Source organism: Procambarus clarkii, chromosome 67 (genome assembly GCF_040958095.1).
Source record: "Procambarus clarkii isolate CNS0578487 chromosome 67, FALCON_Pclarkii_2.0, whole genome shotgun sequence".
Classification (NCBI taxonomy): Eukaryota; Metazoa; Arthropoda; class Malacostraca; order Decapoda; family Cambaridae; genus Procambarus; species Procambarus clarkii.
The window spans coordinates 21,932,064-22,004,152 of record NC_091216.1 but is presented as its reverse complement, the minus strand read 5'-3'; the positions used below and the strand labels follow the sequence as shown (position 1 = coordinate 22,004,152).

At 38.7% G+C, this 72,089-nt stretch overlaps 4 protein-coding genes across 14 annotated transcripts in view; 2 read left to right on the top strand and 2 right to left on the bottom strand.

Moving 5' to 3' along the window:
• Pdp (pyruvate dehydrogenase [acetyl-transferring]-phosphatase 1-like protein, mitochondrial) overlaps positions 1-9,205 on the top strand; it is a 51,660-nt gene extending 42,455 nt beyond the window's left edge. For both annotated transcript variants that reach the window (XM_069310425.1, XM_045757632.2), the window contains exons 2-3: positions 748-934; positions 7,052-9,205. In XM_069310425.1, coding sequence (XP_069166526.1) covers positions 829-934; positions 7,052-8,220 — 1,275 coding nt within the window. In that variant the 5' untranslated portion in view covers positions 748-828 and the 3' untranslated portion in view covers positions 8,221-9,205. The remainder of the gene's footprint in view (positions 1-747; positions 935-7,051) is intronic.
• A 15,684-nt stretch (positions 9,206-24,889) lies between these two features.
• On the bottom strand, positions 24,890-34,542 carry Faa (fumarylacetoacetate hydrolase). Its single transcript, XM_045757631.2, has 8 exons — positions 34,383-34,542; positions 32,867-32,977; positions 32,394-32,515; positions 32,019-32,159; positions 31,041-31,291; positions 29,775-29,981; positions 28,486-28,634; positions 24,890-26,814 (listed from the first exon to the last, which is right to left on the bottom strand). Exons 1-8 carry the CDS (start codon positions 34,464-34,466, stop codon positions 26,617-26,619), a joined length of 1,263 nt encoding a protein of 420 aa, XP_045613587.2. The 5' UTR covers positions 34,467-34,542; the 3' UTR covers positions 24,890-26,616.
• Positions 34,543-35,798: 1,256 nt separating this feature from the next.
• Positions 35,799-60,251, top strand: LOC123767706 (cyclin-D-binding Myb-like transcription factor 1). Of its 10 annotated transcripts, none has more exons than XM_045757621.2 (16): positions 35,799-35,894; positions 39,897-40,032; positions 40,282-40,353; positions 42,085-42,595; positions 44,624-44,801; positions 45,749-45,835; positions 45,978-46,252; positions 48,660-48,909; positions 50,976-51,127; positions 52,456-52,610; positions 53,955-54,176; positions 54,644-54,870; positions 56,114-56,183; positions 57,620-57,742; positions 59,356-59,478; positions 60,104-60,251. In XM_045757621.2, exons 1-16 carry the CDS (start codon positions 35,814-35,816, stop codon positions 60,205-60,207), a joined length of 2,766 nt encoding a protein of 921 aa, XP_045613577.2. In that variant the 5' UTR covers positions 35,799-35,813; the 3' UTR covers positions 60,208-60,251. The 10 variants fall into 10 exon arrangements, with proteins under 10 accessions (XP_045613577.2, XP_045613576.2, XP_045613579.2 ...); XM_045757620.2 differs by having other exon boundaries at positions 40,282-40,362; XM_045757625.2 differs by lacking the exon at positions 35,799-35,894 and adding an exon at positions 35,901-36,063 and having other exon boundaries at positions 40,282-40,362.
• Positions 60,252-64,147: 3,896 nt separating this feature from the next.
• The window catches only part of LOC123767707 (testis-expressed protein 10), a 16,260-nt gene continuing 8,318 nt past the window's right edge, over positions 64,148-72,089 (bottom strand). The window contains exons 5-9 of the mRNA XM_069310422.1: positions 71,302-71,408; positions 69,908-70,047; positions 67,296-67,515; positions 64,524-64,678; positions 64,148-64,287 (exon numbers count right to left, since the gene is read on the bottom strand). Coding sequence (XP_069166523.1) covers positions 64,202-64,287; positions 64,524-64,678; positions 67,296-67,515; positions 69,908-70,047; positions 71,302-71,408 — 708 coding nt within the window. The 3' untranslated portion in view covers positions 64,148-64,201. The remainder of the gene's footprint in view (positions 64,288-64,523; positions 64,679-67,295; positions 67,516-69,907; positions 70,048-71,301; positions 71,409-72,089) is intronic.

Below are 72,089 nucleotides of genomic sequence, written 5' to 3'. Positions count from 1 at the left end.
TATATGACAAAGAGTGCTGGGTAGACGGGACACCACGAGCGTAGCTCTCATCCTGTAACTACACTTAGGTAATTACACTTAGGTAATTACACATACACCTCAGGTTTGTATCGAGGCCCCCTAGGTTGAATTTACTGACCTTCTCTAGAATGCAATTATGCAACAATTGCCTAACTCCCAGGTACCTATTCACTGCTTGATGAACAGAGGCAATAGGTGAAAGGAAATGTGCCCAATCATTTCTGCTGTGCCTGGAAATTGAATCTGGGGTCACTAATTGTGAGTGAGTTGAGAATCACATCAATAAAAGTTTTACCCTTCTCACCATGTACAGTAACAATTTTATATTAAATATTTTAATTTTATTAATAACTGTACACTATTAAAATTTTCTGTATCAAATCTGCCTGGCTTTCATTCTACCCAGTCGCCGGGTAGGGAGCCGGTTGGCCAAGTGGACAGCACACTGGACTTGTGATCCTGTGGTCCCGGGTTCGATCCCGGGCACTGGCGAGAAACAATGGGCAGAGTTTCTTTCACCCTATGCACCTGTTACCTAGCAGTAAAATAGGTACCTGGGTGTTAGTCAGCTGTCACGGGCTTCTTCCTGGGGGTGGAGGCCTGGTCGAGGACCAGGCCGCGGGAATACTCAAAAGCCCCGAAATCATCTCAAGATACCCCAGAAAGTATTTCTCTCAAATTCAGTAAGAAATTTCACTTGACAGCACCTTTTCCTTTGATCACCAGGTGACCCAGATTCTTCGTCAAAATGAAGGAGTAGTGCAAGTGAGCGGTGGTGGAGATCAAGAATGGACATCACAAGTTATCATGCCCGCAGCAACATATTCAATAGATTCTGTAGATTCTAATCAGCTGGAATCTAATTCTCCAATAGAAGACAAGCTGGCTGTTGCTCGATGTCTTCACACTACTGGTCAGTTGGCAGGTGTAACATTGTTGTTTTCAGCCTAAACTGTCTTCCCGGTAACCTAAGTGTTATTAATATTATGGGTGATCAGGTCATTAACATTTGACCCCAAAATGGTTCATCATGTCTAGGAAAGAAGGGATTTTACAGTAGTCTGGGCTGAACTTGGCAGCCGTAAGGCTGTCTCCCACCAAGTCACCTGACACTAGTCTCGACTAGACCTAGTAGCTGTCAGACTTGCCTGAATTTACCTGAAGGTCCACTATCACTTTAGTGGCCTTGATGAGGATAGAAAACTGGCAGCTTGTTTAATGATCCCCAATTTGTTCAGATGTATTTATCAAGCTGTTTTTTTAAAATTCAGTACAGTTCTGTTTTGCAGGCGATAAGTCACAATAACGTGGCTAAAGTATGTTGACCAGACCATACACTAGAAGGTGAAGGGACGACGACGTTTTGGTCCGTCCTAGACCATTCTCAATCCATCACAATCATCAATCATCCATCTGGACCATCACAATTGACTTGAGAATGGTCTAGGACAGACTGAAACATCGTCGTCCCTTCACCTTCTAGTGTGTGGTCTGGTCAACAGTTCTATTTTGCCATTTACGGCTTCGGCGGGTAGGTAGTTCCATGGGTTTATTACCCTATTGGTGAAATAGCATCTGTTTTCTTTTCTACATTGTGATCTGTTGAGCTTGAAACTATTTTTCTTTGTTCTTGTTACATCTGACCTTTTAAAGAAGTGGTTTGGATCAGTATCCCCCAAATTGTTCAGTACAGAGTATTTTAAAATTTTGGATGAGTCAGCCCTGTTATGTCTGGTTTGCAGTCTTGTTAGCCTAGTGGCCCTCAACCTTTCCTGGTATTGAGTTGACTTACGTCTGGAATGATTTTTTTTGCCCAGTGTTCAAATTTATCCAAAGCAGATGTGTCTTTCAGAAGATGAGGCTCCATGCTTGGATACAATAATCCAAGTAAGTAAGCAATTATCAAATGAAGGCACCAAACCGGGAAGGCAATGTAGCACCATCGAATGTGCGGAATAATCAGATGCCGCTAAATATCACTAAGGATGCCAATATGAGAACTGAAACGCATAAGGCGAATGATATCAAAAGTATCTGATTCACCAAGAATTCTATCGAGGGACAAGCGACAGCGAGGAATGGTAGGAAAGCAAGACACACGCTCGTCCTGGAAGTCAGGACATTCAACAAGGATATGCACAACTGTAAGATGGATAATACAATTTGGACAATAAGGAGCAGGGCGGCACTCCATTAAGTGACCGTGAGTTAAGCGTGTATGGCCAATATGCAACCTCACCAGAGCCGGTTTCCCATCGTTGGTTACGGTGGTAGGAAGAAGGCCATGAGGACACACTACCCTTAAGAGTACGCAATTTGTTACCAGAAACAGAAGACCAACAATCCTGCCAACAGGTAAGTATGGAGGAATGAATAACTGGGTAAAAGTCGGAATAAAGAATACCTTTACGAAAGATGGGACAAGAGTGGACAGCTTCCCTAGTGGCAGCGTCCGCACGCTCATTTAAAGAAACACCAGTATGGCTGAGAACCCAGCAAAACTCAACTGACTTGAACTTACTGGAAATAAGAAACAGCCAATGTTGAATCTCGACGACCACTGGATGGACCAGATTGAAAGACCCGAGAGCCATGAAGGTACTACGAGAGTCAACGACAATCACAAAGGAAGATTGACAACGAGAAAACAGGAGACGAAGAGAATAGCATGAAGTTCTGCTGTGAAGATGCTAGTCTCCGGAAGTAGGCGACACATATAAGTGCGGTCATGAAAACCAGCAGAGTAGCCTACATCGTCCGCAGACTTAGACCCATCGGTGAAGATGGAAACGGAGCGGGAGTGTGAGGAAAAGGCGTTTCAGAACTGTAGGAGGGGTAAAAGCTTTAGTGATGCGGGTCAAGGATGAACAAAATTTTGGAAGGGGGACTCGCCACGGTGGCAATAAAGGAACAATACGAGGAGAAATATTAGAAATATGAACCAAAAGAGAATCCTTTAGGCGAGATAACCGGACAAAAAGAGGGAGGTGGTGAAGAGGAACAGGAACTACAGGAGGGGTAAAAGTCAAAGCACGACAGAGGCGAGAGGAAGGATGTTGCAAGGGCCGCACAAGATAGCGAAGACAGTAGCGATCACGGCAATAATCCAAGTGGGAGTGCACCAGAGATTTATTCAGTTGAAAAACTACCTTCTTTTCCTTGAAGTCAAAGGTTTGTTTGATTATTCCTATGGTTTGGTTGTCTTCTTTTACTGCACCTCACACTTGTTGGGTAATCTTCAATGATTGGTATTTTCTGACTAAAGTCCTTTTCTTTATCAATCTGCTGCAAGGTAATTTGTTGATTTGGTAGTTGTAAAGTACAATGTTATGCCCCTCATGCAAGGTCTTGCATTTTTCCACTTGTGGAGTTCATGTAGTAAAGTGGAGTTCATAAAGCCTCAATATAATTTTCACTTCCAACTTTACCATAAATCTTAATATCATCTGCAAATTTGATGATGAGGTTTGTGATATTCTCATCTATGTCATTGATGTACTCACCTAGTTGTGTTTGCGGGGGTTGAGCTCTGGCTCTTTGGTCCCGCCTCTCAACCGTCAGGTTGTATATGACGGAAAGGGTTGGCCCCAAAATGGATCCTATTCACCACATTTCTCCAGTCAGAATCATTTCCATTTAGGACAACCCTTTGCTTTCTTTGTTTTCACCATTGTTTTATCCAACCCTTCCAGTATTCTATCATTTATTTCATGTGTTAGTCCAACCCTTCCAGAACTTTCCTTCCTTTGGGTTAGGTCCTTCCGGAACCTTCCTTCCTTTGGGTTAGGTCCTTCCGGAACCTTCCTTCCTTTGGGTTAGGTCCTTCCAGAACCTTCCTTCCTTTGGGTTAGGTCCTTCCGGAACCTTCCTTCCTTTGGGTTAGGTCCTTCCAGAACCTAACCCAATAATAATCTGGGTTGGACCTAGCAGGTATCAGACGTCCCTGTTTGGGGAGGTATTGTAGCAATTTTTTAGAATTTTGTTTGGTAGGTACCTAATAACTAAACATTGTTGAAGTTTTGAGTGTTTTGTGACTTTCACTTAAGGATAGTTTAGTTAGGTAGTGGTGGGTCAATCTCTGATCCCCATGTGCTCTCTACCCCTTTGAGGGGGGGGGGGTATATTGGTGGGAAATGTTACCTGCTCTGGTGGGGAAAGACAGTCACCTGTCAAATCAGGTGACCAGCCTGGCATATCAGATATGTCCCTTAGGTGCCAGTGTCATAATATTGGGGAACTACTGTAGTTCTATCCCAAAAAGGCATTTCATTATACTCAATGGTTTATTTATGAACTTGTTGAGAGAATCAGAAAAAGTGAATTGAGAGAGGTCCTGTGAAGAGTATTGAGCATTTAAAGAGTTATTGGAATGTTATTCAATGATGTAAAGAGATTTTATGCAGAAAATAGTATTTGATTGCAAGTTGATTGTGTTGTGCAACTAATTTTATGTTCTTATAAGAGTATGCCAGAGTTGTGTTGTGTGTGTCTGTGGTGGTTTAGAAGGGGTCATGATGGAGGTCTAGAAAACGGCGTGAAATTATTGTATAATACGAAAAAATGAATTGCATGAAAAGTTGATGTATGCAGATGCAACTGTTCTGGCAGATAATGTTAAAAGATGTGTGTAGATAAGTTGAAGTTTAATTGACATCAATTATATGATAGAAGATTGATAAAAGTGCCTGTTATTTTGCAGGCATATACTTTGTTGAATGTGTTTGTAGTTGTAATATTTTGTTAATATTGCAGCTGATGTTTCCTTTCATCATTACTGATGAGAAGAAATACCAGTGCTTGATAGCAAACACTAATCCAGGACTATCTAAGTAACCACTGAGCCACCATGCAAATGTTGTGGCTCACTTGCCATGTAGGTACAGAACTGGATGGCCAGTGTTTCTTTACATTGCTTTTGAGGAAGTCACTGATCCTGATGAAATGTTGAGCAAAAGTGTTATCAACTACAGTCTTTTTCTATATTGTTCTCAGTCATCTCTGCCATATCAACATTAAACATATACTTAATGATTATACAACATTGTTTACTCTCATCAGTAACACCACCACCACCTCTCAAAACACCACTTTTCTGGGGCAAGCCCCATCAGCTCCCCAGAGCTATCCAGGCTGAATGGATATGTATAACTTTCTGGCATCAGTCAATGTGCATGGAGTTCTTGCCTACTGGAGACCACAAGCCAGAACCTGGCCCTCGCAGAGAGGCATGAGGAGCAATGGCCTATAGAAACCCCATGTGGTTGGGAGCATTCTGTCTGCCATCAACTGGGTCTGGCACCCAGAAAGGTAGGCACCCCAAAATAAACCCCTATTCGGGTGAAACTGTTGCTACCGAAAGTCAAACAAGTGGACAGAACTCCCCAAATGAAAATTAGCAAACGAGCATGACGTCATCATATTGCTGCGCCACTCTGCGAACCCCCCTCCCCAGGAGGGGGAAGGGGAGCCCCAGACCATCACGCTGGCAATCCAAGCACCAGTTCTTGGCTGATGCGATACTGGAGTAGTCTTGTGCCTCTGGCTCCTGCTTTTGTCTCCGTTCTGTGTCTTGTGATGTGGGCTGTCTCCACAGGTGGTGTGTGAGCCAGGAGTAATATTCCAAGGTACTCGGGCTGCATGCGCCTAGGGTTCCCTTCCCTAGGTGCCCAGTAAGTACTGCCCCCAGGCCCCGTTGGACCCTGCCTGAGTTTTTCAACCATCAGAGCAGAGCTTAGTGTTACAAGGAGAGGGGGTTCTCTTTCGCTCCCTCCTCGTACGACTTGAATGTGGCATCTACCCCTCCCTGGGTTTGGTTCCGGGATCCTGTGGAAACCTCCTTCCGGAAGTTTTCAGCTTCCCGCGTCTTGTTTCATGAGGTGCGGGAAGCCCTTGCGGCTTACCTCCTGCATGACCCGGATTATGCTTTCGTGATGGATCCGCATTCCTTTATGTGTGGATCTTCGTGTCCGTACTGGGTTCGTTATGAAGTTCCAGAGTCGTCCTGGTTGGCAGATTGCCTGCTCTTTTTATTGGAGGCTTGGCACATTCTGTCGGTCCCGCGCGCTTGAGTGGAGTGAAGCTCAGACTGCTTTTGCTTTGTTTTCCTGGGGGGTGACTTAGAGCATCTTAATGCTTGCTTGTTCGCCTTTGTCCTTCTGCGGGATGTTGGTGTGATGCAGCCTCATGTGCAGGTGCCTTCCCTTTCGGCTGCCTTGGTTGCGGAGGATTTTAGTACACGTTGCCTGCTGGCTTCAGCCCTGTGTTTCTTCTCCCTCCTCGAGCTGTCCTCGGATTGACTTGAGTTGGATGTGGACGGGCTTAGGGCCGCCTCATGGTCTGGTGCCCTGCCCTCTGTGGTGCAGGCATTGTCTGCATTGTTGAAGCTGTTCACGCCGCTCCTGCGGGATGCGGTTTTGCTGTTTTTTGCTTCTCGACTCGTGTGTCGGCAGGCGGTGGTTGCCTCTTCTTTAGAATCCGCTTGGACCCTGGCTCTTCGGTTGTCTTCGCTGTTTTGTCCATTGCTGTTTGCAGAGTCTGTGGTGGTGCAGTATCTGTAGGTGACTTCAGTTAGTTGCCGTCCTATGTCCAACTTGTTGGTCAGATCTATGTCATTTGGCACTTTTAAATTACTGATGGTGTAGGCATCCACTGCCTTCTCACTTAGCTTGTTCCAACTGTCTACCACTCTTGAGTCTTGGGCTAGATGCTGCTCACACACCCTGAGTCTAGGGCTGGATGCTTCTTCCCCATCCTCCTATTGGACGGAAGTAAGGTTTGGAAAGCCAAAAAATATAATCAGCATATTTTATCATGAGGAAAACCCATGTTATGTCGAAGTCACTGAAGCAATATTTCACACTTATGTAAATGATATATGTTCAACATATATATGGTACCTGTACCTAAGTACTGGAAGGTTGGGTTCCAATATTTTTATTTTAATAATGTACTTTTTTTTAGGCTGCTTTAAGGCAGCATTTATGTACATGCTTCTTTATTTAATATTTTTCTTTTTTACTTACTTTTACAGGTTATCTGTTTGGTGTTTTTGATGGTCATGGAGGTCCAGAGTGTAGCCAGGTGGTTGCCAAGCGGCTCTTTGACTATGTGGCTGCTTCACTGCTGCCCCGCGCAGAGCTGCGTAGACTTGTGTCTGAGTGGAAGGCTGGGTGTCGTGTTCCACTCACCATGGTGTATAACGATTCATCGCATTTTGTCTCAGAACTTCAAGAAATTTATGAAGCTTCTCTTTTGAGCTACTGTGACACTCTGCTGACCTCTGTTACTCAGGACTTCAGTATGGAAGATGCACTCATTGGTTCATTTATTCAACTGGACAATGACTTGGGTCATGAGGTAGTGAAGAATCAAAATTCACCCGTGCTGGAACCACTTCTCCGAGTAGCACTGTCAGGGTCTGTAGCATGCGTAGCTCATGTGGATGGTCCTCATCTCCATGTAGCTAATACAGGGGATTGTGGAGCTGTGCTAGGAATGCAAAGGCAAGACACAGGAGGTGGCTGGCTTGCACATCGTCTCACAAATGATCACTCGTGGGAAAATCAATCAGAAATAGATCGGGTATTGTCAGAGCATCCACCAATAGAAGCAGAGTATGTGGTAAGAAATCAGAGATTATTAGGGATGCTCATGCCATTCAGGGCCTTTGGAGATTTTCGTTTCAAATGGGACAGGGACACACAAATCAAAATAATTCAACGTTATGCAGGTCGCGATAATATTATTCCTCATTGTCTGACACCACCATACCTCACTGCTATGCCAGAAGTCTCTTATCATCGCTTGCGACCACATGATAGATTTTTACTTATGGCTTCAGATGGTCTATGGGAATGTATGAGTGCATTAAATTCTGTAACTTTGGTTGGAGAGTACATGAGTGGCCGTCAGACCCTCCAGCCAGTGCGATTCCCAAGACAAGCTATCACATTGAGGGAGATTGCTCAGTTGTTAGAGCAACGACAGAAAGGTTTGTGCCTGAAGCCAGTTGACACAAATGCATCTACACATTTGATACGTCATGCTCTAGGGGGATCAGATGCAGGTTTAGACCATGCACGTCTCTCACATTCACTGACGCTTCCACCGGAGGTGAGACGTTACTTCAGGGATGATATATCCATTCATGTAATATTCTTCGATTCTAATTTCTTAAGAGTATGCCCTGTGGAGATTTAAGTTGTACATATGTATCTTTTATTTTAATTTTGTAGTTATAAAAGATTTTCTCTATAGAAATAGATGCAGGAGTCTCAATGACTGCTGAAGTATCCTGTACTGTATACTGTACAATAATTTAGAATTTTATGATAGTTAAGAAGTTTGGACACTATGCCACACAACCCATAATATGGGTGACTCTGGTGCTATTTGTTAATACTGTCTTGTATTCTTAAGTTTCTGTCAGGGTGGCACTTTACCATACATGTGTACAGTATCAACAATAAATAGAATATAATAAAATTATGAGCTTAAGATTAAATAAGATGTATGGTGTATTTTGTGTAATCATCACAAGTTATACAGGGTAGCCACAAATTATTCACCTCATTATAAGTTAATAAATTTGCTGTTATAGGGGCTAATTTAAATTGGTTTGCTGTAACTAATAATACAACTTGAAATTTTTTTCCGTTGTTTCATAGAACTTCCACTATGGGCACAATGATAGTAGTGAAGGAGAAAGTAATATAAAGTGGCTGTGGGAAAACATATCTCCAATTACTATACAAAGATGTTTATGTTCGAAAACAAAAGAAAACTCCACTAATAAAGCAGTCATTCAGGAGATGGCTGAAACGATTTCAAGAAACTGGCAATGTGATACAGTACATCAGAAAGGAACTGGTAGACCTAGTGTATCTAACAATAGGATAACAGAATTTCAGGATTCATTTATCTAAAGTCTTAAACACTTTTATTTGCCGAGCAAATTGACAATTGTAAATACTGTACTGCAGTCAGTAGAACATAAAATTATTAATAAACAAACGGTTGAAACTTCTTGCAAGACATGCTTCTTAATATCTGGAACTAAATCATGTATCACCTTGATGTTGTGCGTGGTACTAATGGGTCTCGTGTGGTAGTTAACTAAATTCTGTTTAACTAATGTATGAACTGAACTGTGGTAGTCTTCTTAATTAAAACAACTATGTCTGGAGTTATGTTATTAATTACTGCAATCCTATTTTAAGATAGCTCCTATAATAATGAATTTATTAAAATATTGTAACGGGTCGAATAATTTATGGGCACTCTGTATATCATGTGCATTTCCTGGGTTTGTCATGAAAAAAATAGAGGATTTACTATCATTATAAATAATAAACTATATCGGTAAACTTTAGGTCTGGAAGAATAAATTATCTGGGTGTAGGTATAAGGTTTTGCAATTTAAAGAACATGTTTCATAATTTTTCATTAAGGTTCATAATTTCTTTGATAATACTGCAGTGTGCATGTTATCTCAATATTGCTATTGATTAAGTAAATGAAGTATTGAAAAGCTATAGCTGCCACTTGCCTTTTAAGATATGGTACTCTATACTGTTGTACAGTAGCTTGAAATACAGTACTCTATACTGTTGTACAGTAGCTTGAGATACAGTACTCTACACTGTTGTACAGTAGCTTGAGATACAGTACTCTACACTGTTGTACAGTAGCTTGAGATACAGTACTCTACACTGTTGTACAGTAGCTTGAGATACAGTACTCTACACTGTTGTACAGTAGCTTGAGATACAGTACTCTACACTGTTGTACAGTAGCTTGAGATACAGTACTCTACACTGTTGTACAGTAGCTTGAGATACAGTACTCTACACTGTTGTACAGTAGCTTGAGATACAGTACTCTACACTGTTGTACAGTAGCTTAAGATACAGTACTCTACACTGTTGTACAGTAGCTTGAGATACGGTACTTTACACTGTTGTACAGTTGCTTAAGATACAGTACTCTACACTTATCATACAGTAGCTTGAGATACAGTACTCTACACTGTTGTACAGTAGCTTAAGATACAGTACTCTACACTTATCATACAGTAGCTTAAGATACAGTACTCTACACTGTTGTACAGTAGCTTGAGATACAGTACTCTACACTGTTGTACAGTAGCTTAAGATACAGTACTCTACACTTATCATACAGTAGCTTAAGATACAGTACTCTACACTTATCATACAGTAACATGAGACACAGTACTCTACACTTATCATACAGTAACTTGAGATACAATACTCTACACTATTGTACAGTAGCTTGAGATACAGTACTCTACACTATGATACAGTAGCCTGAGATGCAGTACTTTACACTTATCATACAGTAACTTGAGATACAGTACTCTACGCTATTGTACAGTAGCTTGAGGTGCAGTACTCTACACTATGATACAATAGCCTGAGTTGCAGTACTTTACATTTATCATACAGCAACTTTATATCAGGTATTCAGATAAATCCAAGTGTCATGGGTGACACTCAAGATGTAATCTTGTATAGTTTTAGTTGCCTTACACACAGCTCATGTTGCCATCTGTGTACTCCGTGGGGTACAGCATTCCACTATAAGATAGTTATAATTCTTACACTATTTCTTACATGAGTGTGCTGTCGAATCATATTTTGATTATGAGCAATTGTACTTTCACTAAATATTTGTTAAGAACAAATGAAATTATGCAGGTGTGGTGAAGAGAGAATTTTGAGAAAGAGATCTAGAGCACCCCAGGAATGAATTTGATTATTAGTTACATTTATATTATTTATCATGGATTTTGTGTCAATTTTGGTTTGTACGTTAAATAGGTACACTATTGCAATGGTCACTTGCAGAGTCGGAAGTTCCTCGTGTGGGATGATACAAATTCTGTGAGTGAGGATACATTTTTTTTGTACTCTTACAAAGTTACACAAGTTATGCAAAAATAAATATTTAGTAGGTAACTTGTAATGTAATACAGGACTGGTATCATTGCTCAGTTATAATTCATATTAAAATATTCTCTCAAGATCTTTCATAACTTTTTTTTTACGTTTAGTGCATCATAGCACTTTTGCAACATCACAAAATAACCACAGTTACCAAATGAAAGTTGAAAATTTCTGTCAATATTGAGAGGTTTCCTTGGTTCATCCAGTAGGCAGTTGGTCACCAGGCTGATGTCGTATGTTCCCTGGGAGCTTCATTACCCGTGCAGCGCCTCCTGTGTTATGCTGAGTTATTACAGCAGCTGTTGTGTTATGCTGAGTTGTTACAGCAGTTCCTGTGTTATGCTGAGTTATTACAGCAGCTGTTGTGTTATGCTGAGTTGTCACAGCAGTTCCTGTGTTATGCTGAGTTATTACAGCAGCTGTTGTGTTATGCTGAGTTATTACAGCAGCTGTTGTGTTATGCTGAGTTGTTACAGCAGCTCCTGTGTTATGCTGAGTTATTACAGCAGCTCCTGTGTTGTGCTGAGTTGTCACAGCATCTGCTGTGTTGTGCTGAGTTGTCACAGCATCTGCTGTGTTGTGCTGAGTTGTCACAGCATCTGCTGTGTTGTACTGAGTTGTCACAGCATCTGCTGTTTTGTGCTGAGTTGTCACAGCATCTGCTGTGTTGTGCTGAGTTGTCACAGCATCTGCTGTGTTGTGCTGAGTTGTCACAGCATCTGCTGTGTTGTGCTGAGTTGTCACAGCATCTGCTGTGTTGTGCTGAGTTGTCACAGCATCTGCTGTGTTGTGCTGAGTTGTCACAGAAGCTCCTGTGTTGTGCCTAGTTGTCACAGCAGCTCCTGTGTTGTGCCTAGTTGTCACAGCAGCTCCTGTGTTGTGCCTAGTTGTCACAGCAGCTCCTGTGTTGTGCCTAGTTGTCACAGCAGCTCCTGTGTTGTGTTAGGTTCTGTCACAGCAGATCCTGTCTTGTGCTGAGTTGTCACAGCAGCTCCTGTGTTGTGCCTAGTTGTCACAGCAGCTCCTGTGTTGTGCCTAGTTGTCACAGCAGCTCCTGTGTTGTGTTAGGTTCTGTCACAGCAGATCCTGTCTTGTGCTGAGTTGTCACAGCAGCTCTTGTTATGCTAAATTGTCACAGCAGCTCTTGTTATGCTAGGTTGTCACAGCAGCTCTTGTTATGCTAAATTGTCACAGCAGCTCTTGTTATGCTAAATTGTCACAGCAGCTCTTGTTATGCTAGGTTGTCACAGCAGCTCTTGTTATGCTAGGTTGTCACAGCAGCTCTTGTTATGCTGGGTTTTGTCACAGCAGCTCCTATGTTGTGCCGAGTTGTCACAGCAGCTTCTGTGTTATGCCGAGTTCTGTCGCAGCAGCAGCATTAAGCAATTTTGAATATTTCCTAAAAATGGTGTGCACTTTATGGTATGTATGTAACAAAGTGTGTGTACTGAGGCGAAACATTAACATGATTTAATGAATACTTTTAGTAATCAGTCATTATTTTTATAACCAAAATTATTAGCAGGATAGTGGTTAAAATTAATATGACAACATTAACCAGGGGTTGATCCACAAAGTATAGTGTGCAATTCCTCAGGATGTTTATAACTTAAGGTTGCTGCAACTGGCAACATAGATGTGCTCGAGAAAGATGACATTCTTTCTAAGTTATGGCAAGATAATCTCATATTCAGTTTATAAGTTCAAATTACTTGAAGTAACAATTTAAGAGTTTTAGTACATGTACACAAATGTGTTTCAGTTTGAGGGTGAAGATCCCATGATGATGCACCAACACCATACTAAGATGCACCAACCATACTAAGGTTGGTGCATCTGTGTGGAAACTGGTCGTATTGATCATTCATTTACATCTCGACACCCTCATTAAGTGAATGGACAGCAAATATATAACATATTTTATGCTTCCTTTGGGGATATGACCATAGATATAAATTCTCCATATTGTATACTGTATTGTTATTTTTTTGGAAGATGTGATAAGTGTTATACAGTACAGTAGTATTTTCTGAGCAAGGCCCGCCTCAGTATCTTCTCTGATCCATATTATTAGGTTCAACCAGATCACTGCAAGCATGATATGCCCTGAGTGACTTTAAGCCCCACCATGATGAGTGTCCTTGCAGATAGTTATGTGCCATAGTGTAGGGGTGAGGAGTTTAGTCATGGTGCTTTGGTGTGTTGGAGTCAGGATGTGTTTTCTTCCATCTATGGCCTGTCTGGACAGTCTAAATCATCATGTACTGTACACTTTTTTCACTGTATTAATTGTAATGGTAAACACCCTGCTTATTCTCAGTCTTGTGCCCATTATCATCTTGAACAATCCCCCCTTACACTAAACCTTAAAAGACTAATATCTCATTTCCCAAAACAAAAACATAAATTATAACAATTCAGCCTCTTCCTGTTCCTAACTTAAATGCATACAACTTATACAGTTGCCTATACAATCTTCACTTCAGCTTCTTATCCATCTATCACTGTGCCCTTTACAAATAGTGTTGTGGTCCTTCTGCCTCAGCCCTCTTCAACTTGTCAACATTCATAGCCCTTCTGCCTTCAGGTACTGGGACATGTCCCCAGGACTTTCATGCTCCAACCCTGGTGTGTGTCTAGCGTTGTTACCCATTTATTACATGTGAAGTGACAGGAGATTTTCTACCCCCTCCTCCCCCACCCCACCCCATCCAAGTCATTCCTAGCATCCCTCTTGGTCTGAAACTATTTATACAATAGTTTGTTATAGTCATGAAACATGCCATTCCTAACCTTACAGCTACAATAGAAGAGAAAAACTGATAGCACTTCTTACCCTCTGAAAAGTAAGAAACATAATATTTCAGAAAGTTTTCTCTGCACCAACCATTAGTGAAAAGCTGTACAATACAGCATCCCTTTTTCTAAACATTTGAAATTTCTTGAGTACTGTCAACCACTCCTTTCTCCCCAATGAGATTGGGGGGGAAGGCCTCCTGTAATACATTTGACCTTTTTTATTAAGCTCTGGCATTTTTCACATTGCCCCGGTAGAGATTTTATGTTAAAAGCAGTCATCCATCATTACAACTGCAACAATCTGTATTGTCTTTGTTTTTTCACAAGTACCCTCTAATGTCCTTGCACCCGCTTGTACACTGTATCATGTGTTATCTAATGTACCTGTACTGAACCCTGCACATTGTGGTTTGCATTGCTTACTGTGTGATTATCACATTCACAGGTGTCATTCTGTATATCCACATCATCTCAATGCTTCTTGTGTTGACCATTATACTGTGAGTAATCCTGAATGTTACATTTTGTAAAGCCCAGAATCATAAAGTGAAGGCTTCCACCCCCATCTAAATCTTTTTTTAATTAGTTTTGATTAACATTTTCATTCTACTGATATTTTTACAGACTGCTCAAAATCTGTGAATGGATTAGGTTTGTTCTTCACAGATTCCACTTTTGTGTGTTGCCATATCCCAGAGATCAGTATTTTTACAGCAGGGCTCTTTTCAATTTTACTGTATATGCTCAATGACGGTTAATTTTAATAGTCAACATTTATTTGTTATTGTTGTCAACTCAGAAGTCTTTATTGTAAGAATATTTTAATCCTTTTAATCTTGTGGTAATAGAAATCCAGCATTAGTTCTAATCTTTAGCAGGTATAAAAAAGTAGAGGTTTGTTGGGTGGCCACTGTTCCTGTGTATGCCTCAAATGTTTTAATGATGGTTCCCCATTGTTTTATTTATATATTATATATATATATATATATATATATATATATATATATATATATATATATATATATATAATATAATATAATATAATATAATATAATATACAAGAGTTCTTACATTCTTGTAAGCAGGTGTTGAGGATAGCAGGCCTGTCAGGCTTATCAATTTTTTCCTGGGGCCAATGACTTACTGTCCCCTTTATGGAACCCACAACAGTCACCTAACTCCAAAGTACCTATTTATTACTAGGTGAGCATAGGTAAGAAAATGTTTGTCTTGCCATAAAGGAATCAAACTTGGGGTCCAATCAATTGTGAGCCAACTGTCGTAACTTCCACAAGCCAAACTTCCTTTTTGGATTACTACACTATAATTCAGATTGTTATCCACTGTTGGAAGGATAGATGGCTGGCAGGCTACCATATATAATAAATTGCTCAACATCAAATGTGGTCAGTCCCCATGGTCTTCCTAATTTAATCATAATAGGTAATTGGAAGTACCTATACTCTGGCTACATATTGACCACAATATTTACTCATAGACATTCAAGTTTATCTCCTACTGTACTAATGGCATTGTTCTGCTTACAGTGATCCATATCTCCCAATTGATTATCCGCTTTGAGGATGATACTTTGCATCCCAATAGTTCCCCTACACTAAAATAATGTGAATCCAGCTCTTTCAATGTAGATAAACTTGTGTTCTTCTGTTCCCATATAGGCCTCCTGAGTGATATCTAGGAACCCTCTATGACTTACATAGTGCAATATAGTCATACTGTACTGGCTCAATTTTCTTTTTTATAATTACTTACTGTCCTAGTTTGGTCATCCATTATACTCCTTTTAGGAATACCCTTCATTTCTATATATATTTACCTCTAGTTGTCTAGTCATATACTGGAGACCATCATACCCCTGGTTTGCTCCTGGAGTTGTATTAGGTATAGTATTTAAACACTATGCTTCAATGATCACTGGCTTCCAGGGATTTCTTGTACTGTTGCATTTTATCTTTTTGGTGCTGGCTTCATTCTGAGTGAATGAAACACCAGACAAGTTTATTTTAATTTAAATTTTATTACCTCTTAAAATGTAAAGCTTACTCAGTGTGATCCAAACAATGTTTTTTCTGGGGGGAGCCCCGTCGGCTCCCCGGAGCTTACTAGGCTGATATGTTAATGTCAGACTTTGGCATCAGTCATGTGTATGGAGTTCTGTGGGCCTACCGGGGACCATGAGCCAGAACCTGGCCCCCTCAGAGAGGCATGGGGAGCAATGGCCTATGGAAACCCCCATGTGTTTGGAAGCATTCTATGTCTGCCATCGACCAGGTCAGCCACCCAGAAAGGTAAGCATCCCAAAACAAACCCCTATTCTAGTGAAATTATTGCTACCAAAAGCCAAATAAGTGGACAGAACTCCCTTAAAAGAAACGAGTAAATGATCATGACATCACACGTCGCCGTGCCGCTGTCGGCGCAGCTCCCCCCCCCCTCCCCGGGAGGGGGAAGGGGGAGCCCCAGACCCCTCACACGAGCACACGACCTCAGCCTCTAGCATCAGGCTTAGAACTGATGGGTGGATTGCCAGTGTGAGGGGTCTGAGGCTCCCTCTTCCCCTGGGGGGAAGCTGCGCAGACAGCGGCGCGGCGACGTGTGATGTCATGATCATTTGCTCGTTTCTTTTAGGGAAGTTCTATCCACTTGTTCGACTTTTGGTAGCAATAATTTCACCAGAATAGGGGGTTTGTTTTGGGATGCTTACCTTTCTGGGTGCCTGACCCGGTCAATGGCAGACATAGAATGCTTCCAACCACATGGGGGTTTCTATAGGCCATTGCTCCCCATGTCTCTCTGTGGGGGCCAGGTTCTGGTTCGTGGTCCCCGGTAGGCCCACAGAACTCCATACACATGACTGATGCCAAAGTCTGACATTAGTATATCAGCCTAGCAAGCTCCGGGGACCCACCGGGTCTCGCCCAGAAAATGGCGTTTCATTACATTCAACGCTGTTTTTTTTTTTGGGGGGGGAGGGGATTAGGTCAAAGGTCAAAATGCTAAATCAAGGGGCAGCATTGTCAGTGGCAGCTGAGGTTATGATAAAACCACATTCTGGATGAAGTTGAATTAAGCTTCATCTAACCTGAAAAAATTATTATGCAATTATAATTTATTATTTATATGATTTGTAGTCAATTTTGTGTTGTCTTTTTCATCCAGAAGTGTTATTTGGAAGAGTTCATCTATTTTTAGACAAATTTTATTGTAGTTTATAAATTTTTATTGTACCAATTCATTTTAATATTTTGATGTACAAAGTTAGTTAGTTGTGTTACAGTAGGCATCAAGGACTATACATAATCCATACAGTGGATTGGGCACTTCACAATTTAACATTTGAAAACTTTTTTTCTGTGGGGAGCCCCATTGTCTCCCTGAAGCTATCCAAACTGATATGTGCTATATTGGTTTGGGATCATCAGTCTCAGGAGTCCTTATGCCTACCAGGAACCATAAGCCAGAACCTGGTCCCCTCAGAGAAGTGCAGGGAACAATGGCCTATGAGCACTGTACATTTAAAGTAATGTTTGTCATAATTTCCATCAATTATATTCTGCTTACAGTGACCCATATCTCCCAGTTGATTATCCGTTTTATTATCCTTCCTTCAACTGGGGAGAACCCAGAAAGGTAGGAGAATCAAAACAGACCACTGTCTGGTTAACCTGTGCAATCTACATCCCAGAAGATCAAAATAACTCTCTTAGAAAGAAACCAAACAAGCAACCCTTCATGTGACTAGCACCCCCGCTCGATAGCGCTACCCTTGGGAAGCCGCAGCCCACCACTCCAGTTCTTGAACTGATGTGCTGGTGGTCATTTCAGTCACCTCTGGCCTCAAGTTCCTGTTCCGGATTTTTGCCCTGTGGCTGATCCAGTTGTGTGTTGGTGTGGTGGCCAGGTGTCTTAGTGTACAGGAGCAGCATACGCCTAGGGTGACCTTTCCCAGGTGCTCCGTGAGTACCGCCCTTGCATGTCAGGATTATCTTCCCTGGGGCATTCGGGAATTGCTCCCCATTTGAGGACTTCATTGCTTGATGTTGTCTTTGCCCCTGGGGCACGTCGGGGGTCTAGGGCTTTCCGTTTTGCACTGGGTAGAGAAGTGTTATTAACTGGGTGGGATGCACTGCGGTGGCGCAGCAAGCATTACTTCCAACGTAGTTGCCAATGTTTCTCTCTGCCTGCCAGTTTGTGTGTCTTCGGGGGCTTTTTTAATTTTCTTTTTATTCACTGGCATCCTCGCCTTGTTTAGATGGAGGTGGTCTGCTTAACTTCTTATTAGGTAAGCCTAGGTTGTGTTGGTAGTCCTCGGTTTCCCCCGATGTTTCATAGCTGCTACTGGTGGTCAGTTTTCTTGCTACCTGACAAGGCTCTACCAGCTTAGCTAGCCCTAGTGCCTGGGCTTCCCGTAGGGCTCATTCACCCTACAGGCCCTGGAAAACCCCTGTGGACTCAGTCGTACATTGGTTACTTCTTCTGAGCCCACTGTCGCCTTGTGCGAAGTCGAAGGTTGTTCATTACCCTTGCCTCAGGGCATCCGTGCTGCCTCCGTCAAACTGCCTGTTGAATCAGGGACACCACTGACCCCGAGTCTTGTGGGCCTTGTTCCCCACTTGTACTTCACTTTATTCATTCTTTGTCGGTTGATCTCAAGGATCAGGCTGCAGCTGTTGCATGCTTGATTCTCCTTACTGCAGCGGTCCAGATTGGTTGCCCGGTTGGAGGCCCCGGAGCTGCCCTACTTGGGTTTTAGGGACCAGGATTTGGTGGTGTTTGTCGCTTCGACCTTGGTTCCTTCCTCGCCCCTGCTTCCTTTCCAGGTGGGTGTGGTTTGCCCTGCTTCCAGCTCTCAAACGTCAGAGGGTTTCGGGGTCGGGCACGGGGTTTAGCTCGGGAGGAGGCTCGGGTTGCTTCGGGGGCTGCTCCTTCCGATTCTGGCGCAGAGGTGGTCGAGTCTGATTTTCCTGTCGAGGCTTCTGGGTCAACCCAGCAGACTCCCTTTTTGGAAGCTTTTCCCCTGAATGCCGCCTTTTCTTCAGGCTCACCCAGAAAATGGCATTTCATTACATTCAACGCTTATTTTTTTTCTCTCTGTTGCCACTGAAGACTGATGAGGACTTGCTTGGTCAGTACCACTGCCACTTTTTTATCATTGTACAATAATATAAAATATTTCTTAAAACCCCTCTCAAAATGTTATTTGATATTAGGTGTGACTATAATTTGTCGTCACATTAAACACTGATGTGGTATTTGACCACGAGAACAATATCATTTACTATAGGTAATGTTACAGTAATGTCCTATCTTATGTTATACTAATTATAAATGTTTAAGGTGTCTGCAATTCTATACAGTCTTCAGTTCATTATTGTTATTAACTGCTGTTATAGTATTTCATTATTACAGTATAGTACTATATTTACTCAGCTTTGGGATGTGTATAATAAATTTAAGTCATTCCAGGAGTGAATGGTTTGCAGACCAGTTATTGTGTCAATTACATTACACTTGTGCCTTGCGGTACATTAGCAATAACATTGCGCTACCTAATTAAATGTAAGCATAAAATATTGCCATTTTATTAGTAAAGTAAAATTTGGAGATAAGATGCACATAAGGAATTTTATTTGTAGATTGCTTGTGTAATTCAATTTTTTTTAGAAGTTTTGACATACATTTATGTTGTTTAAGTTGGAGGAGGTACAAACAGTTTTATGTCTAATAAAGCTCAACAGACTTGTTAAATGCACATGTATTTTAATACAATTAAACAGTTCAGTAAACTAAGCCATACTAATATCACCTAGTTCATATCTTGTTTATTCTATTCATTAATATAGGCACCAGCCTTATAATTTTCTTTGTTTTTTGTTATTTTATGCATTATATTCAAGACTGCACTTTCTTTATTTGTTGTTATTTTATGCATTATATTCAAGACTGCACAATGTCAGGTTTTGCAACTCTTTTTGTTAGTATCCATTTCTTAGTCATATCCATGGCCTTCCTTGTCATAAAAACAAACATTATGAATTAACCAGAACCATAGGCCACTCGCCTAACTTATGCTCCTCCGTCCCAGACTGTGTAGTCCATTTAACACTTCCCCTCTCCATACATAATTTCTCAGTTTAATGTTACAAGTAAATAAAAAGAAGAAAACATGATTTAATAAATAAGTAATGAATATATTGGATAATGAAATCAATATAGAATAACAGATTGTTTTGAAAATACAATTATTTTAACCTTTCATAATAACCCCCAACCAACCCAGGTGCTGAATAACTAATGGTTCATCCCCTGCATCTTGTCTGAACTGCATTGTACCTCGTAGTCATTCTCCCAGGGAATATCCTGGTTTTCAGGACGAGCGTAAGTTTTGCTTTCCACTGTTTGAATACACCACACGTCCCATTATGAAACCCTCGGCGAAACTGACTTCATTGACATCCCTCATCTAATGTCTTTCTGCTCTAATATTGGTGTCCTGAATATTTAGGATCTTGAACATTCTGTAAGTTAGGTGCTGTATAGCCATTCTAGTTTAGCTCTTTCTTTTTCCCTACTTTCCCTTTCCAATTAACTCCATACGTTGGTATAGTAGCAGATGATTTCAGACTCCTGTTAGCAGGCTTAGAGCTCGTCCCTCTTATAGCTCATGTCTTACCCTATTAGTTTTCCATGGAACATAATCTGCTCAATGGTTTACATTCATGCCCCCAAATAATTACTGGTGGGTAAACAAGAGCAAACAGTGTTGGAGAAGTGCCAAATTGTCCTTCCCTATGTAGGCTAATATCACTTGAAATAGTGGGACAAATGTGTTGTTTAGGTTGGTGAGGGCAGTCTTCACTTCTTCCCACCTAATGTACTTTTTCTCAGTAGAAGTAAGGGGGCAACTATTTTCAATTAGTGTACTGTACATACAGTAGTATTTAAACTAGCAAAGGCTTCAGGGGTCTTGCAATGTCTGGCTGAGACTACACCATCCTCAAGGGGCTGGTCATAAGTTGTCTGTACTTCTTCATAAGTAGAGACAACTTCATTGTCTCTGCTGATCAGACAACATTATTGAAATTGCAGTAGAGTTGGATGAAACAAATATGGTGGCAAGTTACCAAGGTCAACCAACAGAGATGTTTATCTTTTATTTTCTGTAGCGTTGCCTTAAAGTAAATAAACATATTAATAACTTATTATTCAAGCTGTATGTTTGTCCATGTAATTTAAATTCAAAGGGATCAAGTTTTTTCTGTATAGTTTACATGTTATTGTATAACACTGATCATTATGTATCTTTTGTAAATTCCCTCTTTTTTTTTTCTTTTTTTTTTAATCACAGCTTTTGCACTGTTAAAACTATCAGTAATGTCTTATCCATCAAACTTTGTATCTGGTACCAAAATTATGATAGACTAAAGTGTTCACATATGATTGCTCTATTGTATAGTGCGAAGAAAATGAATGTTGCACATAAATGTATTTTCTGTAAGTTATGAAAATGGCAGCCCATTCTCCTATAATAAGAGCACTTATAGTATTTATTGGAGAGTACCAATATGTAGTGATGAACCACCAGAAAATTGATGTTTGTATTATTGAATTCAGACAAACCACAAACTTTTCCTAACGGCAATATAAATAAAAGATTTAACCTAACCTTTCCTAGCAATCCTAAGCCTAATACATGCTGTGTTAGCCCTAATATAGTACACATGTGCTACATTAGGTCTACGAATATTTAAATTTTAACTATTTTTCAAGACTATAAAATAAATAGTATAAAAAGTGGCTTACTGGTGGTCCATCACTACATTGTGGTCGAAAGTACCAATTAGTTACTAAAAGTACAGTTCTACCATTTTCTGGAGGATAGGTTGGAAATTGGATGCTTCAGCCTTCAGCAGTGCTTCATCCATGTTTGCATAATTGTGCTTGAGGGAGAGTGGGTTAAGACTCACCCTCTATTAGTACCAACTGAGCTCTACAGTACCATTAAAATGGTACCATTGTAAGCTAAATTTACATTTTAAATTTCATAAAACTGCAGAGAAACACTACACGTACTTGTTTACTATGGACTCATTAAAATAGCAAACTTCTTCCAAATTATGTCTGGCACTGAGGAAATCAACTGGAGCTTTTGGGTGACTTGAATCCACAAACAGCATATTACCGGTTGCAACCTCATACCAGATCAAGATGGTACAGCGATAAAGTTATACAACCTAGGATTCTACTGAATCGACAAAGTTTGGAGGCCTCTCCTAAAGGCATACTGTACCAAGTTTTACGTATATCCCCGAGCACCCAGGTGTGGGTAAAGTAGGTCAACACCGTATGCCCCAAAATCATTTATACAGGGAAATCACACTAATGTGATATACAGTATACCAATAAGAAAATCAACTGGAGCTCTTATCACATTGGTGTGATTTCTCTCTAACTCTTGTGAGTATTAGGATTTGTTAATGCAAAAATAAATGCATATACAGTATAGTTTAGTATAATAGAGTACATGTACATTACCAAAAACAATGATGGAAAAATAGGGCACCGAGTATAATGAAACCTCATTTTCTGGGGACCCCTCAGTAGTTTCTCGCCTCTTATGCACTGGCACCTCCGAGCCAATACCATCCTTGCCATGTGTCTTAGATTATCATAGCCTAAATGAGACAGGGACCAGAATTCTGTCCCTTTAGAAGTCAACAAGTTGAGAAAACCACAGAAATAAATGTGAGGAGTGAGGAAGGGGTGGGGAAGTGTGTGAGGAACTCAATAAGAAAATCCAGGAGGTCTTCACATTAGAGCAAGGAGATGTTCCAGGGATAAGAGAGGGAATAAATAACCAGGCACTGCTAGAGGAGTTTGGGATTACCAGTGGGGAGGTGAGGAAGCTTTTGCTAGAGTTGTGTGACAAAGGCTATAGACCCTGGATGGAATCTCACTATGGATACTAATGGCAGTTACAGTGCTTCTGCTCCTTCCTCTCCATAGTGTGTAACAAATCACTGGTAACAGGGGAGCTGCCAAAAATTTGGAAGACTGCTAATGTAGTCCCGATATACAAAAAGGGAGATAGGCAGGAGGCACTAAACTACAGGCCAGTGTCCCTAACTTGCATACCATGCAAGTTGATAAAGAAGATTGTGCGAAAAAAGCTAGTGGAACATCTGGAGCAAAAGAACTTTGTAACACAACATCAGCATGGGTTCAGGGATGGCAAGTCATGCCTCACAGGATTAATTGAATTCTACGACCAGGCAAGAAAGAGAAGAGTTGGGCAGACTGCGTATTTTTGAACTGCAAGAAAGCCTTTTACACAGTACCACACAAGAGACTAATGCACAAGCTGGAGATGTTGGCAGGAATGAAAGGGAAGGTACTCCATTGGATAAGGGAGTACCTAAGCCACAGAAGACAGCGAGTCACTGTGAGGGGTGAGGTCTCAGATTAGCGAAGTCCCACAGGGTTCAGTCTTTGGACTAATACTATTTCCGATATATATAAATGATTTCCCACAGGGGAATAGACTCATTCCTCTCAATATTTGCTGATGCAAAACTTATAAGGAGGATTAAGACAGGAAGATAGTATGAGGCTACAAGATGACCTAGACAAACTGCAAAGTTTGTCTTCAACCCGAGTAAATGTAAGGTAATGAAACTAGGGAGTGGAAACAGGATACCGAATGGGAGATGAAGTCCTTCATGAAACGGACAAAGAGAAAGATCTAGGAGTTGATATCACGCCAACCCTGTCTCCTGAAGCCCACATAAAAAGAATAACATTGGCAGCATATGCGAGGCTGGCTAACATCAGAAATGCCTTTAGGAACCTGTGTAAGGAATCATTCAGAACCTTGTATACCACATATGTAAGACCAATCCTGGAGCATGCGGCCTCAGCATGGAGCCCGTACTCTGTCAAGCACAGGACTAAGCTGGAAAAAGTTCAGAGGTATGCCACTAGGCTAGTCCCAGAACCAAGAGGCACGAGTTACGAGGAAAGGCTGTGTGAAATGCACCTAATGTTGCTGGAAGATAGAGCTCAGGGAGACATGATCACTACCTACAAAATTCTAAGAGGAATCGACAGGGTAGATAAAGATAAATTGTCGTTAGAAAAAAACTTTCAGTATCAGAGTAGTTAACAGATGGAATGCCTTAGGCAATGATGTGGTGGAGGTAGACTCCATACACAGTTTCAAATGTAGATATGATAAGAGCCCAGTAGGCTCAGGCATCTGTACACCAATTGATTGACAGTTGTGAGGCAGGACTAAAGAGCCAGAACTCAACCCCCACAAGCACAACTAGGCAAGTACAGACGTTATGCACCAAGTGGAATGCCCAGCAAAATAAGTCAAACGCTCAGGAATGTTTTATTGCAATCTCTGTTGGTCTAGACTCGACATTTCATCTAACCTCATGTGAAAATCCAGCCTGCCTTTTGTTACCTTTTTTTTTCTGACCTTTTCTAGTGGCTACATATTTTTTTAATACTACAGTTGTGTTGCTTCCCTTTAAAGGCAAATATAGTACAGCACAGTATTTTACTATACATCTCTGTCAGTCTCTTTCACTCTGAAAATTGATATGTTGAACCAGCAATCATCTGTAGGAGTCAACTCAAATTGCTCATGGCTGTTGCTTCTTTTAACACCTCAACTTCTAGTCCTAGAGGTTTAGCTTTGTATACTGAAGAGATGTAACCATAGTCTTTTTGCTGGGTCCAGTCATATAGGCATTCCCAAAATTAACAGACTGTACATACATGAATGACTTGTTTGGCTGCTGAATCTATTACATTTCATTCCAATTTTAGATTTTTATTTGATAATCGTGCCAAATGCTATCATTGGTAGGAAACGTTGTAGGTTAACCCACAACCAATAGATGAAAGGCAGTCCCAATTCCTTACCGATCTGATTGTCCTGTTCTGCTTCCAGTATTCAATCTTTTAATTGATTTTCAAGAGAAACTACAGGATGCTTCCCAACCATTCCTTAATGACTGTTTTTAGAAGATACTTTCTCAGTGAATCTGACTTATATAGGTATTCATATGTCCTGCTCTAGTACTGACATCTTTAATAGTATTTATAAAATTTTGATAAAGTTGCACATGGAATTGCTGTACCGAGATTGTATGTCTCGATAATTTTCTTTATTGGTCAACAAGCTGTAAGGGTTTATAGCATTGTTTTATTTCTAGCATAACAATTTTGATATTCTACAGCATTTTACCAGTGTAATACTTGTTCTTAACTATTTCACTTTAAGGCACCATTAATTTTTTGCCTGCATTACACATTTGATTACACAGTTAACCTTTTGATACAGTACTACCTTAAATTTTTTGTATTTTAATTTATTGTACATTGTAGCAATATATTTAACACCATTTGGTGAAAATTCATCCTTAAATTTATTTCTACATTTATTTTTCTTTGTAGTATTTCATATGCAGCTGTACTAAAGTAACCTATATTCTAATTTAATGAAAATGAAGATCATATGCTATTCTGAGAGAATAATAACATTAAATGAACAATTAATGATAGTTCATATTTTTTATTTTGAATTTAAAATCTGAAGTTTTCAATATTCAATTTTAAAATTAATTTTGAATCTCTGGTTTTTCAAGTTACGCTGTGATCATTTAGACAAAATTGGAGCATTTGCTTAGTTGATTATGAAAAAAAAAAAAAAAAATATATGGAAAGTGTTTGTGCAAGTTTTAAAAACTTATATGATTTGACAAAAAATAATTTCAAGATATGTATGTATTGCGCAGTCTAAGGGTTAAGGCGAGTATTGGTATTCATGTGGTTAATAGACCATAAAGTTAGGTTCCCATCATATCTCACCTGTACCATTAATTACCTTCACTGAATAACAGATATCTTCTCACCTTAAAATCCAGAATTTCATGCAAACTTTCTTGGCACAAACCTACAGTTTAACCATTTTCACAATGACAAACCTGATAAAAAGTTAACAATATGTATGGATAGTTAAACAAATTGAACTTGTACATATGTACATAAAATATCAGCAGCATATAGTTTTAATTAACCCCAAAATGTTTCCCTATGTAAGATAAGATTTTACAATAAACTGTAAAAACCACAACCAACCAGTGATGTTGACACTTAAGTTCTCATATCCTAATAATTTGATCATACTCTATATTCTAATATCAATGAAAAATTGAATTTTCTTTATGCCATATAATTATTCAAAACAAACTTTATAGCATAACTACAATGTGTAAAAGTTAGTCATGTACAACATTAAGTAACCACCGCATTTGTGAAACAATAGAAACATACATATACATATACTGTATATATACATATATATATTAGTGTCAGACCACGGAGGAAAATTGAAACAGGAATTTCCTCAAGTACTTTCGTATATTAATGCATCTTCAGAAGGAGTGAATACATATTCAGAAGGACTCCTTCTAGAGTCCTTCTGAAGATGTATTAATATACGAAAGTACTTGAGGAAATTCCTGTTTCAATTTTCCTCTGTGGTCTGACACTGTCACTTTTTAATCACGTGTTTATTTTCGTGATATACACATACACACATTAATTATATACATATATACATTATATATATACATATATATAATGTATGCATGTGTGTGTGTATGTGAGTGTGTGTGTGCGCGCAATAATTAAGAACTTTTAGGAATGGTAAGTTCTATGATTTATAACACGTAGATACTCAATTGTTAACATTATCCCAGGAACCTACATCAAGAAACAGAAATCCTGATCTGTCACTTTACTGAAGAGACTTTGCAGGAAGCAGCTTCCCAACACATGAGCCAAAGCCAACCCTGTGACCTTTACCTTGGCAGTAGCCAGTTATGACCACTTCATCTCCATCCTGCAGGAACTTCCTGCTCGCTCCATTTCCAATATCCACAGTTTTACTCCCACGCCATGACAATTCCAGCATTGACCCAAACGACTCTTCACTCTGTTGGGTGCCAGAAATGTTATATTTAATGTAATGCAATATAAGAACAATATAATAGATGCAGCTTACTATAGATGAGCAGCTTATTGATTACAAAACCCCTAGCAAGCACCATTCAGGCTTAATGGTCATATGACAATTTAAATTGTGACTTTATAGAATATCTCGTACACAATAGCTTTTTCCAACACCAAATTCCAGATGTATCAACACACTTCACTCTACACAGTATCCTATTTGTTGCCACTGTGTCAAAGAGTTCCAGATCAGATCCATTGTGGTCTGGCCCACCTGCATAGTCTAAGATCAGAATCTGTTCAGAGTCCCTCATTTGATAGTGTAATAATGTGAAAACTTTTAATAGTTCAGGTATCAAGATAAAGCATTATTTTGCACTTACATTATTAATTGCTCGAGCCATGGTACACTTAGTAATGTCTAATTATGGGTCTTTTTTGTCTCATTATCTATTTATTCATAGGTTGCTTGTGAATGTATTTCTGTTACCCACCCTTCAGATACCACCAAAACTAGAAAAAGGAGACTGCAAGGGGTACTATGTTTTCCATTAACTAGGATTTACAACACAACATTAGAGCTAGGGAAATGCTTGGCTATCTGTGAAAAAGAAAATACACACTAATAAGAGGACAAACCCTAAACTACAAACTTGGTTCCCTACAAAGTACTGGATACAGTTATCAGCAACAGGATACTAGAGCATCATCAGAACAAATTTCATAATGAAGAGGAAATGATTTAAGGAGGGAAAAAAACTGCTTGGCAAGCCTCAGTTCTGCAAGTAAAAAGATGGGCTAAATAGACTGCATTCTCCAAGACAGCCAGAAAGCATTTGATACTGTCCCCCACTAGCTTGTGATTACTGGACTAGATAGGAGATTATCTGGCAAACAATAGGAAATAGAAAATATGGGAATAAAGGTGGAAAGCAGGCAGGGATCCTCTAGGATCCAACCCCAGCTGTTCTTGATCCATGTTAATGATCTACACAAAGGGGCAAGATCCACCATGTTAATGTTTGCAGACAATGAAGTGTAAGGACTAACAAGAACTATAGACTGCTGCAGGAGGAACTAAACCAAGCTATAGGAGTGGGCAGACCAATGGCTGCTAGTTCAATCTTGGCAAGTGATGTAGTAAAGATTTGGGGGGGGGGGGAGACAAGGCTACATAGATTAAATGGCACTATATGAAAAACAACTAATGTTATCAAAGATTTGGTCATGGACTGAACACCAGCACTTATCTGATAACAGCAACATACAGTATATTGAAACTGGCAAACATACAGACAGCATTTTAAAATAAAGACATGCCAGGTCTGTACCAGCATTAAAATCTTCATATGAAACAAGACAATTCTGAAAGTCATAAGGCTTACAGCAAGGCTGGTATCCGAAATAAATGAACTAAGCTATCAAGACAGGCAAAGGGAACTCAGCTTGGTAACCTTAGTAGAGAAGGATCATTGGAAACATTCAAAATGTATAAAATTCCAAGGGATTAATTTTAATAAAGTACCACCATAGGAGTATTTTTGTCATATTTCCATGCTGAAAGTTTCAAGCTGATAAAGGTTAGTCAAATATAGAGGGGCGGAACCAAGGTATGCCTGCAATCGATACCTAATTATTGGCAATTTATACTTACTGGTCCAGAAATAGTACCAGATGCTAGAAGATCCCCTGTACGAATGTTACAGCCAGTAATGGTGTGGTGAGCGAGTTGCTGCTTCATTGTCCAGTACATGTGGCGGAAATTGCTACGAGAAACAATTCCCAAGTGATCACTACCATCAGCTACAAATAAAAAAATAAATCATTTGAATGTTTAAAATGAAGTACAGTACAGTAATACAATACTATGGAAGATGAGTTAGGAACAGAGACTAAGGAAATAAATTGAGTGAGGTCTTTATGTAGAGAGAGAAAAAAAAAAAAAAAAAAAAAAAAAAGAATGCAGAAGTGTTATGAAATTTTTTTTAATTTGTCACTATATAAACTAACCAGTTTGTCTAAGAGTTACCCTATAATGTAATGTTCAATAAATAATTTAATTTCCTTGTTCTATCTGTAAATTTAATTGTGATGGTATCAGTATCGGGTTAGCCACAGACAGATGAACAATTAAATGTTTTGAAGAATATTCCACAATTTACCTGTGCATTTTCATCATTTACTTCATATATAAATGAAAATGTCTATCTGAGGTTGGAGGGGGGGGGGATGAGGGTAGGGAAGATGGGAGAGAGGGAGATAGATATATATATACTGTATAGGTAGACAGAGGGGAAGAGACAAGAGACCTGGACAATACCAGGTATACCCCTAAAAATATACTATATACAAGTATGAGCAAGTTTGCTATAAATAAGTTTCCTCACATGGAGCAATAGGCCTTCAGCCATTTCCTCTATTCTTTTTTTATTCTTATGTGACAGTGCCGGTTGTTTGCAAGGATGTTTAGTGTGGTAGTTAAGGCGAATGAAAATGTTTGCAAGGATGTTTAGTGTGGTAGTTAAGGCGAATGAAAATGTCATTTTGAAAACTAATCTTGTCCTACAATAGTAAAGACACAGACAAAGGGTATCTAGCTGGGATGGCTATGTAGCACCATACAAGATAAATAACAGCAAGAGACCTATATATCACTCAATATGCCAATACAAGAGAATAACAAACTTGGATACATTAGAGGTTTGATTCACCAAAGAGTACCTAACAGTATTGACTTACAGGAATCAATAGGAAACAAAACCTTCAGTAATGTTGGAAATTTATGCGATCAACAAAGTGTTGTGCTCTAATGCCTCTCCACCCAATGAAACCGAGTTATATGGTAAAACTACTTTCGCACATTTATTCTCCAAATAACTACTGTATTTCATAATTGACTTAATAAATAAAAATAAATCATAGTTTCAAATATAGAGAACTTACGGCGAATCCCCACTTCTAGCTTGATATCATAAGTATATTTATCTTCATGCTGAAGATAAGGGAAGGGTTGAGGGTCCTGGACATAGTTGTCTACTACAAACGGAGCCAGAGCCTCCATGGTTACTACCCATGGAGATATTGTTGTACCCAAGTTCTTTGCCAGGAATGGGCCAAGAGGAACATACTCCCACTTCTGGATGTCTCTGGCTGTTGGAGAAATTGTCATCAAAATCAAATCTATTCAAAATGATAGACAAACTGAAGACATGGTAAACAGATTCATTAAGGCTAACATCCATGAGAAATTGTCAAATTAAGGCTTGTTTTGCTAAGAGTTCATTCAAATCTTTTTGGTTGGAATCTAATAATGTATTAGTATACAAATACAAAAAGTTACTAACATATACAATATGCATTATTTTCCAAGTAAATTTAAATGTCAATGTTTTTAATAAATTTTGTGGAATACATTTTATATGATTTGACCCATTACCATTCCTGTTTTATGAAACTGCCATGATATATCTGTTCAAAATCTTCTGTCCTCACATTGGCAACCACTATGTTGGTGGCTTGCTCCATGGGAATCACAGACTAATAAAATATTATTGTGAAAAGTAGCATGGTGCCTTGGCATGCTTTGGTGGTTTTTCTATGGTTTTGGAGATGCTTAGATATGGTGGGCACATACCAACTCCTGGGTTACAATGTTTATATAATACTGTCATGTTATGTGATGCAGTGTGCAATTTAAATCACATTTTCAAGCCATAAGTATGTAACCTATGAATTAAAAAAATTAAAGTCTTGAAGATGCACGTTATTTGAATTTTCTATAGAGACTACCTTCAATAATTTCTTTTAATAGACTCAAATATTTAGTTAATAGACATAAGTTTAGCTAATGGTTTGGACATATGTTTTCATCAGAAAATGAAGAAATGACAATGTTTCACTTTGTCCTGGACCATTATCAAGACTTTATAATGGTCCAGGAGGGATCAAAACTTTATCGTTTCTTCATTTCTGATGTGGTTTGGACATAATATCTTCAGCCACATTATAGTGACTCAGCCTGCATTTAGTGTATTATCTCTGTAGTTACAATATAGACAATACAATCAGTTGAACAAGCACTACGACCACAGAAGAATGGGAAAGTTAATGAGGTTAAAGACCAGCCTGCTTTTCCTACCTTCAAATATTTTTGTAGCCAGAGAAATGAAACAGAGGGGCTATACATTAAAAAAAAGAGTTAATATTTACCACTCCAATCGTTCATGAGAACCATGCCAAATATATGTTCATGAGCATCCCTCACACTAATGGGGTCTCCCATCTTGTTCCCTGGCCCAACAAGGAAGGCCATCTCAAGCTCAAAGTCCATCAGTCGACAGGGTCCAAACACAGGGGGCTCATCGTCTTTTGGACGAGTTTGGCCATTTGGCCGGCGTATTGGTGTGCCAGATACGACTACACTGGAGGCTCTACCATGATAACCAACTGGCATGTATTTCCTAAAGAAAGAAAAATGTGGGAGGAAACATTTTACTATTTTAAGGAAGGATGAACTTCATCTACTCATTCTGTCAAAAAAACACTGAATAACTAACAACTGCCATAAAAAGAGCACAAGCAATCAAGTTTCTATGATGAATATTCTTAAATCTACATGATTACACGAGTCAAGTTAAAGTTCAAGTATGTTTATTCAGACAAGAAAGAAGTACATCTCAAAGGGATAGAGTAGCTTAGGCTATTTCTACCCCCTCCCCCTTCCTTGGTTACACGAGTCACTTCCTACGTACGTGCACACACATTTAAGCAAGCCAAGCAAACTTATCTGCCATTGAATATAATATGTAAGTTTTAAAATTAGAAATTTTAATTGCACAACACTACTTAGGTATAACAATGAGAAATATGAATGAAACAGGAAAGTTAATGAAATGTGGAGTTAGGTGAAGTACAGCAAAGGTACTGTACAATAGTAATGACATTTTATTTGGATACCCAAGTATCATTTAAGGAGTGCATATGATGGTGAAAGTATTGGATCATTTTTATAGAGGAAGATAACTTTCAATATCATGGAAGGAAAGAGTGGGGGAGGGTTTAAGGTAGCTACAAGAAAAAAGATTTGTGTGGTTGTGGAATCTACATCTTCCATTGGCTATCAACTGATCTGGAGCTCCCAAAATGAAATAAGGTGTTGGGGTTAGATAGAATAGCTATGCTACTGACCAGTTTGGCATAAGAGCATTCTCCTTCCCACGGAACATTGTGCCCACATTGGTTGCATGGTCAATTGAAGAATAGAAGTCTGTGTAATCACCAATTTCTGCTGGAAGGTGCATTTTGGCTGCACTTTGAGGCACAAAAGCTCTGCAAAAACAATGTTGAATGAAGTTTTCAGTGAAGTGAAGTGTTTAAGTGAAATTCTATAGCTCAAACACAGTACCAGTACTGTATACAGAATACTTCATGACTGAAGTGACAGTAAACAGGCATATTTTGATCAACATACATTAAATAGTATATTCATTGAAATGCTAGAAAGGTAACAATTACATTTTACAAAACCTTTAAAAAAATATAATGTTAAAAATGGGTGGTTACCTGGCTCTAAGAGATGGGTCATCACGCAGAGTTGGATCATCATCACTTAGTATAGTCTGCAGCGTTGACCTGGCTTCCCTCCAGGCTGGAATGCCCAGGCTCATGAAGTCATTGAGGGTGGCCTGGAACCAGTTGTATCATATTACATACGCTAGTTGAAACAAGCTGTATGAGCTAGCATAACACCCAATCTCCAGTGAATTGTCTACCAAGCAAGGTAAAAGTCAATACCCCTCTGCTAATTGTGATCATCTTCAATAGTGTAAAAAATCTACAATTTACAATCTTTCAGGCAACAGGTGCAAATAAGCTTACAATAATGTTTTATCAGGCTGATAAGAACATAATTTACTGTGATAAGTTAAGACTAACCCCACCCCCCAACAAAATCTAACTCTCAATTCTATAAAATGACATATGGAACAAGCAAGGATAGGAAAATTAACCTAAACTTTTTGAAAATATGCACCCACCTGCTGGAACACTTGTTGGTGGGCTTTGAGGACAGGTCCATTGAACAAGTGAGAAATCACCGACAGGTCTAAAATCAAGTTACCAATGGCAACACCAATGTGGTGACTTGGCTGCAAGAACAATGTAACAGTGAGTGTAACAATGATATTTCGACAAATATTACCGAAGTTCTAAAAATTTCATGCCATTAATTTATCGTGGATAAAGTAAAAACTATTTAGCCAGTTAATATTTACATTTAAACAACAAATACATGTGCTGTATACCATGTACAGATAATGTACAATATTTAACTTAATATTATACAACCAAATGCTTATAATACATAATAGAATAAGTTTGGTCAAGATTTATTCACTCTTATTCAGGACAGCAACGTGTCTTTTTAACTTTTGAAACGTCTATTTTAACCCAGTAATACCGAGACATTGGCAAACACATTTCAGTTTAGTACTATTGTACTAAACTGTATTGTCTCTTTCTCCATACCACTTTTAGATTGGGTTTGGCAGACAAATCGATTTTTATATAAATTACATTATTTATTGTCTCATAATGAACAAAAAAAAAAAAAAATTGGGGATGGTACAAGATAATATTCACAAGTGCTCAAGGAAAATCACCAAGGTCTTCTTTGAATGCCTTTAATCCTCTTCTCCAAGGTCATGGGTCCCCCACTATTGTACCCGAGGTGGTAGCCCAATATATTTAAATATATATTCTAATTTATATACAAACATACACAAATTATATACTGAATAATAACCAAATTTTATATAATTTGTATATTAATATATAAATTATAAAAGGGTACCACTTCTGGTACAATTGTGGGGCCCAACAATTATTAAATCAATAAATAAAATAATCAGTACACGAATGCATGCAAGCATGTGTTGAGATATACATTCTACATTCTCAGTATTGAATCTTAACGTTCTGAATTAGTCCCAACATTCAGACAGAGAATGCCAACATTCAGACAGAGAATGCCAACATTCAGACAGAGAATGCCAACATTCAGACAGAGAATGCCAACATTCAGACAGAGAATGCCAACATTCAGACAGAGAATGCCAACATTCAGACAGAGAATGCCAACATTCAGACAGAGAATGCCAACATTCAGACAGAGAATGCCAACATTCAGACAGAGAATGCCAACATTCAGACAAGAGAATCCCAACATTCTGATTGAATATCCCAACATTCTGATTGAATATCCCAACATTCTGATTGAATATCCCAACATTCTGATTGAATATCCCAACATTCTGATTGAATATCCCAACATTCTGATTGAAAATCCCAACATTCTGATTGAAAATCCCAACATTCTGATTGAAAATCCCAACATTCTAATTAAGAATCTTTCTCGACGGGACATTAAAGAGATAACGAGACATCTCGTCGCTGTGGGGCGCCGCTATCGTGCCCACCGATGCTGGAGCAGCGCCGCCAGATGCCCGCCAGCCCCTAGCAACCACCTTCTCTCCCTCCTCCCACTCTACTTACGTTGTCACACGTCGAGAATATCCCGTACGGCAAGTTCTCGATGGGGAAATCGTTGTCGGGGGATACATCTATGAAAGACTTCATGCTTAAAGGTAAATAATTGGAATGTCGTGAACTGCACCCTCCCTCGATGGTGTCTGCGGGTACACTGCTGTCTGTGCCTAGTCTTCTCATCTTCATTATATAATTAATACTTAAGTTACACTACGAATCATTTCTACAAATCTACTTGTAAATCATACATTTATTCATTTATTTACAACAATTTTGTTGTTGGTTCAGGTGTGACGGTGATGGTAGGATCGTATAAATAATTATTAAATTATATTTGGATACCATGTTAGGGGGTGTGTCGAGGCGTCTCCTGCAAGAAGGACGCTGATTGGCTGAGACTGACGACGTCACGCTCAGGGTACTTTGGGATTGGCCACTGTATTAATTAACGCAGTATTGGTAACTGGTTTGCTATTATAATATAATTTATTACATTATTATTCTGTACAATACATGGTCTTTTAGTTACAATGTTAGCCAGTATATATACATATATGTTTATCATATGGTTTCCCATAGTCATGGACAGAAAGGCTATTAATTATAATAATAATTTAAAGGCTTAGATCGAGGATCTTGCTAACAGATACATACAAACATATATACAAACATACATATATACATACATATACAAACATACATATATACATACATACTGTACTACAGACCAATTGCGCGATTTCTAAATAATTCATTGTTATGTTTCAGTGTGACGAGGTAGTTTCTGTATAAAAATGACGACATAGTTATATGAACCCTTTTTATTTTCAACAAAAATATATATTTTGATGTATAACGAAAGAAATAAGGGGCAAATGACGTTGATGTGACAATTATCTCGCCGGGAAATTATGCGTAAATGACGTTGAGCTAATAGTGACTCACCATATTATTTTGTTAAAAGACGTTGATCCAACGTTAGTCGAGCGTGTCAATAGCACTCTTGGCCCTCTCTAGGTTGCTGTAGGTCTTAATCCTATACCAAAACACTGTTTTTTTTAATAAGGTGCATAATGGAGAGGAAAATATTATGATACACTGTATAGGAGAGATATCCCCCGAAACCCTATGAGTGTTAGTGACTTTGCAAGAATGTAAAAAAATATGACTTTAATGTTATCTCACCAACGCATTGTACCTTATTGTAAATAAAATATTATTGTTAGATAATGTTATCATGTTAGATAATTGTTATCATCATTTTTATAAATTTTGCAAGTATTTACGTACTTAAAATTTTCTTAGATTAAAGGACCTGCCCGAAACGCTGCGCGTACTAGTGGCTTTACAAGAATGTAATTACTATGCTATGTATCCTCACAATCCCAATGTACCTTCTTGTATATATATAAATAAATAAATAAATAAAATAAATAAATGGGATGGGGTGGGGCTGGGAGGGGGCGCACATCCTGGACCCGAGGCGGCCGGGACCCGACACATCCTGGCTCCTGGACGGTGAGTACCCGGACCTCTACCATAATAAACACCTGAGGTGACACCTCCCCAGGGCCACCCAAGGGCCTGCCCGCCACCACCACACTGGCCACCCAGGAGCGTCGCCGCTGGCCTTCCACACCTGCCCCAACACATATTACTTCACCGGGAAAATGGCGGATTAGGTCAGGTGTTGTAATAGAGGAGGAGAGAAAGAGCTGCAGGAATGGAGGGCTGTGCCATCTGTGGTGGCTGTGCCCGGCTGTCTTCACCTCAGTCTTCCATTGAGCACCAGTTAATTAATCTACTGGTCTGACCAGTAACTAGATGGGTGACCACATAGATACAGCTTCCCTCTGGCTTAGAAACGTTAAGGAGGCCATTTAAAGGCTTCCTGCCCCCCTGGCAATGTATGCTCACTTGCAGGTCATACATTGTTTTTCACATAATGGATGAAAAAATCATATTAGACAAAATTTTAGGCTTTTCATAATTGTAGAATAATTAGAACAATATACCCTTATATAAGGTGAGGATTGTGCAGGGCCAGTGCTGGCTACAGGCCCTATTGGGCACGGCTTTATTTACCTACAGTATTGGGTAAGCTAAAGCAAATTAAACAAAAATTCAAATTCAAATGTTTATTCAGGTAAAGTACAAACATACAAGGGGTGATACAAATATTGCTGAATTTATAGATAGAGCTAGTACATACAATGCCTAAAGCCGCTATTACGCAAGCGTTTCGGGCAGAAAAAACACTAAAGACTAAAACTTATTACTAATTGAGATTAAAGTATAAAATGTGTGCAGACAATATAAAAATAAAAAAAGGGGGAACATGGCAGAAAAACAGCCAAAATACAATTTGGTAGACAAACAGCATTGTTTAAAAATAACAGACATGGGTTGACATTATAGGGGTAAGGTAGGTTACAGGGAGTTAATTAGGTAGTGCTTAGTTTTTATCTTAAACTGCTTGAGAGAGGTACAGTCTTTAGCATGATTGGGAAGGTCATTCCACAGTCTGGGTCCCTTGATTTGTAGAGCATTTCTAGTTTTTACCCTCAGTGCAGCGATACTCTTCCAAACATTTTAGGTTAGCCAAAATTTAATGTAAATAAAAAGCAGGTCATGCAAATGTTCTGTAACCAGAACTCCTATTAATTTCTTACTAACTTTGTCCATAGTAAGAGTTACAGTTCTTAATGATGTATGGAATATATAAAACTGGGAATATATAGACAAATAATAATGTTAAGCTGTTCAAGTTCTGAAATGACTTGGTTCTACACATTAAGCTTTCATTTCCATATTTACATACTGTAGATAGTTTAAATATACAAAAATGTTTAAATATATAGCCACATTGTAGATATTGCATAATATAGCCACATTGTAGATATTGCATAATATAGCCACATTGTAGATATTGCATAATATAGCCACATTGTAAATACAGTAATATATTATAAATAGTAATTTGGTGCACTTTAGTGTTTTATTATTAGTACAGATATAGTTGTGCATAACCATAATGTGTGTAAGTTTGCACTGTCTGCAAGTTTCTTTCTTTATGACCACTGCAACATTATCTTCAGTACTCTACTATAACTAAACTTTTACTCTTGTTACTTGTTCACAAATTTGCTTTGCCAATTAACATGAGTTAATGCCAGAGTTATTGTGTGACTATACTATATGTATATTAGCAAACTTTGTTACTAGTTCACCAGTGTTGTAACTTGCTTAGCCAAATGTATACTGTATAAGGGTTTAATTCTGGACCCCATTATGTGCCTCTGTAACCTCTTCACTACCACTCACAGCAATGGGTTGGGGTGTATAATAAATGAACTAAACAAACTAAAGTTCCTCATGATATCCTGTAAATATTGTTGTTATACATTGCATTTGAACTATAATAAATACATTAAACTTAATGTAGAGAAAGTGGGTAAATAGGCCTAAAACTAAAACTGCAGTCTTTTACTTCTTTGCCAATTAACATTAACAATTAACACTGCAGTCTTTTACAAAACTACTGTAATTCCTGCTAAAGATGTCGGTGAGATCAGTCTTGTCATGTCTCACTTGTAGTACAGTACTGTATTGTTTGTCCTGAGGCCCTGAAACTTTCCAAAATAGTTAACATCCTTTCGAAGGTGAATTTTCTATGCTTGGATGCACATGTCCCAATAACAGGACTGCAGCCGTTATGTTTGTCCAGGTGTGATCAGGGGTGGAGGAAGATGTCTTGATAATTATGATGGATACAAACATACCATTCATATTGTGTGTTATTTGCTTGAGGTCAATGTTAAAATCTCTGGTAAGTATTTGTTTTGAGTTTGTATTTTGTAGATTATTAAAGTAAATTATTTGACCACCTTAATTATATAGTAATGGTAAATAATTTTAGTAAATTACCCTTATCTGCCTCTGCAAACAAAAACATAAAAAGGGAAGTGTGTTGAGACGGTCAAGTTAGATTTACCTGAATTTACTTGCAGGCCACCATCTAACTAGTGGCCAGTGGCTTCTCAAAGGTTCCCCATCCCCCCATTTGTCCTGATGATTTTATCCAACTGGATTTTGAATTGCAGTGGTGTTTTGGCATTTACAGTTACACTGGGTTAGGCAGTTCCATGAATTTATAACCTTCCAATTCCAAGGACCATAGGTCTGGTAAGCAGGGGACAGAAGGCTGGGGTGAGGATACAGAAAGCTTGAGCAGGGAACAGGATACAAGTCAGAGGAGGGAGATACAGCTCGGTGGTCCAACCACCGTGAGTTTGAACTTGGCAGTGATACTGTAAGGTGTTCCTGTTGTTCACTTGCATCCTATGGGTGAAAAAGTATCTCTTGATCTCATTTTTTTTCTCCATCTTCTGATGTGTGGTTTGGTCATCAAAGCATCTGTTTTAGTCCTATATTGTGGCTTGTTAAGCTTGAAGTCACTGCTCCTTGTATGTGTTATATCTGACCTTTGAAAGAAGTCCTACATAGCCTCACTGGCTTGGTGCCTTCTTTTGATAATTACTTTGAAAAAAGTTTTTGAAAAAAGCTTTCTGAATCAATATCCTTCAAAGTGTTCAGTATTTTAAAATTATTGATAAGATCAGCCCTGTCATGTCTGGTTTGCAGTGTTGTTAGTCTTGTGGCCCTCATCCACAAGAGTCTACTTAGGTCAGAGAGGGGGGGTGCACATTCTGGACCCAAGGCAGCCGGAACCCAACACATCCTGGTTCCTGGATGGTGAGTCTACTTAGACTCGCCAGACATGACAAGTATAAGAGTCTACTTAGCTCTGCAGTACTTTTTGGCATCCAGTGTTGAAATTTCACTGTTTCATTTCAATTTACTCAATGTATAGAATAACTCACACTATAGTATTTACAAATAATTGACAAAAACAGTGATTGAGAGCTGTGTGTGGGTCTAATAATGTAATACATACTGTAACACCTGTATTGCACATAAATCTTTTCCTGGTACAGCTCAAAAGAAGTGTCATGCATCCCACTCCTTAACTGCTATTCTGCTGGTAATGTCGTCCATTAATAGATTCAAACACTAATGGAAAATGCAAAATTGTGATTTGACAATAGCCACAAGCATAGTAATTAAAAATGATTGCAGAAATTTGTTCATGAGTTAACTTGGTTACACCCATATACTGTACATACTGTATATTATAATCATATTTACATCATTTGTATAAAACTGGGCAATAATAACTCAAATTAACATACAGTACTATGATAACTATATTACCACAGGATCAATATATGATGATAATTGAATTTTAAGTGTTAAATATATAGTTGCAATAAGGACTGTGTGCAGATGTAAAATAATATTATATTAGCATCAGTGTTTTCCAGTTTTGAACCATTAAACCAGTATTTAATATTTTGTGTTGAATCTCACAAAATATTGGGTTTAGTCACAAACATTCCTTTCATTTGCTTTAACATTCTTTGGACCTTTTAAGCAACTAACTGAAGCTTATTTTGACAGAGCATGATGGAGGTCATTGAGAGTGTGTGCAGTGTAGAGGACAATGGCTCAGACACCACTGAAGATATCACCAGCAGAGAGGACAGCGGCTCTGCCAACAAAAGAATACGTTTGCTGGTGACATCTGACGTAGGAGGTGGGCAGCACTCATCCTTTGTGCTTGGTGTAGGAGCTAATCAGTGTACTGTACTTTGATAAATATAGAAAGAGGTGGGCAACACTTATCCTTCACAATATTATTTATAATACAATATGTATATATGTATATCATCATGGATAAACAAGTAATACCACACTCAGGCAGTCATGCACAGGTTCGTGGCACAGCTTCATTAATATAATACTGTATAACTGTACTGTATTGTATTTGTTAATTTTCCGGCAGCTTCAAACAAGCTCATCAAAGATGTTAGTGCAAGTGATGGAATGACAAACGTGTTCCTGTACAGCAACGATGGTCAGTTGGGTAGGCATCATTGTTTATTTCTTTAAATTTATGGATTTTGTTGTATTAGTATTTATAATGCAGTACTTCAAGTATTAGTTTTATGCTAGCTTCACAACATGGTGAGCGAATGATGGACAAAACAAACAAAACGACTGCCTGAAGAAATAAATTCTCAGGCATTCAAGGCAAAAACAACACTTACCTTGATATTCCTGACTGCCAAATGGCAGCCCTGGTCATCTGTAGTCCTAGCCAGCCACCCATCCTGCTCATGAACCACAATTGCCAAGCCCCAAATTGGGCCTAACATTCCATGACAAAGAAGGAATCAGGATGGGAATGGAGCTATAGATAGCCAACTGGAAAAAAAAGGTGTTGAATTTAATTAAAAATTCTTCCCATTAGAGACTCAATGGCTCCTTGAAGGGCATCAGTGGCTCCTTGAAACTATCTTGTTGAAATAGCTCTCCCTGCTAAGTCACATCAGTCATATGAGTCCTGTATGGTCTACTGGGAACCAGAGCCAGAAACTGCCACTTATAGAGGCAGAGGAAGCAGGAGATTTTTATGATTGTCCTCACCGAGAAAACATCAAGAACATAAGCGAAGCAATACAGACAATTGCAAGATTCATAGAAAACAAATGACTCTGCAAACAAATAGTGTAGACCTGCGTCAGATACGCCAGATGCGTAGATCAGTGAGAATGTCGTACCACCAAGGTACATCACCGGGCCGATCTGCTGAAAGAGGTGAAGCCACGGAAAAATGCCTGGATTTAGACACCAGGCCAGAAGAGCCAGAAACCAAGGATGAGCTGGCCACCAAGGAGTCAGAAAGATCACATTGAGTCTGGTCCTGGCACCTGGTAGGAAACAGATGGGTCTTTGAGGCCTGGTGAGTTGGGCTCAGGCATAGTGGTACCAGAGGAAGCTTGAGGAGCTACTAGGGGCCCACCAGAAAAGGGCATTTCATTACATTCAATACTATACAGTGGAACCTCGATTAACAAATTTAATCCGTTCCAACACCGAGCTCATCATGTGAAATGCTCGTCTTTCAAAACGAATTTCCCCATTTAAATTCTTGGAAATATACATAATCCATTCCACCATCGAAAAACATCAATATGATATTCGATTTTTTAAATGATGGAGCAGCCTACCTGACATACACTGAACGAACCTTTATGACATTTTTCCTTTTTTCAAATTTGTTCAATTTTTTTTTTTTTTTTTTTTTTTTTTATAAGAAACATGGAGCAGCCTACCTGACACACTGAATGAAACTTTTTGACATTTGTTCTTTTTCATTTTTTTTTTTTTTTTTTTTTTATTATGAAAAAGAAATCAATGCTTTGCAACATCACAGCAGTCACCCCTTTACATCCCAGCATCATTAGCATTTTTAAACAAAAAAAATTATTTGCATCATCGGAGGCGTCGGAGAATGTGCGAGAAACAGCGGGAACGCACCATGTGGTTTTCTCGATAATCGAGACAAATTGTTGACGATCGGCGCGCTCGTTATTCAAAATGTTCATAAATTGGGGTGCTCATCACTTGAGGTTCCACTGTATTTAGTTTTATTGTATGGCTTACCTTGATGGCTTCAATTGAAAGTAGAGTAATCTGTAAATTGCCAGTCATTGAAAACCAAGTATAAGTAATAAAGATTCTATTATGTTCTCTCAAGTTTATTAACAAAACTTGCTTTTAATGTTATTTTGTCTTTATACAGTTCCTGCAGAAATTGTCATGGAAAGTGTGAGTGAAAACATAATAGCTATGCCATTAGGGACAAGCGTTGTAAAGAATGGCAAAGCAGCAATTGCATCGGCAAATGTTTCCAGTCCCTTAAGAATTTTGAAGATTCCTCATCCTATTCCTAGAAAGCAGAAGAGTGTACCTGTCATCACCGTCCGACAAGCGAGAGGTCGACCATCACACACAGATGCAAATGTTAATAAGCTTTTTACCTCTGTCTTGCATACTAAACCTAGACAGAATGCTTGTACCTCTGTCTCAAAAAGTGTATCATCAGATGTGCAGACAAAATTAGAAACAAAATCTGATAGTATTGGCACTATGATCCTCAGTACATCAGGTGTGCAGACAAAGTCAAAGCAAACCTCAAGTTCTCCTCAAAGGACAATGTTGTCGACTGAAATGAAAGTCAAGTCTCATCTGGGTAATTTCCAGGATGAACATTTGCAGCTGCTCACTGATAGCACGGACAAGCCTTCTCAGAGGTAGATATCGTTTTGAATTGAATTTAAATGTATATTTCACATTAAAATTTCATACATTTGTTTTTATTTATGTTATACAGTTGGTGATAACATAACTTGTCTCACTGCTCTTGCTTGTGGGCTGTGTTTCACACAAAATCTTGCATTATACTGTCTGGTTTTCTTTAAGTCTAATACACTTGTTCTTTACAATAGTCTTATTCTTTACCATGATGTATGTTTGTATGTTTGAGTCTTGTCCGTACGCCCTAGTGCCATTGAATGCTTTCATGCTACCAGGTTGCTTCTCAAAATAATCTTTAATTGATTGTTCCAATGGATTAGGTGGTGTTCAAACAAACTGAGCAGATACATTGTCTTGGGTGTCCAATGTGTTTTCAGTTCCCAGTTAGTTTTTGGTTTTCAATCAGCACGACCATTGTTTCAGATAATACACCACTTTGTGGTAATTGAGGAAATACGTGAAATTCTTGCACTGTACCCAAATTTTTCTTTCTGTAGGTACCATAATATATATATGCATAAATTATAAACTTTATATTTCATAGCAGGCTTTAGCATGTTGGTCATTGCTCGAAGGTCATAGTTACTGATTTTTAACATATTCCACAGGTTCCTTATTTTCTTTGAGAAGCAACTAACTGGCCTTGTTGCTGAAATGTTTGTGTAAGGAAAAGAAAGAATGAATGTACAAGAATGTAACAACTCTTGTATATATCTCAAAAAAAAAAAAAAAAGGGTTTGCAGACTTAGTCACAATAATGTGGCAGAAAATTAAACACCCAACCCAAAAGAGAAGAATAATTACATATATGAACTATGTGTAACTGTCAAATATAGCACGTGTTACTAAATTTCATTGACATCTTAAAATGCTTCCTTACAAGCAATAAATCTTTCATAGCTATTATAAGTTAGCGATGAAAAAAATTACTTTGCATGGCACTGCTCTGGAGTGGTACTAAGTGGTGTTTACAAAGCCAGAGCCAAGATGAACATGAACTGATAATGGTCTAGGATGGGCCAAAACATCATCATTACCTTTAATTTGAGATTTGTGGGTTAGGTGTGCATGTTTCTTCTCACCCCGGTTGCTTTGGCTGGAGTTTCTAGTGGTTAAGTAATTGACCTCCCATACTCCTCTGGTTATGTAACCTAAGAGGCAGAAGACTTCTAGTTGGTCAGAGAGGTTGAGGGTGTTGCTCCACTCTCATCCCATGGAGTCATTTGTTGAAAACCCATAAGCTTCATTGTACTCTAAACATACAAGATATATTTATGCTGTTGTAAATATGTGGAAGATAGGTAATATCAGCATCCTCTATTGGTATTGCATATTGTGTCCATTGTAATGCAATTTTGTAGAACAATGCCTACTCTTTCAATTCGTGCTTTTGCAGTAAATCAAATATAACTAATGTATGTTTAGCCCACTGAGAACATGAATTGCTAAAGTGTCTGGAGGAGGGCAACTTGACCTTACCCAGTTAAAGCTAGTTTGTGTGTTCTGATACCATTTTCCACAAGTTCAAATGTACTCCCCATTGCTTACAGGTCCCAGAACATCATTATCTTAATTTTTCGATCACTGTTGGTTTGATGTGGGCAGTCTTTTCTCTTAATCTTTGTATTTTGCTGATCCTACTGACTTGACATACTAATGTGTACTGAGTCATACTCATTCATTTCACACAGTGATGTGAATGAGTATGACCTCCAGATTTCATGTCCAGATTTGCAGCCACTTTTTATTTTTTTGCATGCTACCTTTACTATATCATTAGTTCTGTTTTCCTGCATCACTTTGCCTTTAAATATCCTGAGTCCTTGAATATTTATGTTGCTGTTAAGAAATATACTTGTAGTGGTTGAATGCTCCCAGGTCTATTACTTTTATAGATCTTTGTTTATTTTACCTAAGCTTCATGTCTTACAAGAGAGGGTTGTGATTACAGTACAGTATATAAAATTTAGTTTGTAATGTGTTTGTTGTTGATGTTAAAGTTAAAGACACTCCTTCTCCCACAGTGGCAGCAATGTTCACACTTCTCAGACAGTTATGATGCGAGTCAACAGTGTCGGAGAGTTGGAATTGGACCCGATGTTTCTTAATACAGAAACTCTCAGCGAATCTGAGACAGATGAGATGCGGCTTCCCGTATCCACAGAACTTACAGCTCAAGACCATTTAACTAACAGTAGCCTTGTAAGTCCACTCTAGGTTATAACTGAATCACATTAAATAATGCATTTTATTTGCTAGCCATAGTAATCTTTCAAAGAAGGCTAAGGTAATATGATTTATGTTTTGGGAGTATTGAGAAGGCAGAAAGAAAGCAGATGTAAGTTGTGAGTGTTTGGAATGTTTCAAGATATACACTGGAGACTGCTAAATGTTACTAATCTACCTAGGATTTTAACCCCATGCTGTTCAACTATATTCTATGCATAGAGCCTTGTGTGAAAAATAATATATATATATATATATATATATATATATATATATATATATATATATATATATATATATTATATATATATATATATATATATATATATATATATATATATATATATATATATATATATATATATATATATATATATATATATATATATATATATAATATATATATAAAATATCTCTTGCATAAACAAAAGATTTATTATGTAAAGGGAAGTCATCAGGTTATAGTGTCAGATAATGACAAAAGGGCATTAGCTAAAGGAGGGCTCAAAGGGTATTCGATAACCTCATCAATTATTTTCTGGTACAATTGATACAGTAGTTTAAAAATAAGTGTTCCGAGCAGCTACTGAAAGCAATTCACGTATTTGCCAATCGGTAAAACCAGCCTTATTATCCACTGTAAATTAGAAATGGGCAATTAATTCAAATATCAATAGTTTGAATCAAAGGCATGTTAGTATAGAGAAACTCTTCATTGTAACAGATATAATTTTACATGTACTATTGTTTCACTTTATTATTAATTATAATTGTAATTTAAATGTACTAGTCCTCTCAGTTTCTCACATATAGCATTCAAGAAGATTATATTTAAATTATAATTAATAATAAAATAGAATACTGATACATGGAAATTTCAATCACAACATCTGAAAAATTTAACTTTTTATTTTTGCTTTTAGAGCAATGTGACCAGGTCGGAAAATGTAAGTGCTGAGGAAGATGATGATGACGAAGACATGGAGTCCCCAACAGAAAGCCAGATGGAGGTTAGTGTAGTGTTGCTGCCTCTTGGTAGGTCAGCATGGGTCTTGGAGGCCTGGTTTGCTGAAAAAATAATTTTGATTGTAACAAATCTTCACAATAAAATTGTTAATTACATGATAAAAATAGAAAACCAAATTTTTTCAGGCTGGAAGTTCAAGTGTGAACCAGAGCTGGTTTACATCTCGGGAAGATAAAGAAATGCTACGATGGCGTGGTCATGCATGGCGTCAGGGTATGTGGTCAAAGGAAGAAACAGAGCTCCTACAACACAATATTGAACAATATTGTGCTCAGAAAGGTTTGTCCGATCCAGGCTCTGTTATATTCAAGATGTCAAAGGAGGAGCGAAGTGGCTTTTACCGTGTAGTTGCTCGAGGCCTCAACAGACCTCTCTTCTCAGTCTACAGACGAATTATCAGGCAAGTGTCACACTGCCGTACATGAGCTTCGTAAATAATTATGTAGTATTTCCTCTTAATATCATTGTAAAATGCAATTAGCCTCTAGTTGTATCATCAAATAATTGGTTGTAAGTTTTTCATATAGTATTGTTAAAATCCTATATTATCTGAGTTTAAAAATTATAATAAAAGGTTGCAGGAAAAGGAATGCCTCTTCCATAAAGCCTAAAATAATACATAGTTTCTGTTGAACATCACTTTCCAGTATCAGCAGTAACTGGTACATTACTTCCCAGCATCAGTGACAATTGGTATATTACTTCCTACAATCAGTGACACCTGGTATATTACTTCCCACAAGCAGCAACAGCTGGTATATTACTTCCCACAGTCAGTGACATCTGGTACATTTCTTCCCAACATCTGGGAATCGTTGTTAGTCCCTGTCCCTGTGGCTTGAGGTGGTTGTTCTTTATATTCGGAAACCTGGTTCTTTAGGGTCATCCGTACAGACTTCTGCCCCATTGCTCTAATGAATTGCATCTGCGAACTATTTGAACATGTGTTCAATGTCCGTCTGATGTGGTTCTTCAAACACTATCACCAGGAAAAACACTACTGCCTTTCCTGTGAAGGCTTCCGTTGTTGCTGTCCTTTATGACCTGGGAAAAGGCATACAATACCACCTGGAGATACCATATTCTGTCCCACCTCCATTCTTTTGGCCTTAATGGTAATCTCCCTCTCTTCCTCTCTATTCATGCCTTTAGAGTGAGACTTGGTACCACTCTCTACCTCTTTTCAGCAATACGAAGGTGTACCCCAGGGTAGTGTTCTGAGCACTACTCTTTTCCTGGTTACCCTCAATGGTCTTCTTTCCTCCCTACTCTCTGGCATTTTCTCAGCTCTCTATGTTGTTGATCTTATCCTCTGCTGTCAAGGTGACGACTCGCCTTTCCTCCAACGGAGGCTTCAACTTGTGATTGATGCCGTATCGTCCTGAGCCACCAATCATGGCTTCAAGTGGCTATCTGCACTTGTCCCATTTCCTGCAAAGGTATTCCTTATTTTGACTTCTACCCAGTTATTCATTCTTCAATCCGTGCCTGTTGACAGGATTGATGGTCTTCTGTTACTGGTAACAAGCTGTGTGCTCTTAAGGGTAGTGTGGTCCCATGGCCTTCCTCCTCCCACCATAACTGGCGGTGGGAAACGACTCTGGCAAGGTTACATATTGGCCATACCTGTTTAGCTCATGGGCACTTAATGGAACTCCGCCCTGCTCCTTATTGTCCAAACTGCATTGTCCCTCTTACAGTAGTGCATATCCATCCTGACTTCAAGGATGTGCGTGCGTCTTGCTTCCCAACTGTCCCTCACTATCACCTGTCCCTCAATAGAATCCTTAGTGAATCTGATACCATTGATATCGTTCTCCTTGTGCACTTTTGTTCTCGTATTGGCATCCTTAGTGATGTTTAGCTCCTTTTTAATATCCTGTGCATTTGATGGTGCTACATAACCTTCCCGGCTCGGTGCCTTCTTTTGATAACTACTTACTTCCCAGCATCAGTGACAGCTGGTACATTACTTCCTAACATCAGTGACAGCTGGTACATCCTAACATCAGTGACAGCTGGTACATTACTTCCTAGCATCAGTGATAGCTGGTACATTACTTCCTAGCATCAGTGACAGCTGGTACATTACTTCCCAGCATCAGTGATAGCTGGTACATTACTTACCTAGCATCAGTGATAGCTGGTACATTACTTCCTAGCATCAGCAACAGCTGATACATTACTTCCCAGCATCAGCAACAGCTGGTACATTACTTCCCAGCATCAGTGACAGCTGGTACACTACTTCCCAGCATCAGTGACAGCTGGTACATTCTTTTCAAGCTGACTCCTGGTGGCAGAAAGGAACAGTTGGACCACTTATGTAGTAGTTTTGGGTTTGGTTTTAGTAGTTCAGTAATTTAACAAAATAAATATCAGTAGGAGTGTGGGATATGTTGTTGACCCATATCGTTGCTTTTCGAGTGATTTGCCTCAGTATTATGACCTCTGATCCCCATGTGCTCCCATGGCTGCATAGACTGGACAAGAAGAGATTGCAAGGTTCCTTATTCTTGGTATACTTGGAGTGGTTTCTGGGAATTCTACTCTTCAAGTCCATCCCAGCAGAGTACCTAGCATGTAATATATTCATCTTCCTGGATAAGATCCTCTTTACCATATGAAAGTGAGACATGGTGTGTTAAAAATAAGTTAATTTGTGTGTATTTTAATTATTTTTCTATGGAGAGCCCCTCAGGCTCTGAGAAGTCTCCGGGACTCGCCCAGAAAATGGAGTTTCATTACATTCAATGCTGGTTTTGTATTGAAATAAGCCATACCAGTAAATTTAATTTTCTTTTCAGAATTTATGACAACCATAACCACATTGGCAAGTACACCTCAGAAGAGGTTAACAAACTTAGAGAATTGCGAACAAAGCATGGCAAAAACTGGCAGGCTATTGCAGCACATCTTGGCAGGTCAGCTGCTTCTGTTAAAGATCGGTGTCGTCTGTTAAATGAAAACTGCAACCGTGGGGCATGGTCAGCAGACGAGGAGGACCGGTTGTCAATTGCTGTATATGACATGGCTCAGGTGTTGCCGGGGGAGCAGGTGATGCCTTGTTTTCCTGTCTCTGAGTTTATTTTGTTATTTGAAACACTAATATAGAATTTTTTCTTAAAGATGTTTCCTCGGAAAAAACAAAATTATATATATATACTGAATAAATAAAATGTTGTACAGTACCTAATAGGCTAAGTTGCGTAGCTAGCCAAATTTTCCTGAAATACTGTATAATATTTTTAAATATATTTTTATGGAATGTTTAAGTTTTCTGTTACATTATACAGTACAGTATATGATTTGATTTTTATTTTTAATTTGAGTTAAAAATAACACAAATTTGATCAGACCTAACCTAATACAGTATAACATAACTCAGTCAGTAATTCCTATTCTTAAGATAACATAATAGTATTAATTAGAATAAACAAATTTGGAAAGAAGTATTTTAAAATAACAAAAATCACTGCTTGTTAGGCAAATTGGGTTACTGATGTGTTGTATTGCCCAGGAAGGGGAATTTCATTGCTCTTCATGCTATTTTTGGCTTAAGATCACTACTACTCTTGACTCAGATATTTTCTGAGAGGGCCCTTCAATAGCTATCTGAGCTAAGAGCTGTTACAGCCACATCTTGAAAAGATGCACCATGCCTCTGGGACCCACCCTTGCCTAAGTCATGATCAGAATCTGGCTCTTTCTTTGAGATGTAGGGCGCTTGGGGATCAAAGATCAACTCAAAACTAGAACAAAACTAGAAAGCAGGAGAGCAGCAAAACATGCAACTGCTGGAAGAAAATTAGATACTCAGAGGAAATAAGGCAAATGATCATTGCCATGGTGTAAACACTTAACCAAGAGGTGCTCGACTACCTTTAGGTGGCAAGCCAAGTCACCTGGGATTCCAAACAGCCTATTCATACATGCTTCATTACAGCATATGAAGCAAAGAACCCCTGATGGGGGCCCATTCTCTGTCTCCATGCTAAAGCAAAGTGGTGTTGGCTATCCCCCTGGAACACTAGTTCTGCTGGAGGCCATTGACTTCTTTTTGTTTCTCTCTTTCATAATTATGTTTTATGCACCCCACATTGTGCTTGCCCTGGTCCATTTGGAGCCCCTTTGGGGTCCAAATAAACATTTCCATTTTTTCTTGCGCCTAGTGCTCTTTGGCATTTTCTCTGACCATTTGATTCATCCAGTTCATTTCATAGTTGCCAGCTTCCTTGTATCGGGTTTGTACCTGGGTGTGGCTTTGTGTATATTTCAGCAGTTCCTTTAACCCTCTTTATTTCTTTCCTATTACCATTAGACTGTGATCCTTGCATACACTGCTCATTGCTCAGTTGTTTTTTCTGCTGTTTTACCTTCTGTTTCTAGTTCCTGGGTGCACACACTGTCTCTTCATGGGACTTCTGGTGGTCGAAGCAGTTATGCAAGCACTTAAGAACCTGTATATCTTTTCTCAATTCTCGGCGGCTTTGTTTACAATTATTAAACAGTTAATAAGCTTTTCTACTTTGAGTCTTCCTCTGCTGTCTTTTACCGTGAATAAGATTCTTCCAGCTTTTTGGGTTTTCTCCTCTTTTTGTTTCTTTTCAGCAAAACCTGCCATCCTCTACAGAAGCATCATTAGTAGTAAACACTGGGAAGCTACTGTAGCACGACTTCCTAGAAATCAAGAGTTGAATGTAATGAAACATTTTTTCTGTATTTTTTTACCTTCCAATTTGGGGATTTTGCAAGTTTTGTACTGGTGGCTCTTGAGTTGAAGTATGGGGCTAGTAGGGACCCTGGTGCCTTGGGACACCAGTTGCTGGCGATTGAGCAAGTCAGAACTGAAAAAGTTCACCCATGGAAAGCTATTGTTTGTCTTATCTCTTGTCATTTGTTTCTTCTTTCAAACAATGATTTGTTGTTTCATCCAACTTTCTAGTCAGTTTATCTTAGTTTTGTGAGGTCTCTGGCCCCCAAGCTCATTTATACCACATGTGAGCTTCAGGTAGGTCCTTAGGCTTTGTAGTACCAGCATGTAAGTACCATGGAGCTACCAAGGGCCTACTAGTAAAGGGTGTTTCATTACATTGTGCTTACTTTATTATTCAATGACTCAGGTGACAAGTGGAATCTCTTGGGGTGAAGTGTCTAATAGGGTAAGAACACGGTCAGAAAAGCAGTGTCGTACTAAGTGGCTCAACTACCTCAATTGGAAACGAGCATCTGGAGTGGAATGGAGCAAGGCAGATGATATTCAACTCATATGCAGGTGAGAAAGTCAAACAACATCTCTGTTGTAACCACTTTTGTGCATATGATTTTTGAGTGTGCATCTTTGATATATATATATTTTTTTTTTTTTTATAGCAAGGTCCCCTTGACTTTTTCTTGAGACAGCAGTCAGTGTCCGCTCAGGACACTGCTCATATGCCAGACTCTAGTGTCTTTCTGTCTCTCTCATGGCATCCTCTTGGCAATGACTTGTTTCTTTTCCATCTGGGGTTGAACAGGTGCCAGCTCTTTCCATTGCCTATGTGGTGTTGACCATGGGTTGTGGAGGGTTGGTAACACTGTACTGCTTTTACCACAACTCAACACACCCATGGCTCAAGGACTGTTCAGTGTGGGACCTGTTCTAACTGAGGTTATCCTGCATTGTCACTTCTGGCTTTTTAGGATTAGGATGGCTCAAGGACTCAAGGACATTCCTTTCTCCTGACATTCAAGCTCTTTAATAGTTCTGTTAAGTTTTAGTTGGGGTCTGTCTTCAGTGTTCATGGAGGTTTGGTCAGTACAGCTGTAGACGACACGTCCATGATGTATTGTCTACAGTTGTCAGGAAGTTTTGGCAGCAGTAGTCTCTTATCACTTGTTTGGAACCATTGGCTTTGCTTTAGCATGTTTCTTCTGTTCAGGTTGTTCACCCCATATTGGAGAGTGCTGGATGCTGGGTGCCACACTATAGTGAACTTTAATGGAAACATTTTTTTTTTCATTTGTATTGGAAATAACATTTTTATGTGCATTTTAATGATCTAAATAACAAAACCTTGCTTTATGATCTGAAGTAAAAATCCTTGAATTTGGTAATATAGTGACTTTTTCATTGTCTTAGCTTCCATGTGGCTTGTTACACTTTGGTTCCCAGTTCTTTGCTCTCACTGTCCTTGTACAATGTCATTTCCAAGGCCCAGCTTCTTGCCATTGCTCAGCAGCCAAACCCCCCTGGGTAGCTCTGAGGCTCTTTACATACTTTGTCCCCTCCATTTTGTTTTCTTTAATATTGATGTACCATTTGCTTTATGGAAGACAGAATGATAGACATTCTTGTTTCTCACCTTCTGAGATCTGCAAGGAGTCAGTATAAGGTGTTGCATTCTTCCAGGAGTTTCTTGCCCCCCATTAGAGGTTTCAGGTGTAGCAACTGAGTATGTATTTGATTAACTCCATTTTATGTGACAAATCTTATATGCTGTATAAAGAAAGGAAAGCAGAATGATTTTAAAAGATGTAATGTATAATATGTGTATTACGTGAATAAGGGTGAGGTACCCAGAGCCATTCTAAAGTAGATATATAATTTTTTAAATACATAAGGCTTAGTGTGTGTGGCGTGGGAGAGGAGTCACAAGTAGACTGGTCTGCACTAGCCAGAATCTGGCCAGCTTGTCGCTCACCACACTGGCTGCGGGGCAAATGGTGGAACCTCAAGAGACGTCTCCCACAGTCTTCTCAAGATACCAATCTTAAAGGTGAGCCTTCACATCAAAATAAGATTCATTGACAGGTTGTAAACCAGTTGGAAAATGGTATAAGGTTTACAGTGAACTACAATATAGGAATGAAATGCTCTAAACTGGCTAACAGGAGTCAGAAGCCATGTAACCACTTCTGTAAAAGAAATATTCAATATTGAATGTAATGAAGTGCCTCCTTTTGGTTGGTTCCTGGCGCTTGCCATCCTACTTTTCTGGATTCTGGCCGTTATTTGCGCACCACAGCCTTGGTGGCCAGGGACACATTTTGGGTTGACCCGGTTTCCCTTCTTCCCTGTTCCTGGGCTCAGGTCTCCCAGGTGGTCCTCAGGGTTATTCGGTCCAGCCAGCCTGCGGTCTATCTTAGTGCCCATTGGTTATACAGTATGTCTTGGGCTGGTTATACAGTATGTCTTGGTTTTTGGTTATACAGTATGTCTTGGGCTGATATTCAGATACGAGGATTATGAAGGTCGAACAGGGTATAGGCCGCCCGTTACCTCGTTAATGTTCCTGGCCTTAGTTGGGCGTGCGTCACTTTGGGTCGCAGGTTGCAGCTAGTTGTCTCGACTTCGAGTTAAGGTGCGAGTGGTTGGCACCTCCTGGGTAAGTCCCTCTTTTTCCTTTTCTGTGGTTAGGTAGCTTCAGGGAGTTGGAGGGGCTCTCCACAGAAAACCAGCGTTGAATGTAATGAAATGCCATTTTCTGGGCGAATCCCGGAGGCTCCCTGGCAACCCTCCCTCCCTTCCTTCAGTCGGCGGTACTCGCGTTTTTTATATTCAGCTTCTGAACTGGGGTTGGATGGCTGGCATGGGGGTCTGGGCCCCCCTTCCACCTCCTGGGGAGGGGGGAGCTGTGCAGACAGCAGCATGGTGGTGGTTGTGACGTCATGCTTGTTTGCTTGTTTTCAGATTGTGGAGTTTTGCTTGATAGTTCGGCTTTCAGTAGCAATTTTTAACCAGGTGGAGTTTGTTTTAGGATGCTTACCTTTCTGGGTGCCTAACCCGGTCAATGGCAGACATGAAATTCTTCCAACCAACCACATGGGGAGGGGGGGTCTATAGGCCATTCATTGCTCCTCGTGCCTCTTTGAGGGGGGCCAGGTTCTGGCTCGTGGTCACCAATAGGCAAGAACTCCAATCGAATTGACTGATGCCACTGTCGAATACATACATATCAGCCCGGTAAGCTCCGGGAAGCCTCCGGGACTCGCCCAGAAAATGGCTATTCATTACATTCAACGCTGTTTTTTTTTGTGTTATAGCTGCATTGGAAAAACAATATCATGTACAGTATTTTATATTGACTTCAGTGTACTGTATGTGCTTGTATCTTCACCAGAGATGTGTCAGCAGCTGTATAATATGCAGTCTCTGAGCCTCCTCCAGTCTACACTAGTAGAGCTGCCAGCAACCTTCCTCAACACTTTAACTAATTCCCCGTTGATGAGCACTGCTACATCCGGAAACAAGTCCTCGATGGGTGTAGATCAGGACTGCGTCTCCGTTGGCACTATCAAATTATGTATTCCAGCTGCAAATTTTTCAACCATGATCAGCTCAGGTAAGCTTATAAGAATTGAGTATGAAAAATGAGGTAGTGTTTACCACATGGCTAAGTTAATGTATTGTAGAAGAATCTGATGAAGGAAATTCACTGTGAAACGTGAAGAATATTGTATATACTATATACTAAATAAACTGTTAGGTCAATGAAGGAATTGCAGAACAATAAAATAATATAAATACCTGGATTGATAGTACAAAGACAGTGTACAAAAGTGTATCAAACAAATAAACTGCCTGATATTACAATATTACAGTGCCCTTCTCATTTGATTCTCCACTGGGCACCTTTCATTTGTAATATCCACTAATACCTTTTCCTAATTTTTAACGCCATTTTAAAAATATTTTTTTCCTGAAAATAAACTTATTTAAATGCTATTGAAAGTTGACATTCAACTTGTTTTGAGAATATCTTATTTTCTTACTCATCTATTATTATATTTTTATATTATAAATTGACAGTTGAAAATGAGGAACAGTTTGGATCAAGATTAAGTGAGCTGATGCAGAGCGCTCTGTTGGCACAGAGTGTGGACGTGAGGGTGTGCCAGCCCACAAGTGTGGTGTCACAACCACATTGCTTCACTTCACCCACACTGACTACGCAGGTCACCACACAACTCCCGCACCTTTCTTCCACATTAGCAAATGATGCTAAACCTCACTCCATAGTTGTGGAGACTATGCAGGTAGAGTATGTGATGTTTATCACTAAAGTACCATACAAGTACAGTATTTATAGTTTTTAAGTTACTCGGATCAGGTGAGCTAGTAAAGTTATACCATAAGTCTGAACATCCTAATTTTATACCATAAGTCTGAACATCCTAACTTTATACCAAAAGTCTGAACATCCTAATTTTATACCATAAGTCTCACTGTTGTAATTATAACCCAGAAATTTCTTCTATGGCTGTAACACCTGGTCAATGCAACACAACTGTAATAATTTGTTATAAATCACTAATAAATAAAGCTTTTAAATGTAAATCTGAAAATAGATTATACATTACATAATTATAATGATGGCGTATTATGCTGTTGATATGACTTATGTAAATATACTGAAGTTTTGTGTAAAATCACTCAATTACAAATGTATAACCATTTATGAATAAAGTTCTTTACAGTTTTTGTTTTTATAAATTCAAGCAATAAGCATAATCATGGAAGTTTGTCTTAGAAATAAATGTAACCCAAAAAATGTTATTCTGGACTTCTGGACATTTTTCCACCAACTGTACATTAGTTTTTGTTATTTTCTCATAATGGTGAGAAAGTCTTGAACAAGATAGCTTCTTCCTGGCACATTTATGTATACTGTACCAGGGTAAAGATGTATTCTATTGCCACCAGGTGGCACCAGCTACCCTGCCCAAACAACTGTTCTGAAGGCCAGGTATCTGGATGGAAGTTACAAGATGTAGAAACTATTATTTAAAGATATTTGAAAAAATCCCATCGTATTTTTGTGAGAGAAGCATGTCACTTATTGTAACTAAAGGTTAAGTTTGTTCATAACACTGTATAGCTTATGTTGCAAAATGTAACTGACACAGGGTCCTAGAATCCCTCTCTCAGTTGGCTACAATCAAAACATATCTAGCTTATTACAGTGTTTACTAAGTTTTTTTTAGCTGTTATACAAGCAGTAAAGGGATACAGTGGAAAATTTGAAGGGAAAAACAGTAGAAGATGGAAGGAATAGTAAAAAATGTAATGGCAAATAAAATTCACCCCTTTCCAGTTGCAAGGTCCCTAGCAATATGTTGGGTGCTAGGCTAATATCATGAGAGGTATATATTTTTAAATTCATAGTTGCTAGTACCCTGTACTCAATATATTCCACTAGGTGGTGTGTAACTGGAAGGGGGCAAACTGTAAATGAAGAAATTCTAAAACTTGACACTCAAACATTCTAATTTTCTCCAGGATTCCTTGTCAATGGACTTACCAGACGTACACAGGACGAGCACGAGTCGTACTACACTTCTTGACCAAGGTAAGACTAACATATGGAGATATTAGTGTAATCAAATACCTAATTCATGTATGACCTTCAAGAAAAATGGCAGTATTTGTAACCAATATTATTATAATGTGTTAGGGTGGAACTAAAGAGGAAGATGGTATACAGTAGTACAGTACTTGATATTTCAGGGACTTTTCTGAGCTATCCCTCTTAGTGGCTCTCCTTACTTAGATGATTGGCATGGCAATCATAAATGTACCAGGTTCCTGGGTGACTTTTTCAACCCACTGGGACAAGGACTTCTTTTTAATAATGTTTTGTCAGAAAATAATAACCTTTTATGATACAAAAGAACCATTCAAAACACTTTAACCACTGCACTGCGCATAATGCCTTGAGGTACTGTACTATATATCTGAACAGTGAAAATGAGGCACAAAGTAGTCAAGTCATTCACCTGCTAGTTGCACTTCTCCATTACTGGTTGGCATCACTGAGAGCTTTCTGACCTGTGATGAGGGTCAGGTTTTGCCTAACTACCTTCTGGTCACTACAGGGAAGCGAGAGCTAGCTATTTATACCCACTATTTATGCCGTGCGCTCTCTAAACATTTAACATTTTCATATTTTTTTCTAAGTTGTGGATGGAATTAGCTGCAATGACATCTTCAATGTTGCTGACCACTCTTACATAGCTTCAGCCGATGTTCCCTTGTCCTACCTCCTTTTGATTAAAATAAGCTTCCTTTGTTCACTATGTCTATTTTCCTCAGGATCTTGTATACCATGATCATATCCCATTTAGTCTTTCCTTCAAGGTTGTGATGGCAAGTTCCTTCAACCTGTCCTCATAGCCAAGCGCGCTCAATTCTGGTACTGTACTGTATTAATCTAATTATAAACCTTGGAGATTTCTCATGCTTCTTTTCATACTTCACAATGCATGGGTTCCATGCTGGTGCTGCATAATCAAGTAATAGTCTCTCACAGGCAGTGTGTATGAACTTTAAATCCTCCTCTTTTAGTCTTAAATCTTATGTTTGCTAACTTCCCATATACTGCCGATGTTATCCTGTTCACATGAGCTTCTGATACTAGTGCTGGAATGATGTCTGTTCCCAGGTATTTTTCTCTTACCGTTTCCTTTAATTACTTTTCTCTTGTGGTGTAGTTAAATACAGATCTTTTATCTCCCTTCCCCAGTTTTATTACACCTATGTTGATTAGATTCCAGCAGCCATATATCTGCCAATTACAGTACTTGCATATTTTTTTCTCATGTAATTTGCAAAGTGACAAGATAAGAAAATATACATGGCCCGAGCAATTATTAAGTGATGAAGTGGTTGACTGAGATGATTTATTGTCTTTAGCCGTCTTACCTCCCCTTTTTTTTGGGGGGGGGAGCTCTGCCAATGGACCTCGTTAAAGCGGGAAATGAGGTTATGATGTATAAATTTTGTCAGATTTGGTTACAATGAAGGAGGAAGATATCCTGAGTGATGGGGACATCAGCCACTCCCAAACTGGGCTAGCCACAAGCCTCGACCCTTCTTTCCCTGTCGTAACTTCTCAGGTCATCCTGAATGGTTAGTACTATCACTCTTGCCACTGATTAACCATTTGGTGTTTAGGATGAGGTGATATGCAGCAGTACTTTGCCTTTCTCAGAATTGTTATTCATGGTTTAGGTTATTTGTGATTGGCAGAACCATCAATATATTTTTTAAGTTTTATCTTGTCAATAATATAACCTCAAAAATCCAAATTATATAGGATTGAACCTTTTATTTATTGCCAGATTTGTGGGGGTTTTCTTATTGTAAATAATAGAACATGTTTTGTAATATTAATCTATGGTATGACCCAATCTCAAGTCACCCATTGTTGGCATAGTCATAACCAGAGTTTAGCAACAGGTGGCATGACACTTAACTAATATGTACAATATGTATTAAATTAGTGTTCAGGTGCACACATAATACTGTACCAGTTTCCTTTTCTGGTAGTTAGGGAAAGGCTACCTTGGTATCTCCCCAAACTATATGCTAGCAAGTTATCCTGCCTTCAGTTCCACACCAGGCTCTTAACGATTCACGAGTGTCTTATCAAACCAGTACCAGAATCTGGTCCACTCGGTTACTGTGGTGATCCTAAAACCTAAGATAAAAAAACAAAGGTAGAGCACACCAATAGATAGCTGCATATACAGTATTACACTTGCAATGCTGACCTTAACTAATGTGTGTAAACATTTGTTACCCAGGTTTAACTACTAGTTTATCCATTTATATCTGGCACTCCAATTACTTCTCTCAACCTTTACATCATATTTTTTTCTGAAAGCTGTGGATGGAATTGGCTTCAACATCCTCTTCAATGCATTCTACTTGCTGACCACTCTTACATCAGCTTCAACTGATGTCTTCTTGTCCTACCTTTTTTTATTTAAATAGGCTTACTTTGTCTATTCCCCCTGTTTTTTCTCTAAGGCTGTGAGGGCAAGTTCCTTCAACCTGTCCTCATAGCCGAGCTCATCTCAATTCCTGGTAATAATCTAGGTTATAAACCTCTTAACTTTCTCAAGCTTCTTTTCACGCTAAATGGGTTTCATGCGGGTGCTGCATACTCAAGTAATGATCTTACATATGCAGTATGTATGGACTTGATAACCTCCTTGTTTAAATTCTTAAATGATCTAATGTTTGACTAAATTCCCATATGATGCTGATGTTATCCTGTTCACATGAGCCTCTGGTACTTGTGTTGGGATTATGTCTGTATTTTTCACTTCTAAGAAATGAAAATTGTGCCCCCTCTTATGGTGTAGTTAAACACAGCCTGCCAAACTCAACATTGTAACAACTTTGTTACAAGTTATAACAGGGGAACAGTAGGGACCATTACATTTTATGTTTGCAGGGAGATGTCCCATTTTCCTTTCTTTACACCTATTTGGAAAATTCCAGCAGCCATTTATTGGCCCATTACAGTATTTGCAAATTACATGTTAAAAAATTATGCAAAGTGACAAGAAAATATACATGGCCTGAGTGATTATTATCTTGAGTGTTGGAGTGGTTGACCGAGGTGATTTATTATCTATAACTATCCTTTACTTGCTTGTTTTTTCTCTGAGCTGATACCATTGCACCTCATGGAAGCAGGAAATGGGGTTATGATATTGTATATATTTTGTCAGGTTTAGTTAGAGTGAAGGAGGAAGACATCCTGAGTGATGGGGACATCAGCCACTCCCAAACTGGGCTAGCCACAAGCCTCGACCCTTCCTCCCCTGTCGTAACTTCCCAGGTCATCCTGAATGGTTAGTACTTTCGCTCTTGCTACTGATTAACCATTTGGTATTTAAGATAAGGTAATATGCAGCAGTATTTTATATCAGATTTGTTGTTCATAATTTAGGTTATTTGTTATTAGCAGAACCACCAATATAATTTAAATTTTGTCAATAAATGAGACTTCAAAAAATCCTAGTTAAATAGGATTGGTCCCATTATTTATTGTCAGATTTGGTGAGTTTTTTATTGTAAATATTAGAACATATTTTGTAATATTCATCTATGGTATAATTCAATCTCAGGTCATTCATTGTTGGAATAAAGTCATAACCTAAATTCAGCAACAGGTGACATGACACTTTAACTAATACATACCATACAACATTTATTAAATTAGGGTTCGGGTACACAAATATTACCCAGTATCCTTTACTGGTAGAACCATCTTGGTATCTTCCCAAATTACATGCTGGCAAACTGTCCTGCCCCCTGTACCACACCAGGCTCTTAACGATTCACGAGTGTCTTATCAAACCAGTACCAGAATCTGGTCCACTCAGGTTTTAGGATCACCAGAGTAATGTCCTTTGAAGTGGAATGACAACATGCATGTTAGCTTTTGATTCAATAATTACTCTTCACATCTTACAGATCCCATTCTGTCAGTTTCTGGAGAGCCACTTGGCCATGAAGAGGGTTTGCAACCAGACCATGACGACTCTGAAATCACCTGCCGTGGACTTTCCCAAGATTAGTGAACTACTGAATTAATTTAAGTAAATAAAACTTTCATAATGGACTTACTCTCTTATTGTCATTAATTTTGTGTACAGTCTTGTTTTAAATTTGTAAAAAGAAAAGAGCAAGTACAGGTAATTATCAAAATAAGGCAACATGTCTGGAAAACTACTCTATTTAGCACTGGTTGATACCTGGTTGATGGGGTTCTGGGAGTTCGTCTACTCCCCAAGCCCGGCCCGAGGCCAGGCTCGACTTGTGAGAGTTTGGTCCACCAGGCTGTTGCTTGGAGCGGCCCGCAGGCCCACATACCCACCACAGCCACTGTATCTGTACTCGGCAGGTCATAAATATCATTCAAAGATGTAATTAAGAGACCAAAGTCCTGACAGTAAGACACAGGTTACTCAACATAAATCTGTAATTGGAACCATAATGAACTCCTGCCTTGGAGACCATCAAGTACCCTTGTTTAAATCCAAAAATATACTAAATATGATAGTAGGCAAAAATATAGTAAATATGATAGATCTCATGTGTATGTATAATGTTCTCTAACTATAGATCTCAGCACTTTAAATTAAATTTGAGATTACAATTGTATGTAAATAATACAGTAGGCTACCTAATTTATATTTTGTACTCTATTTGAATTATACGCTTAAAATTATGTATTTGAATTATACGCTTAAAGTTCTTTCATCCTTAATGTGCAATTATGTTTAGTTTTGCCAACCTTTCATAATATATTTTCAAATACTTAGCTGTAAGATGACAATAAGTGGCAAGCTGTACATTTAAAAATAAAATAAGATACAGTGGTACCTTGGTGTACAACTGCCCGAGTACAATTTTTTTTGGTATACGACGTCAAATTCATTGTAAAATTTGAATTAGTGCAGGATGTTTTCCTTGGAATACGACATCTGTTGATACATGTTTGGGTCGAACGAGTGCGTGGTGCTGAAGCATGGGGTGATTGTTTACCAGTGTATCCCGCCTACCCACCCAATGACGATTGCGCTTGAATTCTTTGTAAAGAATTTCATTGTGTTTGTGCTTTTTCGGTTTCTGAACATAAAAGTTCTTATTATATATCATGCTTGGTATTCATATACCAAGAAAGTCAGTAATAAAGTTCAACCTAAGAAAATAGTTGTGAGAATGACGATAGAGGAAAAATAAGAGATAATTTGTAAACATGAAAATGGTATGCGGGTTGTTAATGTCCCTTCCTCATTAAGAATATGTGTGCAGTATGGAAAGAACTGCAAAGTTTTGCTAAAAAATGTCACAAAGATAAAGCTGTATAAACTGTTGCATTAACCTTTTTAATAACAATGTAATGTCTCACTACAGACAAGTGTTAAAATGTAGGGAAAAACAAGTGTCAATATACAGGTTTTTAGCGAGACAAACAAGCAGCGAGCCACAACCAGGTTCTAGTGGTATGCCTGCAAAAATAGGACAATGTGTACCCTAGAAAAGTCCTCACTGCCTGATGTTATAATGGACTGGGACTCCCCATCCAAACACTAATACCTTTCCTCCTCACCGTTTTCCATACGCCAATAAGAGTCCTCAATAAAGGCAATATATACATACTGTATTGTAGTACAAAAGGAGTGGTATTTGGAATAAAATGTATTAAGTTAATATTTTTGGAGGTGTGGAACGGATTAATTCAATTTACATCATTTCTTATGGGAAAATTTGTTTTGGTTTACGAATTTGTGTACGACACATTCTCTGGGAACGGATTAGGATCATAAACGAAGGTACCACTGTACTGTAAACACAGCCTGCTCCAATAAGAATACTACATCATTTACCTTTACATGTTGTGGGGCATATTGTGCCCATCCCTGGTCAAGCCACCTCCCACCTTGACGAGTCTCATAAATATTCATCAGCATATCTAAGGGCAGTTAATATATCAATATAAATATACCACAAATTAGAATAAACTTAAGGTCATTATAATAAATACATAACTGATAAGTATAATAATGACAGCCACAATTAGAAAGGGATCTGCATTGTAAAGACTAGCCAAAGGTATGTTATAACCAGACTAGCAGTACAAAGCAAGGTTTAAGCAGTCTCATGCCTGTAGCAGAGTATCATTCTAGCAGTACCTCTCAAATAGCAAGGCACATTTTGGGGAATTGCAGAAGGAACAGTTGTTCCATGAACCACCTGAAGTGCATCCCCTATCCTTGCTTATATGTTCCATTGTCAGGGACAGGAAAGCAGTTAGACATAAGGTACCACCAAGGCATTGACTGACCTTCCCCAGGATGTGACCCATAACAGTTGCCAAGGTGCCATACTCCTGGGTACCCATTCACCCAACAGTAAACAAAGAGGCATCACATGTAAGGAAACATGTCAAAATGTCTCTTCTTGCCTAGAAATTGAACGTTGGGTCCAATTGGTTGTGAGCCTCCACTCTAGATCATTATCCTACTCATCCTGGAATCTGTGCCACACTCCTACCACCCAGCTACTGTTTTGCTTGTCTCCACTTAGCCTTGTCTAGACCTCCCCTCTCCAGACACACTTGCCCTATTTAGCCCATCAGTGGCCCTGTTTGCCCTGCCTCCTTATCTTAACTGTGTTCTCAGCCTGTCCTAAGCTAATTTATGTTCTACCCCCTCCTCCTGGCCTCAACTAGCATCTGTGCTTTAGTCAAATCTCTCTACCTTTCTGCCTCTGGCTAACTCTGGCACCTGGCCTGCTTTCCCGCCTTGCCCTCAAGTTTGTCCAGTTCTCTCCAGTTAACTCCCAGTTTTTCAAGGTGAGCCAAAATGTTTGAAAACAAGGAAATAAAATAGTAATAATACTGTTATAGACCATAATAACACATCTGATTTTATTCTTCAGTTTTATCTTTCTATTGTTAGGTTCATTTAGATTATGCCAGTCAGTTTTGGGCACCATACTATAAATCAAGTGTTGAATGTAACAAAATACTCTTCTAGTAAGGATGCAGTAGCGTAACCAGTGTTTAGGTGCTAACCTACCGAGAGCCAGGATGGTGGTCCAGGGTACCAAGGGGGCCCCCGTACACCACCTCCCTCACAACCCACTAAAACAGTCCCCAAATATTCCCACTGGGAAGGAAAGATGGGACAGGGAGCTACCAAGGATCATCCAGAAGCTATAGGTAACATGTTGAGAAGTACCTCTTTAAATTTTGACAATGGCTAGCCAACAGTAGCACTAAGGAAAGGTGGTGATAAGTTTATTTTCAGATCAGGAAGAAAACGGTAACAAAAGATGAAAAAGGAAAATGCATGGTACTGGAACATGGAAAACAAGCCATACAAACACCAGTCACAACTAGTACACCCCCAACAACTACAACATGCAACACCAGTACCATTACCACTACTTGACAGAAGAAATTCATATACCTTTGAGGAAAGTAGAACAGTAACAGACCTAACAAAAAAGAAAAAAGAAAATTCAAACAAGTAACTTCATTTATGATCAATATTTGAACCACTAACAGAAATAATTGAAAATCACAAAAACACTTTCATTAGAATTTGTAACGTCTAGCAACACATTTACTTTATTTGGCACCTCAAGGAATGGGAGTTTCAGTGGTGCTGCATGTCAGTTGCTATTCAATATTTTGTGTTGAAAGTAACTGATTTCATCTCGTGGATATTACTGAAATTCACCGCTTGTTATGTATTGCACTTCATCACCAAGCTGTTTTAGCTCTTGTAAGGACTTTCTTATGCTCGGGTAGACTATTTAGTAATAAAATGTGTAAATACACATCTGCTCCGACTTATAAACATCTGATTGCGTTAAATGATCTTCAGATGAACCCGAGCAGCACGAAGTTTAAATAGGCAAGTACATTATTTAAGTACAGTAATGTGCTCACATTACAGTACATGCATATGTGCATGTAAGGAAAGAAGTAAATTAAACAATATATGTAACACCATGTAAAGAAGCATTTTTTATTTAAATATGTATATATGATACATATTAATAGCAGTCCTTCAGAAGTAATAGTAACTTTTCATTTACTTCTTGTGTGGTCATGCCTTGGACGCCTTTGCTTAGAATTGATTCTGGAAAAAAGTACTAATAGTTAAAAAAAAAAAAAACATTCAGATTTATTAAAGTTGTGTATTTCATTGTATCAATCTGATAATACCAGGTTGATTGTAATATTGCAAACACACTTCATATCTTCCTAAAACTAGGAGCTACTGTTAGTCACAATTTTTTTTTATTATGAATTCAATACCAAACAAATACCAAGTTGCCCAGGCACAAAACAGTTGTCATAAATCATCAGACTGACCTCTTATTTCATCTTTTTTAGCAAGAACTAATTGCTGAAGCTTTGTGTTGCCACGTAGACGAATTATGATAGCAGCCTGGAGAAGGCTTTCTCGCACATTGCCACCAATCAAGTCTGCTACAACTTGATCTACCCACACACTGTTGCTGCCACATCTGACAAAAGAGTCAAAATAGGGTTAAATGCTTATATTCTAGCGAGATGGTTTGGTCGTGTTGAACACATGCATAATGAGAATGGTGAAAAAACTTTATTCTAATAATTTTAAGAGTAGGAATAGGGGCAGGCCTGTAAAAAAAAAAAAAATTGGTAGATATTGTGAATACCGGTATGTTAAAAAGCAGGAATTACACGTGAAGAAGGCTAGGTTGCAGTCTTTTGTTGGTAGATAACATTTCAGGAGTAATGAACACCTATTGTGCCAGTCCCTGTGGCACAGTGGTAAAGCACTCGCCCTGTACTTTGTCAGTGCGTTGGCCTGGGAGGATTGACTGTAGCCTCTCTTCACCCAGCAGTGAATGGGTACCTGGTTAAACGATTTGGCGGGTCATATTCTGGGGAAAATTAGGATTAAGGACCTGCCCAGAACACTATGCATGCTAGTGGCTTTACAAGAATGTAAGAACTCTTGTGTGTGTGTGTGTGTGTGTGTGTGTGTGTGTGTGTGTGTGTGTGTGTGTGTGTGTGTGTGTGTGTGTGTGTGTGTGTGTGTGTGTGTGTGTATATATATATTACAAAAATAAAAAATAAACAAAATATTAAGACATTGTAGGGTGTTATTGCAGATGTTTTGCTGAAGCTGATGCCCAAAACCCACAAGGTGTACATCTCTATAAAACCTAACATGTTAGCTTGAGGTGCACTGTTTATTTCTGTTTTGTTCTGCTTTTTTTATATAACATATTTCTTTACAGTTGCTATTTTAACAAATTCAGGCAAGGAAATTTTCTAAATTTTATCAACCAAAAGGTTAATGTGACAGCAGCCACCCATTTTCTAGTACTGGTGAACGATGTTCTGCAAAACTACAAAATAATATACTACACCACATACTGTACAATAATTCTGTAAGCACATGTACAAGATAACTATTGATGTTTTTGTCATTCAGAGATTACCTAGAAATTTATATCACAGATAAGACATAAGAAATGTATAAATTGCTTAACCACCGTGCTGCGCTGAGTATATTGTGAAATTCCCCCGGTGTGCATGAAATAAAGTGTTCCCAAAAAATTATTTTTTTCTTTGTAAAATGATAAATTCCCTTCCTTGAACATGCCTATGTAAAAATAAATACCAAATTCCACTTTGGCTGTGGGGACATGGACAAGGTGCGCTGTGACGTCATCAGGGCCTGGTCGCCCGTGCGTGACTCGCCCAGACACGGTCGCGTGGGCCATTCAAGCACCGGGTGTTGCCACAAATATATTTTCAATTATTTGTTCTATGTATTACCAATGCGGTTTTATTTGTTTTTTAATCATATATGATGCATATTTGTGACCTTTACAATATGTATACAGTAGAACGTTCATAATGTTCCATGGAACTGTGATACATGTATCAGTAATGTTTCCACAATAAATGTTTATTGTCGCAATATTACTTGTTAAAAATTCACTAAAATTACAATATGTACAGTTTCACACACTATTTACTCAGTAACACACTGTATTACACACTCGGTACTTCAGAAGTGAGTAATAATCAATGAAGTAGTCCATGGTGCACAATGCGACATTGCTCTCCTTGCACCAGGTAGAGATAATTTTTCGCTTCCTGTTTCTTCATTCTGTGCTTGCAAATAACGCACTCACATACACCCTTGGCTTTAGCACTTGTAGGTTGTATGTAGCCAAGCTTGTAAAGCATAAGGTAATATTGAAAAGATTATAGGAAAAGATCAATTTGTCAATTTGTAAGGTAGTCTTGAAAAGATCGCTTTGCGTGGTCCCACACAAGAAGAGATTCAGCTTGCCTGAAAGAGTGTCCGTCAGTCAGGAAGAGATTCAGGTATTCTTGAAAATATCTATGAAGCCTCTAACCATGGAAGAACCATGAAGAACCATGAAAGCCTCTAACATTGTTCATGTATGCTACTTGTATCAGATGCATCATCACTGAACGCAGAAAATGATTCATCTATGTATCATCTAAATAAATTGGAGATAGCATAGGATTGCAAGGGTGACACTCAGAGCTACAGTACAACTGGATACGCTCGCTGTATCATCCTCATAGGTGCTGTATCACTTGCATGTGATACAAAACCTTTGTGTTAGGTCCTTAAGGCCTCTAGCTTCACCAATATTATGACCCTTATGTTCTTCAAACAATATGGTTTGAATTTCACGGACAAAGCATTATCTTTCAAAACTGCGTCGGACAGGTGTTTGGGAGCCAGAGGCACGTGCGCCACCCATGGTTGCTCATTCAGTACTAACCCAGCCAGCAGCCCTGGGGCATTCTGGGAATTTTTTCCAAGATGGCTGCCTCTCACTGGAGGTCCTAAGAGTCTATTTCATACACAACCAACCTCGCAAACATTTAGAATGGGTACGGAAAAATAAAAAAAAGAGTTCTTGGCGCAGTTTCCCACCGACCGAGAATACTCAGCTGGCGTAGTTAAGTAGTTAAACTGGTTATAAATATGGTATCCAATCAATTTAGAAATCAAAATATAAATTACATAAATCTCAACCACAAAGATGCTTTTATAAACAAAAGATACATCTTTGAATATAAATACAAAATCTAGTCATTTCTTACTTCCAGAGTTGAGGATGGTCAAGGTCGGTGGCAGCAAGAAGAATCTGAAGTAAGAGAGCACGGTCCTTCTTGAGTGGATGCAGACGAGCATAGCAAGTCTGAGCAGCATTAAGTAGACTTTCAGCTTGTTTTTCAGGGGCTACTTGAAGTAGATCTAACAAAATATTCACTACAGCACCCAAATTGTACCGTCCATCACGATTTCCATCACGAAGCAGTCCTGTAACCCAACAGTCACACTATAACTTTTTTCCAAGAGCACTACAATGAACTAACTTTGTTACCTTCAATAATAATAATTAGAGGAATGGGTTTACAGTAGCCTCTGATGGAGTCCCATCAACTATGGGAACCTAATGAGGCCCCAGTGAATAAGCTTTAACCCTTAGTCAAGAACTTTGAACAGATGAGTGTCTATTAGTAGATGAAGTCTCAGATGCCTTGTGTTCCAAGTACAGTACTGTAAACAGCATGCAAAAATGTCTTGTAAAGGATCTCAAAGAGTGCAGCATTGAGTGTAATGAAGTGCCTCTTTCTGCAGGGCAGTCCAGAGTGGCTCTCCTGACCTTTTAGCACTGACCACATGTTGAATGTAGCCATACAGTAGCCACATTCAACATGTCAAAGAACAACTCATAACCAATATTGAGGCAAACTGTACACAATAATACAAGTTACAAAACACAACAACCTACCAAAAAACTTGGAATTTAATAAATTGCTAAACTCAGAAAACACCAAAATGCTGACTATCGAACCCCACTTAATCTGTAACCTCACTCCTTGCCAAGTTCCTCACACACTTGGACTGCCTGTGAGCTCAACTCTCCACTTTTGAGCTTACTCTAAAAAAGAAACTAGTTTGAGAAAGGAGGGAAACGAGGGTCGATCCAAGGAAAACTACCGAAAACTTCATAGATTCATTTAGTTATATTCAGTGCTGTAATTCGCAGTAGGTCTCTTGCTTTCTCCCTGTGAATCATCGATGAGAAGACATTTTTATCCCATTATGTCACGTGGAAAAACTAAGAAATTAGGCACACAAAGGGAAATATAAAACAGCAAATTTACCCAGAAAGTCAACCACAGGGCTGCAGGACTTTTTTAAAACAAGATGAATGTTCGAGACCTTCCTGGCTTCCTGCCATACCTCACCAGCATCAAGGGTGAGGTATGGCATGAAGATGCTGAATAACAATGTTATTTCAATTCCAGAAGCCTTGAGTTCTGATATTAGCTGTCGACTTGCTTAAGAAAAATTATGTCTAGGCTGCACATTTCTTTAAATCATAGGCTCTGGAGTACAATTTTGATATCACTTAACAGATCCAGATGATCTGGGGGAGTCTAGCCTTCAAGCAGGTAATGAAGATGTAAGGGGTATAAGAAGATAGCGATACACTGCATCTACCAGACAGAGTATGCAATTTATAAGACACACAAACTATGCAAAACTCATAAGTGGACCTCTGCAAACAGTTGGATACTTTTTAAACTAGGAAAGTAGTAGTCTGCAACTGCAGAAAACAATTCCCAGGATCAAAGATACATGACTACCACTGCCTCAGAAGAGCATGAACCTCACCCATTTGACAACTGAAAATTAATGTCATCAAGAATGCTGATGTATAAGTGCACATAAACACAAAGAAACCCTTAGAACCTGGGGAAGGACCACCTGCAAAACATACTTCAAACTGTGATAACCCAAGTGGAGGATGAGCAAATCTTTAAATTTGAAAAAAAATTCGCTAGGATTATTTTTTTAAGTGTACTGTACTGTATAATACTTGACTTCTGGGAAGACCCTCAATAGTTCCCTGGGGCTTACTCCCAATGGCACCTCGGGTAGTGGAGGATGGCTTCAATAAATAGGAACACGAGCTTAACCAGAGAAGGTTTTTAAATGTTTGCCTCATTTTCATTTCTTTCTTTGAACCAGTGGTTTGTTTTGTTTCATCCGACTTTCTGGTTGGTTTTCTCAGTTTTGGGTCAATCTTTAATCTCCAAGTTTCCCTTTACCTTATCTCAAGAGGCCTGACAATGCCTCAGCCTGTCTCCTAGCATTGCCACAATGGACTTTAAATGATGTACTAAAATGCATAAACCTAACCTAACCAACCCTAACCTACCAACCCACACATAGAAAATGTGACTATTCCCAAGCTATGATTTATATTACAGTACGCGGGGACACTAAACAGCCCCGAAATCATTTCAAGATAACCATGTTATACAATATTTTGTATAACATGGTTACATGTTATACAAAAATATTGTATAACATGGTTTAAATACATGTTATTTGTCGATTGAGGATTTTGGCATCAATATGTGATGTATTATTTGAGAGGAAGGATTGGATGCTTGGGCTTTGCAGTATCAGGACTGGGGAAGCAATTGAATGAGCCATTCATTCAAAATGGCCAGAATTAAAATTGCCTTTATTCATAGTTGCTCAATTCCTAAACATTTTAGCTAGGTACATCTAGAAGGCAAGAGCTTCAAGAATGTTGTAAAGTTCCAGGGATTGGTTTATGCAAAAGGTAAATGAGAATACTTTTCACTCGTCAAATGACTTCGCTGAAACAATGACTAAGAAAATCACTCACTTGCAAGGAAATTCACCGCCTTCTCTGAAAAGTCTTCAGAGGACGATATCTGCATAGCAAAAACAGCTAGGGACACATTAAGATCATCACAGTGTTGTAAATTGTCCTCTGCTTCAGTTTGCAATGTCCTTTCTGTTGTTCTGTTGATAAAAATAATGTAAAAATTAGAGCACGTGTGTGGTTTGGGGTAATTTCTTAGGGGGGGACCGAGAGCACTCTGAATGTCAACTTGACCCTTGCCAGGGACTTGACACAGTCACCCATCCAATTACTGGCTAGACCCAATAGTGCTTTGTATATGACTAGTGATGTGCAAATCACAGCATTTGGCATATACTGTATACAAGTTTAATTTACCTTAAATCAAATTTTATTATCAAAATTTAAATTTCCTAATGCTATAATTTTTAAGTAAAAGTTTTACCATAATTCAACTCTAAACATTTAATGCAAGGAAAAGTGTTAACCAAATTTTTACTTACCGGGTATCAGAATTTTTTTTATATCCATGGAGCAAGTATCAAAACTAGAGAGAATGTATTACTAACACTGGCTTGCTTGCATGTTGTAAATTGCAGGCCAGTTAGAAATGATAAATATATAATATTGGCAGATGGATTATCCTGCTGCATTCAGTCTACAATTTGCTTGTACAGCATACATAAAAACACTAACAATACTGTACCAGGAAACAACACCGTAATATAACTTGTATTAGTCCCAGTAGTACAGTCGGGTTCATTCTCAATGCAAAATTGAGAATTCTAGGTTCAAATCCCGGGCGGGACAGAAATGGTTGGGCACATGTCCTTTCACCTAATGCCTCTGTTCACCTAGCAGTGAGTAGGTACTCAGGAGTTAGTCAACTTGTTGTGGGGTTACATCCTGAGTGGGATCAGTAATTCGACCTGGGGGGAGGGGGGAACCTTGATAAAACCCAAATGTGTATGAATACACTCTGGCTTCCTGTCCCCCAACACAATGAATTATATATATACTCAAAAATCATATGGTGAACACCTTGAAGGCACAAAGTTCAATTGCAGACGAGACACAATAACGTGGCTGAAATATGTTGACGACCGACAATCGTCACAATCGACTTGAGAATAGTCAAGGACGGACCCAAACGTCGTCATCTCTTCACCTTCTAGTGTGTGGTCTGGTCAAGTTCAATTGTTACCTGCTATACAATTTTATTTTCCTATCACCTTGACACACACTACATTACCGTGTTAACCCAAAATGAATGCTAAATTATTCACGGGATTATTCATGAATTATGTACTTCATACTATTTTAAACCTAAACCTTTATGCAAATATGCCCCTATAAAGCAAATAATGTTTTGTAGACCAGCCATTACTGTACTACATAATCTATACTGTACTCACTTGAGTTTCTTCTTCTTTTGAACTGGTGTCAGATGGCAGTAATAAGGGAATCCAGACATAATATTAAGCATGTATTTGGATTTCAACTCAGCCATAAACCACGTGCACTGCAAGGCATAAAGGACACTCATAATTGTAAAAACTGAAAGAGCATAAAGTGCATGGAATGATTTAGAGAAACCATGAAGTTAAGAGTAGGCTTTAGAAGGAGATAACATTTTGCTTGCAAGTGCTTTACCAAATCTAACTAGAAATACACAGGAATAGTGTTGATAAAGGTAAAACAACTGGGATGGATTATGAACATGAGGTCAGGGAGGCGAGGGATTATGTATGCCATAGATTGTATTTTCAAGTATTAATTTAGCAAGTGGGGATGGCAGTGCTGAATATTCCATGATTCTGTTCAATGGCATTGTAGCATTTGATGGCTGCAGATAATATACAGTATATACTATTTTAACGTTTTCTTTAATGATTCAGGGCATTTAAGAATTAAGAAGGAATCTAATATATACAGTACTGGGCAATTGTCTTTGAGGAACTACCGGCTACAAATCCCAAAAGTCATGAGAAAAAGTAAAACCCCACTTCCTGATTTTGTTTTATCATTACAAATATGTAAGTGAATGAAAGTGTTTTTGTTAACAGGTTGCCTTTACATTATGAGCTTGAGAAATGACTCCATTCTTTTTATTGATATTTAAATAAAGAAAGATGGAAACTCATTCAAGTTCAAAGTGCCTGAAATAACTTTTCTTATTCATAAATTTTATTACATTATTTCA

What these genes read in the sequence shown, in the direction of transcription:
- LOC123767706 (XM_045757620.2), top strand. Translation starts at nt 35,814, where the DNA reads ATGGGATGGGGTGGGGCTGGGAGGGGGCGCACATCCTGGACCCGAGGC. An exon ending in ACGGACAAGCCTTCTCAGAG is followed by an intron (nt 42,596 to 44,623) that starts GTAGATATCGTT and finishes CTTCTCCCACAG; the next exon opens with TGGCAGCAATGTTCACACTT. An exon ending in TTCCCAGGTCATCCTGAATG is followed by an intron (nt 59,479 to 60,103) that starts GTTAGTACTTTC and finishes CACATCTTACAG; the next exon opens with ATCCCATTCTGTCAGTTTCT.
- Faa (XM_045757631.2), bottom strand. Translation starts at nt 34,466, where the DNA reads ATGAAGTCTTTCATAGATGTATCCCCCGACAACGATTTCCCCATCGAG. An exon ending in GACCCATCTCTTAGAGCCAG is followed by an intron (nt 32,160 to 32,393) that starts GTAACCACCCAT and finishes TTGTTTTTGCAG; the next exon opens with AGCTTTTGTGCCTCAAAGTG. An exon ending in GCTAGAAGTGGGGATTCGCC is followed by an intron (nt 28,635 to 29,774) that starts GTAAGTTCTCTA and finishes TTTTATTTGTAG; the next exon opens with CTGATGGTAGTGATCACTTG.